At 41.1% G+C, this 69,556-nt stretch overlaps 11 protein-coding genes across 14 annotated transcripts in view; 4 read left to right on the top strand and 7 right to left on the bottom strand.

The window, feature by feature from the left end:
• Positions 1–10,617, bottom strand: part of RB195_009327 (uncharacterized protein) — a gene marked incomplete at both ends in the record, with an annotated part of 14,859 nt that extends 4,242 nt beyond the window's left edge. Inside the window, 24 exons of the mRNA XM_064189836.1 lie at positions 11–197; positions 268–361; positions 531–678; positions 756–871; positions 1,038–1,145; positions 1,331–1,467; positions 1,532–1,845; positions 2,189–2,325; positions 2,876–3,021; positions 3,091–3,239; positions 3,299–3,437; positions 4,067–4,190; positions 4,271–4,381; positions 4,451–4,531; positions 4,643–4,835; positions 5,344–5,443; positions 5,552–5,701; positions 5,812–5,890; positions 6,054–6,128; positions 6,189–6,341; positions 6,409–6,567; positions 8,430–8,540; positions 10,277–10,413; positions 10,593–10,617. Coding sequence (XP_064047419.1) covers positions 11–197; positions 268–361; positions 531–678; positions 756–871; positions 1,038–1,145; positions 1,331–1,467; positions 1,532–1,845; positions 2,189–2,325; positions 2,876–3,021; positions 3,091–3,239; positions 3,299–3,437; positions 4,067–4,190; positions 4,271–4,381; positions 4,451–4,531; positions 4,643–4,835; positions 5,344–5,443; positions 5,552–5,701; positions 5,812–5,890; positions 6,054–6,128; positions 6,189–6,341; positions 6,409–6,567; positions 8,430–8,540; positions 10,277–10,413; positions 10,593–10,617 — 3,173 coding nt within the window. The remainder of the gene's footprint in view (positions 1–10; positions 198–267; positions 362–530; positions 679–755; positions 872–1,037; positions 1,146–1,330; positions 1,468–1,531; positions 1,846–2,188; positions 2,326–2,875; positions 3,022–3,090; positions 3,240–3,298; positions 3,438–4,066; positions 4,191–4,270; positions 4,382–4,450; positions 4,532–4,642; positions 4,836–5,343; positions 5,444–5,551; positions 5,702–5,811; positions 5,891–6,053; positions 6,129–6,188; positions 6,342–6,408; positions 6,568–8,429; positions 8,541–10,276; positions 10,414–10,592) is intronic.
• A 5,720-nt stretch (positions 10,618–16,337) lies between these two features.
• Positions 16,338–23,947, top strand: RB195_009326 (uncharacterized protein; the record flags this gene model as incomplete). Its single annotated transcript, XM_064189835.1, has 17 exons — positions 16,338–16,409; positions 19,316–19,447; positions 19,516–19,675; positions 19,740–19,836; positions 19,914–20,010; positions 20,540–20,732; positions 20,791–20,878; positions 21,636–21,812; positions 21,935–22,137; positions 22,197–22,354; positions 22,414–22,530; positions 22,716–22,779; positions 23,044–23,136; positions 23,210–23,369; positions 23,434–23,527; positions 23,700–23,785; positions 23,866–23,947. The coding sequence occupies 17 exons, from the start codon at positions 16,338–16,340 to the stop codon at positions 23,945–23,947; spliced, it is 2,073 nt and encodes a 690-aa protein (XP_064047418.1).
• Positions 23,948–24,745: 798 nt separating this feature from the next.
• Positions 24,746–27,178, top strand: RB195_009325 (uncharacterized protein; the record flags this gene model as incomplete). Its single annotated transcript, XM_064189834.1, has 8 exons — positions 24,746–24,796; positions 25,337–25,423; positions 25,622–25,732; positions 25,797–25,922; positions 26,035–26,172; positions 26,360–26,465; positions 26,685–26,781; positions 27,001–27,178. The coding sequence occupies 8 exons, from the start codon at positions 24,746–24,748 to the stop codon at positions 27,176–27,178; spliced, it is 894 nt and encodes a 297-aa protein (XP_064047417.1).
• A 1,512-nt stretch (positions 27,179–28,690) lies between these two features.
• Positions 28,691–39,654, top strand: RB195_009324 (uncharacterized protein; the record flags this gene model as incomplete). 2 transcript variants are annotated; one of them, XM_064189832.1, is made up of 17 exons in its annotated part: positions 28,691–28,781; positions 33,443–33,543; positions 33,607–33,756; positions 33,817–33,932; positions 33,987–34,022; positions 34,823–34,927; positions 35,161–35,233; positions 35,304–35,326; positions 36,389–36,491; positions 36,550–36,674; positions 37,733–37,840; positions 37,905–37,984; positions 38,036–38,136; positions 38,223–38,298; positions 38,366–38,454; positions 39,325–39,462; positions 39,517–39,654. In XM_064189832.1, 17 exons carry the CDS (start codon positions 28,691–28,693, stop codon positions 39,652–39,654), a joined length of 1,653 nt encoding a protein of 550 aa, XP_064047415.1. The 2 variants fall into 2 exon arrangements, with proteins under 2 accessions (XP_064047415.1, XP_064047416.1); XM_064189833.1 differs by lacking the exon at positions 35,304–35,326 and adding an exon at positions 36,120–36,171 and having other exon boundaries at positions 28,712–28,781; positions 35,161–35,222.
• Positions 39,655–39,792: 138 nt separating this feature from the next.
• Positions 39,793–43,052, bottom strand: RB195_009323 (uncharacterized protein; the record flags this gene model as incomplete). 2 transcript variants are annotated; one of them, XM_064189831.1, is made up of 10 exons in its annotated part: positions 39,793–39,872; positions 39,934–40,004; positions 40,067–40,119; positions 40,181–40,227; positions 40,565–40,641; positions 41,403–41,505; positions 41,563–41,658; positions 41,746–41,830; positions 41,887–41,978; positions 42,068–42,122. In XM_064189831.1, the coding sequence occupies 10 exons, from the start codon at positions 42,120–42,122 to the stop codon at positions 39,793–39,795; spliced, it is 759 nt and encodes a 252-aa protein (XP_064047414.1). The 2 variants fall into 2 exon arrangements, with proteins under 2 accessions (XP_064047414.1, XP_064047413.1); XM_064189830.1 differs by lacking the exons at positions 39,793–39,872; positions 39,934–40,004; positions 40,067–40,119 and adding exons at positions 40,391–40,506; positions 43,037–43,052 and having other exon boundaries at positions 40,153–40,227; positions 42,068–42,169.
• A 216-nt stretch (positions 43,053–43,268) lies between these two features.
• RB195_009322 (uncharacterized protein) lies at positions 43,269–44,030 on the bottom strand (the record flags this gene model as incomplete). Its single annotated transcript, XM_064189829.1, has 1 exon — positions 43,269–44,030. One exon carries the CDS (start codon positions 44,028–44,030, stop codon positions 43,269–43,271), a length of 762 nt encoding a protein of 253 aa, XP_064047412.1.
• Positions 44,031–44,156: 126 nt separating this feature from the next.
• On the bottom strand, positions 44,157–44,381 carry RB195_009321 (uncharacterized protein; the record flags this gene model as incomplete). The annotated part of the gene is made up of 1 exon (XM_064189828.1): positions 44,157–44,381. One exon carries the CDS (start codon positions 44,379–44,381, stop codon positions 44,157–44,159), a length of 225 nt encoding a protein of 74 aa, XP_064047411.1.
• Positions 44,382–45,243: 862 nt separating this feature from the next.
• RB195_009320 (uncharacterized protein) lies at positions 45,244–48,084 on the top strand (the record flags this gene model as incomplete). The annotated part of the gene is made up of 1 exon (XM_064189827.1): positions 45,244–48,084. One exon carries the CDS (start codon positions 45,244–45,246, stop codon positions 48,082–48,084), a length of 2,841 nt encoding a protein of 946 aa, XP_064047410.1.
• A 1,472-nt stretch (positions 48,085–49,556) lies between these two features.
• On the bottom strand, positions 49,557–49,817 carry RB195_009319 (uncharacterized protein; the record flags this gene model as incomplete). The annotated part of the gene is made up of 1 exon (XM_064189826.1): positions 49,557–49,817. One exon carries the CDS (start codon positions 49,815–49,817, stop codon positions 49,557–49,559), a length of 261 nt encoding a protein of 86 aa, XP_064047409.1.
• On the bottom strand, positions 49,557–50,708 carry RB195_009318 (uncharacterized protein; the record flags this gene model as incomplete). 2 transcript variants are annotated; one of them, XM_064189824.1, is made up of 3 exons in its annotated part: positions 49,557–49,789; positions 50,477–50,590; positions 50,660–50,708. In XM_064189824.1, the coding sequence occupies 3 exons, from the start codon at positions 50,706–50,708 to the stop codon at positions 49,557–49,559; spliced, it is 396 nt and encodes a 131-aa protein (XP_064047407.1). The 2 variants fall into 2 exon arrangements, with proteins under 2 accessions (XP_064047407.1, XP_064047408.1); XM_064189825.1 differs by lacking the exon at positions 49,557–49,789 and having other exon boundaries at positions 50,439–50,590.
• Positions 50,709–59,861: 9,153 nt separating this feature from the next.
• Positions 59,862–64,577, bottom strand: RB195_009317 (uncharacterized protein; the record flags this gene model as incomplete). The annotated part of the gene is made up of 7 exons (XM_064189823.1): positions 59,862–60,041; positions 60,134–60,248; positions 61,063–61,144; positions 62,762–62,865; positions 63,994–64,089; positions 64,173–64,297; positions 64,446–64,577. The coding sequence occupies 7 exons, from the start codon at positions 64,575–64,577 to the stop codon at positions 59,862–59,864; spliced, it is 834 nt and encodes a 277-aa protein (XP_064047406.1).
• Positions 64,578–69,556: the final 4,979 nt, after the last annotated feature.

The following is a 69,556-nucleotide window of genomic DNA, read 5'->3' as shown; positions in this document are numbered from 1 at the left end:
ATAAACATACTTCGTCTTCTCATCCACAGCAGCCATGGTAGTATAAAGTTGTAAAATTTGACGCGCAGTGAGTTGTTGATCGTCTGGGATTCCAAACATTCTGATTTTCTCCGGCATAAACACTCCATATGGCATAAACGGTTCAATTATGTCCCCTTCGATGGAATCAGAGGAAGACGATGAAGAGTCACCAAAGTCTGAAATATCCGCTGCTGTTAATGTGCTGCCTAATTATAGCAGAATTTTAGAAAGAAGAAATTTGAGAACCGTTGATAATAGCTTCAATGGGCTGTGGTTTTGGTACACGCATGATCGACAGCTCAAGCTCAGAGTATCGCTCATTGTGTACAATGAGATCGACCTAAACAGTTGAACATCATAATATCGCTCGAGACTTGTATCAATTCCTATGACGAAGATATCTAACTGCAGTTCTGAGATACACGTCCAAAATCTACCGATATTTAAAAATTATTCTATTTGGAACATTCCTAGTAGAGAATTTTAGAAGACGAGAATAGAACTCCTACCTTACGCTTTCGATCAGTTTTGCTCTGCTCGGCATTGTCTAGCCATGCATGCAACTTTGCTGCGTTGCCAATTGTAGCCGATAGCGCAAGGAAAGGACACTGGATCAGAAGCAACAAGTGCTCCCAAATATGAGCTTCGGGAGAAGCACTAAAACATACGATTATAAAACAAAAAAAAATCTGTTCTTGTTGAAAACTTCGCTTCAGAACGAATTTGCCGCTCACCCAATTGAATGCACTTCGTCAAACACTACATATTTGATGTGTGATACAAACTCCTGCACTTTCGGGTTAGTGGACAGCATGAGTGCTTCGAGTGATTCTGGTACTGTTACTAAAACCTGCAAATTGTCTTCTTTTTAAAAGTGAAAAAAGAATTACATTTTCGTAAACATTTATGCCTTTAGCACTCATGCGAACTAAACAATCAATTTTTCATTGGCATTAACTCAGACCTAGACGGCCAACAGTTTGACAAAACCTCTCATCTGTCAAAGTAGCACAAACCTGGCAAGCAAGTGGATTGAGAGCATGTTCCGGATTCAGCGTTCCGAACAAAGATTTTCCTCTTGTCATTGACTTATTTCGGAATCGAGCGTACACTGATCCACAGACCTAAAATATAGAGGTAATAAAATGAGCGGATAATACCGGATAGACATGTTTTATTGCTTCCGTTGTCCATTCGAAATGAAAGTAGCTAGTTTGTTAACATTTCTTCTAGTGACTGACAAAACCCTTATTACTCTTATAAACCTGTTTGTCTTTTCATTTTACGATATTTCGAACTGACATCACACCTGATTGATCAGAGCTTTTGAAGGCGATACGTATACCACAACATCGTCGTCACTTTGACGTAGCACTTTTTCAATGCAGTAGTATGAAACAAAAGTTTTACCAGCTGAGGTTGGTGCAACAATAATAGCAGAATTGCCTAAAAACTAGATAGTTTGTTATGTTATGAATAAAAGGGTTAAAACATGAGTAGCTAGACTTACCGCGATCCACAGAGTCAAGCATTTTCCTCTGCCATGCATCTGGTGCAAAACCGGTAACACGGTCATCCTTCCTAGGATCCGACTGAATATCTATTAACTCTCCACCGTATTCCAGTTGGTAGTAAATCATATTCATTCCCAAATCTAGCCGTTTCATCTTCGCTTCAGCGGACGCCTTCATACCATCTGGCACTTCGAAGCCTAGAGTCGCCCACAGATCCACCACTTGTTCTCTTTGTTTTGAGTCTAGATGCTGCCAGTGAGTGACGAGACAATCCTTCAATTTGCCCACAAGGGTGACTGCTTGTACTCGTCTGGAAAACGTGGTAACAGTAAAAAACGAGGAATGCGACGCTTGTTCGGAACGCTTTGACTATCGCATAAGAAATTGCTTATACTTATGAAGTTGACTAAAACGTCCAGCTCCTTTCTCGGCAATAAGTTTCTGAGACTTCAAAACATTTCTGATGATCTGGTTAGCAACTCGTTTTTATTTGCTTTCCTGTTCACATCACTACTTTTCAATATTACGCTTAATCATGAGTTTTTTTTTTGAAGATCAAAACATACCACTTCTAATCAACACATTTTCTTAAGTAGATATTCTAAGCAGCGAACATCATAATGGTACATACGAAAGTAAAGAAACCAACTAACCTGGCTTCTAGATTTTCTGGTCCAGTAAGGCGTCCCAGCAAATCTCGCCCTTCTCTAATCAAAATTTCGAATGCACACAATGCTCTAGACTCCGGTAACTCTAGAGAGCCATAAGAACGCTCGAGGAATTGTATCGCCTAAAAGCGAAGGCTTAGTTCGAAATCAGAACATTTCATGATTGAGTATCGGAACTATAACTATGCCCCTAAGTAAGCAAGACAATAAGATAACTGCGTCCGCATAACTTCAACAGCGAACATATTTCTTTCTCAACCTCAAGAACTGGTAAACGAGACTAATAACCAAGATAGCCGTTTAGTTTAAAGGCACTACCCCACGAATCTGAGGTGGCGCAGGTTTCAGGTGGGTTATGCCTATACGGGGTCGTAGATTATGGGGAGAAGGGCGATTCCGTCCATTTCTTTTTAATTATCGAAAGATGTGTAAGGCTGGCGCGCTTCAATCGAACTCGCTGTAGAAAATAGTGCACCAGAACGCCAGAAGCCGTATCTTCCGAGGCGTTTTTTACGGCAATTAAGAAGAAACGGACAGAGTCACCCTCCTTCCCATAATCTACGACCCCGGCATGATCCACCTGAAGCCCGCACCACCTCAAATTCGTGGGATGATACTTTTAAACAATCCTAATATATTAGCACCAAATATAAAAGACAAACAATTGCTCACATTTCTCCCCTGTTGCATTGCAAACTTGATTTTATTCTTTTCGCCTTCAATGAGTTTAACGTCCTTAGCCTTCTTATTTGCCTCGAGAATCAAGTCCTTTTTGGACTTTGGAGGTTCCTTTCCGCCTTTCTTTCCGCCACCGCCACCTAAAGAACGAGTGCGACATTCGAACCCAACTGATTTGTAAGGAGTTCACTTGAACCACCAATAATTACCTTTTTGTCCGGACCATGCTTTACCACCTTTCTTTGTCGTATTGTCAGTTTTGGCATCTTCCGCTAGTGCATGTCCTTTTGGAACTCGGGAGAAATCCACAAGCAGATTTGTTCCTCGCCCTTCCAATGAATTAGCAAACATTTCGTACCTAGATGACAAAGAAAAAACAATTGCACAGACACACAAAAAGTCTAAGCGATAACGTACCATCTGCTCATTTGTTGTCTCGATTTATTTGCTCTCTTCTTTTGCCATTCATCAGTGATAACTTCAGCTTTCTTTGTGAAGTCCTCTTCGATTGGTCTCAGTTTCCAAGCCATCTTCTCTTGCAAGATTGCAACATAATCTGCATATAAAACAGTAATATTTGGACTTATAAAACAAAAACATGTCCTGTTACACGTTACAATCGCATCATCAGTAAAGCAGATCAGTAGCAAATACGATCGGAAAACTCGAATCTCATAACGTAAGAAGAATTAGTGGCATCGACAAACTTCCGCTGAAACGGAAGTGAATATTTGGTTCCCTCAAGCATCTACGATTCTCAAGAATTCTTACTTTAGAATTGACATTTGAGAAAAATTTCCTATTCACTCGAAATATGACGCTTCGGTTCCATTTTTACCTCCGATTTTTTTCTTTGTCAAAAAAAAAATCGTGGAATGGCGAATGAAATACTATGGGGATGACATTTCTATTGCATGGGATCAAAGACCAATTGTAAATGTGTTGTACAAACAGAGTTTGTATAAACGTGCATTCCTAATGAAAAATGGTTTCAATTTTGAAATGACTTAATATTTAAGAAGAAAAAAAAGGAGAAAAGACAAAATAGACAAAAGATCAAACAACCAGATGTACATACGACACGACAAGTTTTTACACGAAATAAGCGAGTTCACTTATTACAACAGAACTATGAAAAACAACAAAGAACAAATGAACCACAGTTTGCAATAACCTTAACGTTACCTTTTTGCTGCTCATCCTCTACAATATTATCTGAATGAGCAGTTTTCAATTCAGGAATGTATTTGTCCACCAGTGGTGACTTTGCACTGTAAAGAATCGGAAGCGATGCTAATGGATTTGGTTCCTGGAATGCGGTAAAGTGAAGAATTCTAAAGTCAATGAAGAATAAGATTAAGAAAAGACTCTTTAGAAATAAGAAGCAACCTCTGGTGATGGATCAAACAACTTTTCAGAAGTGTCAGTAGGAATAGGTTTAGTGAGAGATGCGGCAGTATGTAATCGAGCAAAATCTTCTTGAATACGATATGGTAAAACCTGAATAGTAGCAATCATAAATACTGTTTGTTGTGAAAGAGAATTAATGAAGATGCGATGAAAACTTACTGGATCATTGGCGCAAATGGCATCAAAACAACCGATGACCATGCGACCATCCCAAAATTCGGAGAAGGTAAACTTTACTGTCTGTAAACGATGAGACTTACTTCAAGACAAACAAAACAGATTTTTTTATTCGAAGTTTGGAAATAACACTATGCGGAACTATGTGATAGATTACTATAGCAATGGGCCCACCGCAAAGTTTAATTTCTCCAGGTACGAAGTAGCTGTTGTCAAAAGCAATCGTCTATCTTTTATTACATCTAATCCACGCTTAGCTCCTTCTTTTTCCGGGAGATAAACGCGTGATGAGCCACGTTTGTTGGTGATGAGATTAGACAACAGCACGGCACAACAGAGCGATTCGAAATGTTCGGAAACCGAGCCACTGTAATGACAGTAGAATACGTGTGATATCCTCAACGGCACCGTTCGCAGAAATTTTCGAACAGAATCCCCCTTTCTTATTGAGGACTCTGAAATTAGTTTCCAGGCAGCGAAAATATGGAGCACCCCTTGCAAATTCAGGAAGTTATAGTTTGTGTGCTGAGGCAACTCTGACATTTGTGTGAGTGATGAAGCGAAACCGCATAAAGTAGATTTCACGGACGGAGCGAAAGCGCGCAGGGTGGATTTCACGGATCATATAGGTGTAAAGAGTTGCTTCGTGGTGTGAACGGAACCCATATGTGCTACAGATGCTTTTGTTTCCTGGATTTGTAAGGAATGTCTCGCATTATCGCTGCAAACGCAGAAAAATATCTTCAGAGAACCACCTACTAGCGAAAACGACGCAATAAATTCGTGAATTTCCACCAAATCTTCATTAACGAGAAAACAAGCAATGCATACATATAAAGGCAAAAAAAAAATAGCAACGAAGCATAGGAAGTTACCTTTTCTTCGCATTAATAATTATTTGAGCCCAAAGCTCTCCAACAGATTTAATGGAGGAAGCATCTTGAGTTGGTGACGTACTCATTTTCAGTAATAAACCTGCAACAATCTAGTAGTGCAATTATAGGAAAGATTGACTACTGACATCGTTTCTTCAAAGCCAAGCCGTTCAAGAAATAATTTCCTTAGCATATCAAAATAACTCACTGTTGCATTCCCAATGAGCTGCTGCAAAGCTATCCCAGTTATATTTGATGCAGAGACGTGGATTGATGTAGTATGCAAAGACGGACGAAAAATTCACAACAACCGATGTTAGTAGTACAACCGGGACAGCTTGTGACAAGGCGTCCAGCACTACAATAGTTTATGTAAGAAGGAAAGCCTATCAATGGGAACATTTTCATAAGGAACTGATTGGAAAACTAAATTGATGGGGAATTGAGCGACAGAAGATAGTTCAATACCTATAGTTTCTAACTGAGGAGTGATATCCAAGTCTTCCTGTGCACATGCCTCTCTGGTAACATTATCAGTGGAGATCATCTTCAAAAAAAAGTAATTCTACAAACTTACCATGGAACCATATGAAACATATACTACATATGACACAACCTCGGTTTGAAGTAAAAAAAAATAGTGTGAAGGTTTGAAGAAAAGGAATCAGCTAGGAAGGAAATGAAGAAAAGACACAGTATTGAACTCGTACCAGAAATGATGGAGTAAGGTCATGTAGGAGGCGTCCCCAGTTAGGGTCGATTGGGCTAGTGAAGTAGATCAAATCCTTAAATCAAGAAGAATGTGCAAGGCATTTTTAGATAACAAAAAAGTGTTCTAAAAGTACCTTAGCAAAGGGACCAGTAGACACATGAGCAATAGCAGTCGCACGGGCGAAACCGAGCGTGGTATCACGAGCGAATATCGATGCAAAATCGGTGAATACCACCAGTTTAAATTTTCCTCCAAAATTTACAAACTGTTGAAGAAATCTATCAATCTGAATGAATGCTTCTAACAGAAAAGTCTAAAAGCAAGAACTTTTATTTCTTATCCTGTGCGCCTACCTGTTTAGTAAGAACAATCGACTGTCCCGCAAGTGTCCAGTCGTGATACGAATGTGCAAGACATTCAACAATTAGACTGTCTAGCGAAATAACGAAAATTTCTACGTCAGCAAACTCGGAAATAATGTTTCGATACACGCACTCAAACTGCGCTATCATCTGAAATGTATAAAATTAGCTTCTGGTAGCTTCGATAGTGTTATTACAAACCCGTTTTTTTATACAATGTGTACAAAACGTGGAAGAGGAAGCTTCAGAGAAGAAAAATCTAGATTGTGTACTGTTTCCTTTGTCCTTATCGTTCTGTGTAGCTTGTAAGAAACAGATTTCAGCGCTAGCTCCACTACATTGAACATAACTACTAATCAGGTGCAGCAAACGGATTCTGATTGATTTAATAAGATAAGCAGTAATTTCAGTGACTGCAGTAACAGAGCCAACAAAGTAAGTCTTCTATAAAATACCAAGAATTTGTGAGACATTCGTTTTCTAGCAAAAAAACATCCTCAGCGACAATTTGTCCACATTTAGATTTCATCGAAAATTCTTCTGAAGTTCATATTTCTTGCGATAGTCCACGAGTTTAATTATTCCTGTTTCATTTCAGAGCAAAAAAAAAATCAACCGAGATCATGACTAGAATATGTTACGCATTTATGGTAGCACTTCACTTTTGGCTAATCTTAACCACGAAACGTTTTTACTTCATGTACTGTTTGTATCATAGATTCGATAGTCGAAGTCGGCACTCTGACCCCTTTAACTTTTGGACGGTTGCCGAAGGGACCCCTTCACTTTTGGACGGTTGCCTAAGGGCTCCTCATCACTAGAGCTGCACCTCATGAGCTAGACCCCATCACTTGAGGAGGATCCGGCTCCTCCCTATCGCAGCCATGGTTTCTGCATCATACGGCAGCTTGTCAGGGTTACCTAACTAACTAATCACTCATTAAATGGAAAGCGAATTACTTGAAATTTTGACCGAATAACTTTGTTACACCTAACACAGATAAAACGATACTTCTAACAACAAGCAGTGCTATCATGTCTATAAAATTAAAATCTGCAGAATTGTTTAATCTATACCCTAAATTCACTATCTTACGAACCCGCCACTCAACAATCACATTATTTCAATTGAAGTTATAGCACATGACCAGAAAAACGGTACGCGCACGGTTTTGAAAGAGCTATTCGAAGAAACAAAACTCTGTTTTACTCCAACATTCCAACGAATTTCTTTGCTACCAAAAGTTGAGAAAAAGCAAATTGAAATATTGATGAGTTTGTACAATCTACACGCATTCCACTGGGAGTGCTGGATTTAATGGGTAGTTCTCGTCCGAGTCTCTTCTCTTGCCAAAACAACGCACCTTTCTGCACGCGCCACATCTTCCGAGCCGTTTTTTACGGCAATTAGGAAGAAATGGACGGAATCACCCCCTCTCCATAGTCTACTATCCCGTATACGAATACTCCACCTGAAATCCGTACCACCTCAGATTCGTGGAGTGATGCCTCTAAAGACAGCATACCACGAATCTGGGGTAGAGTATCCGTATACGGGGTCGTAGATTATGGAGACAAGGGTGGTTCCGCTCATCACTCCCTGAATCCTGAATCACTGCAAGCAGCGGGCCCCTGAATGCTGTTTTTTTTTACGACGCCTTCTATTGCAGCGCGCCACCCTTGCACGCGTAGCGTCCTTTAATACCTATCGAGGCAGTTCGAATTGATTTTCGACGAATCGCAGAGCTTAGGCGGCGTAAGAGGTGGAGCGTTACAATAGATGGCGCCGTACAAAACATCATTCTGGAGGCGGAAGTGTGCAGTGAGGTAGGGAGAAATGAGCGGAACCACCCCCGTCTCCATAATCAACTATCCCGTAGACGGATACTTCACCTGAAATCCGCACCACCTCAGATTCGTGGTATGCTGCCTTTAAACAAAAAAGGCATGTGCTGTGGAACTATTTAATCATCTGCGATTTCTAAAGAACAAAGATAACAACAGATGCTTACCTTCTTCATGCTAGTGGTTGTATCAAAGTCGAGCGCAAGGACCTCATCGGCAGCCTCCAAGGACTCCTCCGATGCAGCACTACCAACTGATGCGCTATCGTCATCTGAGGACTGAAATCACGGGAAATGTTACATGAAAGAATAGCTGCGCATTGCAAAAGTGTTCTGGACCGTTGGAAACTACGTCCTTCTACGACCACAATCCGGAGACAAAATTCAGCAATAAAAATCCTGATTTTGGTTCTCCTGAAGAGATACTCTCTGTTATAGCAAAATTTCGATACATCGCTAATTTTGAAATTTTGTTCACCGTGAGGTGCCAGACCGAAAGTGGAGAAGAGAAAATGAAAAAAAAAGTACAAATAGAAGTATTAAATGCCAAACGAACACTAGAGAACAAGCGTAACGCAGAGAAGAAACCTATACCGCGACTTAAGCGAGGAATTTATTTATCTATCTTTATAACTTCCACAACAACATCCATAATTTGTGTGAATGGTAGAATCCTGTCCCCTGCTGTGTGCCGATTTGCTTTGGTCACCATCTTATATACTCCTAGTCATAGGCAATGTACAGCAAGATCAAAACGACATAAAGCGCGGTGCAGTTGCGTAAATGGCTGCGTTAAAAGCGGCGCGGTGGAGGACCCTTGCTAGCATCATACATCGCTGCAGTTCGCGATGGCCCCACGCCCTGTTCAACCCCCATGTCCACGCCGTCGCTTCGAGCGCAGCAGCGTAAGCAACTGCAATGTGTTTCATGTGGTTTGACCCGACTATATGTGATTAATATATGAGAGATTTGGACATGTGACGAAATACAATGAACCGCATATGCATCCCGTCCCATTGAAGAGCTACCCAAGGGGTCGTCCTAGTCATAAAGGATAGAGGATAAAGTGTCTGGCGTTAATCAATCCGCTTGGGATGTGCCACCACGTTCACTTCAATTCAGAATCGTTTGAGGTTCATGAACGTGTAACTGGCCTATACCATGACTTGCGGTGGCTAGCCGAAGTGTCAAGTCAGTGTTTTTTTTATCCTCCCAGATAAGTCTGGTACCAATTTATCGACCCCTGAGGGATGAAGGGCTTGGTGAACACTAGGGCGGATTCGAACTTTCGATCGATCGTGCAGGAAGCGGAACCTCTAACCGCTATACTACACCCGCCCCCTCCTACTCATACACTTTACCAAAGTAGCGCTGCAAATACCCACAACTAGTTTGTGCACTGACGGGAGCATGTGGTGTCAGCCATGTGTCTACAACCATAAAAACCTCGTGAAACATCATCCAGGATCTGCTTGCTTCTCTTATTTGTTTCAATGAGCCATCGGACCTTCTTTAAACAGCAGCAAGAGGATCTGCGAGTTGTTGCTACAGAAGACCAAACTCTTATCTCGAGTTGTGACTTCTTTCAGAGAGAGCTACTAATCCAGAAGCAGCAGCAAAAGTTTACAAATGGTAACGTGAACAGATATCTCTTCAATACGAATTCTCAACTCGCGTATCCTATCGAAGAAAGAGGGGCTGGCGGGGAGGGACACCCAACCGCGCTCCTATTTCTGGAAGTGAATAACTAAGTCAGCTTGGCCCCTTAATCAAAAACATTAGTCTTAGAGGATCTATGACATATAGACTAAAGCTTCTTACAGAAAAAAGGAAGATAGAGCTTCCAGAAATAAGAGTCCCCTCCCTGACTACATTTTACCCAGTGTACTCTAGTAAATAAAATCAAAAAAAAGATACGCAAGATATATGTTCTAAGTTAATATCTTCACATAGAAATAACTGAGAAGTTTATAACGAAAAGAGTGCTAAACCACATGAAAACCTAGAAGACTTACAGTATCAGTGTCCTTTGTAGATCCCGCCACAGAGCTTTCGAGAATAGCAGCCTTCTCAAGACTTTTGGCAATAGATGGCTGACGTGCTCGAGGAAGGATAAGCGGTTTCTCGACGACGACGACATCAGCATCGCTATCTAAAAGTGAATACTTCACCATAAAGTGTATATTAAATAAACCGTAATTACATATATTGTATATTACAGTGTACATTACATACAACACTTCTTTCAGGGAGTTGTAAGGAAAAGCAAAAGCCAATGGGGCCGAAATCCTACCAAGTTAATCTGGAGCCACTTTAGAAAGGTAAACTCACCACTGTCATCCCAGTTCCCTGACATATCCTAAATGTTTTGCCCGTATTGAGATGATGAATACACAATCTAAATCAAAGAACCTTCGACCAAAAATTGTGTACAAAACACCAGAGTCGTTCAGGACGCATATATCCAGGACAACAAATCCACATGATGTGTAAATACTGTGACTCGGCAAATAAAAGAGAAGAAGAATCGAAATTCGGCGCATTGAAGTAGAGGCGGGAAACTCGTCCGGCTGTCATCATTTCTACGTGAGATCTCGCACAACTAACAAAAATCCAATATGTAGGGTATCAAACTTGGTTCCATATCCGCTTTGGTTGATGTGTGATTCCCACTTGGGTGGGGTTCGTGAGACCACCCGCTCGGTTCAGTTCCCAACTAAACATTTAAAAGTTAGTTAGCAATTGGATTTCATCGATTCTCTGTGGAGCGAAATATTACCTTAGAGCACCAATGGACGGAACCTCCGAACAACTTTGAGGATAATTTACTGTTCCTCTATCGTTTGGTCAGAAGAATTGGATGACACAAATTATGACGACAAGGACATCTAGATGGATCCATTGATAGCTTCATAACTGTTTTGGAAGCACCTCTCTGAACAGTAGAACGAGATTCAACGATGCATGGGAGACCTTGTGAATTTTATTCGGACCCAACATAGGAGTTCTTGTGTCAAATTAAGAGCACTTGTATCCAATATTACGTTGTTGTTAATTGTGAATAACAATTGAACACATTTCTTATGTGTGATTTGTGTTTCTACCCATTTCTGAACGCGCACTCAATATAATTTCTTAAATAGGAGGTTTAGGACGATTGTAGCAAAGGCGGTAAACGGTCCGACAGTGATTGGATGATCGATGGATGGTACGAAATGCCCCCAGTGCCAACTAAGCCTTTCATTCTTCCGGGGTCGATAAATTGCTACCATACTTGTCTGGGAGGATAAAAGCACTAACTTGATGCATCGGCTAGCCTCCGTAACTCATTGTATAGGCCAACACGCATTCATAAAACCTTGACGATTCGGAATTACAGCCAAACCCCAACACAAGTTGGCGCATCCATACGCCGAAGACTTTACTTTTAAATAAGTGTGCCGTTATCAAATAAACGCCTGTCCTGTGATAAGAGTCCACGCGGCGGATATGTATATTCAGTCGTTTCATCGCTGGATATGTTTGTCCAACGAATACATGAGTCTCGCAATGGAATTTTATTGCAAATGAAACATACTGGACTGCATTGTTGGAAAAAAGTGTGGACGATTCTGTATCCGTCGTGGTTATCCTCCTAGCAACATGTGTTTTGTATGGCCTACCACTTTTTTTGTAGATGTTATGTTCGTAACGTTACATCTATGAATGAAATTGGTGTCTACAAATCTTGTTGAGTTAACGTTTAGTAGACCAGTCTGTCTTTCTTGTAGGGAAGTGTAATTTCGTTGTGCAATGTTAAATATGACTATAATTTCAATCACTGTTTTTCAGTTTTTTTTTTCTTCTGCGGTATCTCCATAGAATTTCTGCAATCAAATGGTCGATGGAATTAGATTTGGTGCTTGAGGAAGTTTGCGTGATAGGAAAACAATTTCTCCACGTAACGGAAGCAAGAATTTCACTTAATTGGTACCTTTTATCTCTTCCTTCGTTTCAGCGCTCCAATGCAAAAATGATGACGAGAATTATTTCCTAATGCTGATCACGCATAGCTATTGTTTTTATCGCTTTGTCATCGCTACAATCATTTCCATTCGTTAATATTAGCGAAAGATAAGGACTACACGGTCATATAGGATTCGCATTGATTGAATTTGACTGTTGTCGGATGAGTCATATGTCACTCGTGCTATAAGATTTGCCAGTTTTATATTGACGCTGTGTTGAAAGACAGACTTTCTTCAAAACGCGGCATATGTTTGTCTCTTTGTGATGGCATGTTTTACTCTATTCGATCCTTGTTCTTTTAGAAAATGGAACCATGTAATGGTTTAAAGTTGAATTTATTGGGTTATCCTGCTTATATTTTGACGTTCACCTTTGTTTAGACGTTCAGGAATCCATTTACTAACCTTGAAAAGGCTTCTGACACTTTAGAGTCGCACAGTTCGTGCGATTGTCAATAACTTTTATCTAAATCACTTGAACAGAGTGCAATACTTTCTGATAATCCGCCAGCAGGATTTAATAGGATGGATCAGATCCAAGGAAGACACTGTAATGCAACATCGTGCTGTCGTGCTTTTTTCCACAAGAAGAGACGAGAAATTAGAAAATAATTATGATTTCTCTGCTTTTTAGTGCATTTCCCTTTCCTTGCCTGCCATGTTCCAAAGCTAATCAAACATCTTTCTGTTTGTGCTGCAATCGGCGAAAAATGTGTTCATCCGGGTGAGCGTGATGCATTTCAGATTATAAAAGGTGGAAATGTAGGCAATGTAAATGTAGGCAATGTAGGCAAGCCCCGGAAGGACGTATGCTATAGCAGATGCGTCGCGGTCACCCATTTGAACATTCTCGGTGCCGACCGAATCTGACGGCTGCTCTTGAAATTCTCCGTAAATATACGTAGATTCAACGTTAATATTACTTAATACGCTAATATTCATCAACCAGTACAGTAATAGTATTACCAACTACATACAAATCCCCTTGTTCTTGAGTTTCTATCTTTTTTTAAGAAAATGGAAACCATTCCAGGGTGAATGTGGTGTAATTGTAGTAATGTAATTGTGGTTCTTAGAATTTCTTCGCTAGTATTACCTTTTTATTTCTTCAAAAATGAAAATGGAGATACGAAGGCGAGGAATATAATAGAGTCAAAACGACTTGGTGCAATTGCATGAGCGGTTACGCTCGAATTGGCACGGTTGAGCGTAGCGCTAAGAATCGAGTGAGGACCCCTGCTACCACCGTTCGTTGCTGCAGTTCGCTATGGCCCACCGTTATCTCCTCCGCACCGCTTCGAGCGCAACCACTTACGCAACTGCACCGCGCTTCATGTCGTTTTCACTCGACTATGCGTGCTTCCACAGTGACTGTTGGAGACCCATCTTTTGCTAACACCTAGAATGCAAAGGGAGTGCGTAACTCACAGCGTAATGTATCCAAATGCTTTCATGATAAGAAAATAAAAAGAAGTACACTTCTTCTGGCGTACATCTGACTTGTTTAGATTCTGAGATTTACTACGAGTACGGGATCTACACAGATAGATCTGATGTAAGATCTATGTTTTGTCGAAACCTACTTGTACTTGTCTGTAGCAACACATGTTTAGCTTTTGCTCTTGTTGTCTATCACGTGCTCGTCCGTTTCACACTCTTCTATGATCATAAACAAACAAATATGACCTCGGAGTTGGCAAATACAGAACTCTTGCTTAGTTCTTAGTTATTTTGCTTTTGGATTGATAAAAATATTTTTTGCAGAAATCTTTATGTGGCGCCTTAATAGTGTAGAAAGTTGTGAGAGGATTTCGGCTCGCCTTTGTACTTGATGAATATTTCGCGAGAAGTAGGGCTGGATAGCGCAGAGAATCTTCTAGCATGAGGAGGCACAGTCGGGCCAAAACGGCATGAAACACGGTGCAGTTGCTTAGGCGAACTGCAGCATGGATGGTGCTAGCAAGGGTCCTCTCACGATCCTGACCGTTACGTTTCACTGTTTCATGTCGTTTTGACTCTACTTTACCTGTACGAAATCACATCTAGTTACAAGCAAGTCGAAACGTTTCATTTGTGAAGCAAAACATTGCGACTGCTCCAGCGACGTGCGAGCGATTACCCGCAGTGGGGTGCAAGTAGTGGGTGAGATCCACCTCGAGGGCAGAGTTACACGAAGGCCCCTTCGTCTCCGTCGGGGGCCCAATGGTGCGCTCCTTTTGATCGGATTACATGATCGCGGCCATCCTAGTCCTGTTCTGTTTCACTTGTTCGTATCTGCTACACTAAACCACATATCATGCATTTGTCTTTTTTCATCTGCTTGCAACCCTTCTGTCCTGACACGGCAGATGTAATGAAAGACGGAATGAAGTGGCCAACGCCCATTCCTTATTTCATCGCATTTTCCTTCGATTGTTGTTTCAAGTCTATTTTCTGGTGAGAACGCTAGTAGTCTACGCACCTACCGTAGGTGTCGACTGTGAATGATGGGAGGTAATGGTGCGGCTGCCATGGTTTCCCCTATGAGTTGTCCGATAAACTCTGTGGGGCTGGGTTCGTCCAGAAATGAATCTGCCGATCCTGCTCTTCCGTCATTTGTCTCTCATTGGTTGCTTGTAAAGGTTTTTCTTTTGACGCTCAAAAAGTCCTGCATATATGATGAGAAACATCATTTGTAAAAACTTGAGCGACCATTTTATGGTCAGTTCGAAACAACATGAAGCTCAATGAAGTTACATATGTGGGTGCGTTTGAAGCGGCGCGTTGGAGTTGGCAGTTAGGATCGAAGCGGAACCATCGCCAGCTCCACTTGAGCTGCTACGACGAGTAATGCTGACGGAGTCCCACCTCGATCCTAACCGCTACGTCTCACCCCGCTATTTTGAGCGCAGCACAGCTGCACCGAACTTCAGTTCGTTACGACTCCAATATATCTGCGTTATTTCTGAAAACTAACGGATGGCCCCTGTACCGTGGTAAAATGTGGACATCCCGTACTAACATTCAGCGAGTGTCGCCGTTCTTTTTTTATCGTAAGTGCTACAATAGGATTAAAATGTCATGCGATAAGCTGGTTTCAAATGTATGTGATATTGTGCGAGAACCCGCTCCTCACATTCATCGCTGAACTTTGCCAACAAAAAAGAGTTTAAGCAGTAATCTGATGCAAAAACGACTACCAGTAGCATCAAATACTCGAAAGGTGTTCTTTCCAGTTGATAGTGGCAAGTCCCATACTACTGCAAAACAAAGTCTGTGGAGCTTCGATGTTCTCCCGTAACTAGTGAATTATCTTGACGACTCCAAGTGATCATCTTTTGTTCTGATCGAACTAATACGCTTTCTGAGGCACATTCTGGCTTGGAGTAGGGAGGTGATCAGACGTCGGCGTTCTGTCAAAGCAATACAATTTATAGTGATTTGTGGCTTATGCAGTTTTCATAGATTTTTTCAGACGCATCGCGAAGGGAGAACTCTCACGCGACGAGCGAAATTGACGGATTTGATATTCGCGAAATGACGCACGACAAAAAAAGAGGGAGTATCCCATATGCCTTATTCGCCGCAACGCGCATATGCATGCTGTAGATCCGCCGGAAACACAGAGGGACGCAACTCCGAGATCGTTGGTTTTTGTTACTGGAGATGCACCTGGGCGTTCGAATGTCGAAGCGATTCGCACGATGCATTTGCGTCTAAATGTAGATTTGAGTGGCTTGTTGTGCGGAATAGAAGTAGATTGTACGCAATGTGGATTTCGGGTGTGGTTCCATCCATAAAGAAAAAGTGAACTTATGAAGCATTCACCATTCCTTCTTCTTGTCTTCAGGAGATTATCGGTCTGAAATCGATTTCTGTGAAAAGTGATATCAATGGGATGCTTTTTTGTACCTTGCTGCTCATTTCTAGTGATGGTGGGCCATGTAATAGAATTGATAAGCCTTTTTTGGGTTTTGTTCGGTTTGTTTCGTTAGCGCGATCAATCGTGCGTACCAAGTGAAACACAGTACTTGTGAACTATATCTATAAGTTATTTCAGCCGGTTCTTGCGCTCCGATGACGGTGTGAGATGATCTCTCAACATGGCGAAGAGTACACAATTGACTTCAGCAGAAAAATCGGCAGCGGTGCATACGGAAATGTGAGAATCATTAATCTTCGTTTACGACTATTGAAATAAGGTGTTTGTGAGACAAGTTGTATTCATCATCACGGATTTAAAGCAATGACATCGTCTGGTGAATATTTGCATAGATTTTTGACATTCCTTTCATTTCTATGGTTGAATGTGTTCAACCAGGATTACATCTTCGATTGCAGAGAAGTGAGAGGGAGTGCGTCAGGGAGTGAAAGAGTGTGCATTCCGTTCGTTCAGCCCCCACTAAGTTTATCTCACACCTTGATTTGGAGATGAAACGAATGCGTTAACAGAGTAGTATTGGTGACTCAACGATCTGCGCAGACAAGTCTCGTCACTACAGTTTCACTCAAAAAGCCAGCATTTACAGTGATTAATTGCAGACTATATGACATACATATAAGAAATAGTTGGGTCAAGACGACATGAAGCACGGACAGTTGCACAAGCGTCTGCGCTAGAAGTTGCGCGGTGGAGCGTAGCGGTTGTGATCGTCTAAGAATCCTAGATACGGCCAGAACTATCTGCTGTTCCCCATGGTCCCACCTCGATCAAGTCATCTCCACCGCACCGCTTCGAGCGCAGCCGCTTACGCAACTGCCCGTGCTTCATGTCATTTTGACTCGACTGTATTCTATATAAAGTATGGTCAAAGCGACACGAAGAACGTACGCAACTGCGTACGCGGCTTCTCTCGAAGCGCTTCGGTGGAGCGCAGCGGCTAGGAGCTTGGTGAAACACTTGCTTAAACCACCCATCGCTGCAGTTTGCTACTGTTCCAACTTGGTCCTGACTGCTGCGTCCACCGCGCTTTTTTTGGCGCGTACGCAAATGCACTGCAAGTACACCTGTGATTCATGTCGTTTTGACCCGATTTTATGTATACGCTTTAAGAAGCAGCAATTTTCCGCCTATGTCAGTCGATTGCCATGACGTTTTGTGGCTTTTTAGTCGGGCAGGTCTTTGTTGTTGAGCCCTGGTATGAAATATCTTGTACTGTTTCGTGTCGTAGTTTTGCCAAGAAAACGAATAAGTCGATTCAATTGCAGTGATGATCTCGAAACGCTGTCGAAAATCTTTATGAATTTCATTAAGTCATGCCTTTGAGGACCACCCATTTTATTGCACCATCTGAGCCTAGCGATTAAATATATTAGTGCCAATCAGACTAGGTTTTCTATTAGTCATGTAACCCAGGACGAATCTTAATTTATTACCAAGTACTGGCGTGAAAGAGGTTTCGTGAACGTATAAACAGAATACATGTCATATGGCCAGAAAGACCTGAAGTGTCGGGTAAAATGTAGCTGAGAGTATAGCGGGGGGACTCAGTGGCGCCCTTATTTCTCGAAGTAAATGATCAAATCAATCGGGGTCCTAAGGCCTAAGCATTAGTCTTAGAGGATCTATGACATGTAAACAAAAGTCACTAAGAGAAAAAAGTAAGTTAGAGCGTCGAGAAATAAGGGCGCCACTGAGTGTCCCACTCATCGCGGTAGTCTGATCTCTATCAGCAAGGGTTTCGCCTCGATCGCATCGGTTAGACCGGCCGCTCACTTCAGGCGCAGTCGCTTACGTAACTGCACCAAACTCCAGGTCTTTTTGAGCCGACTATACCTCAACCGATTGATCGAAAACTGATCCATGCCGTGCGAAATGCTCTTTCTGGTCGTTTTTTAAAACAAATAGTGTGGATGCGTGCATGTCGACTTTCATTCAAATCTAGTGTTTTAATATAAACCTATAATTATCTTCATGATAAAAGCGGGTGAAATATTGGGGATATATCGAGGAGGGGAATTTCCAGTGTACCAGTTCGAATACATTTTTTTCTGCGATTGTTAGGATAAGGGAATAGTACTGAGCTGTTTGGTTTTGATTGAAGGAACAGTCGAATGAAATAACTGTTCTCAGCTGATATGGTGATTATTATGCAAATGTTCATTGGTTGCTCGGTGATCCGTTATTTGTGGAGTTACACAAGATAGATGCAGTGGAGATGAGACGGTTCTCACTTCCCAAAGAAAAAACTAAATGTAAGCGCTGATCACGTGTCGTGTGCACGAGTAGTCGATTTTGTAGATAAAGATGAAGGTTCTAGTACGTCTCAGTTCGTGAAGTGTCAAGGAACATTAGGGTGCTGCGGTGTGAATGTTTTACCAGTGTACTATTTGTACACTTGTCAACTTTTCTGATGGATAATGTTTACTTAAGTTAGTTAATGTTTACTCAGCTTCTAATATTGATTTAGTACATATTAGTTTAGTTTAGTTTAGTTTATAGTATTTGATTGTTTAGTCGTTGTGTAGTTTTTTTTCCTGAGTTCTGCATTTTTTGAACTCAGGTGAAAGGTTCCTTTTTTATACGTAGCGGCTGATATAGCGCGGACGATAAGAGATTCTGCCGTCTGGACGATCGATCGAAGGTTCGAATCCACCCTTGTGCCAACCAAACAATTAATCTCCCCAGGGTCGATAAGTTGGTATCAGACTTGAATCTAATTGTTAATATACATCCCGAGGGTTGAGCAAACGTTTCTACACCGTACCATAACTAAAGCTAGTAGACTGGCAAAAATTTGGTGAAACTGGTAAAATAGGCAAGCAAAGATATAGTCGGGTCAAAACGACATGAATCCTGAGTGTAGTTGCGGTGCATTTGCGTACGCGCTCGAAGCGGCTCGGTGGAAACAACAGTTGGAACCGAGTTGGGATAGTCGTAAACTGCAGCGATGGGTGGTCCCAGCAACGGTTTCACCACGCTCAGTCGCTGCGCTGCACCGAAGCGCCTCGAGAGAAGCCGCGTACGCAATTGCGTACATTCCTCGTGTCGTTTTGACCTCACTTTACATTGCAACACTGTGCTATCTTTCAGTAGATAAAGGAGAAAATTACTCTTTATCGTTTCAGGTCCACTCGGGAAGGGCTTCGTCTGGCAGAAGTGTTGCAGTCAAATGCGCTCGAGATGCAAAAGAAATTCAGGCTGCACGAAAAGAGGTGGAATTTTATCGCCGATGTGCAGGTGCACGTAATATTGTAAAGGTAAGCAGCATGCCGGACTCCATCAAATTTACTAATTCTGTTAGAATTTATTGGAGAGTTGTCCTTAGTATGTTGGTAGTCAACACAAGGAAGCAACGGATCACTCTCCCGAACGCTTCTCGTTTGCCATGGAACGTGCATTGTTCTCACTCGACAAGCTTATGAAGCAGGTCCGACATGTACATGGCCTTCCTAAGGATATCATCATAGATCTTCTTGTAGATTCAGGTTTGTAGAGCCAATTTTGCCTGGGTGAGCTTGATTTGTGCATTTACTTTTACCATGCATTCAGCTTCTGCTTTGAATACGTTGAAAAGCCGGGGAATTGCTCATCGAGACATCAAACATCTCAATATTCTTGTTTTCCCCGGTGCTCGAAAAGGCCGGAGGTATGAACTACAGGCGGACCTAGTCTACTCCTCTTTTTCATTACGTTCTCCATTCATATCAAGTCAAAATCTTTCAGATCACAGTATTTGTTCAAATTCTGTGACATGGGAGTGTCGAGTTTCGTTCACGAGGGTGGAGTTATGCAAACGCTAGTGGGTACACCACATGCATTGGTTAGTCCTTTTATTCTTAGCCTTACATCTACGGTGAGACTTTTAATGTGGACTGTAAGACAGTGAGATATGACAGTGTTCGTGTCTCCGTTTGATCATGTATGAATTAAAATTCTCTTAGCTCCACCGCATTTTGTTCGTACGTTTTCACACAGGGAATAATGTTCAATTGATACTCCTTCAGCCTCCTTTTCGATTTCAACTAATTTTTTTTCTGCATATATTTTGTTTTCACCGGACTACAGTTTGGGCGTAGTAGTTTTTTCTCTTGTTATTGGTAGCAAAACGTGTGAGTGCTCCACTTCAAATAAAGGGTTTTCGATTTACATCAGAGTATATTATTTTTGTGATATTTTCTGTTCTTTTTGAACGTTAATTGGAGGAGAATTCCTGAGGCTCTGACTGACCATGATAATCATTATCAGCATTGTGGCAATAATTGCTTCAATTCAAACCAAATGTGGAGATTAATTCTTCAGAATTCTCCATTTCTCTAAAAGTTCGGTACCTCATATTGAAATCTGTTTAGTGTCCAGCAATGGCAGACGCTCATGCAAACCGACAGGCTAGAACCCGTGAGAATTATACCAGGGAACAATGCGATCTGTGGTCACTCGGCTGCACTTTCTATTTCGTCGCAACAGGAAAATCTCCTTTTCCCATGGATTCTAAAGACAGCAATGTTTATGCACACGCCGTATCGGAAAACAATCGGCCTGAAGGTGGAGATTTTTTTTGTGTTTTCGACTTCCAGTAGATGCATTCTTAGCAGCATTGCAGGTGCGATATCGGCTGATAGGGTTAGCTATGATTCGAATCGATACATGTATAAGTACGGTTATTCTATTCCGAATGCCTCGTATCCAAAGTATGTTCCTCTACTTTATACTATATAATATGAAATAAATAATCTTTATTTTTGTCTTATTCCTCATTTGTTTTCAAAATTATGCAAGAAGCTGTCATGTGATCTTCAAGTCGTCTTGCACTTTTACATGGCCATTTTGCCGAAGTACTGCCACTCTATGTTGGTGGTTTTCAGCATGAAATAATATTCCATTATGGTGTTTGACTTTATTTATTACATTACTATATTTTCCTTACCAGTTTCGAGAAGAAGACGACCGGACTTAAGCAATGACGCAACACTATACTTATGCCCTTGTCCGAATTATCTCCTTCTTTTTTTGACAGACGATCCTTTTGTTATTCATGTATCTTATCAATACAGTCGAACTTAGCAACAAACTGGTAGTAAGATTAGACCAACCTTCCTATGAGTAGGACTGTATAATTATGAGCGATAGGACTAGATTTTTGGGACATCTACGTGCGTTTGTATCGTTATTTTGTTACAATCAGGAGGAATTAACCATGATCGCCCTCATACTTGTGATATAATTCCTAACCCTATGTTTTAGTGAAGGTGTCTGAACATAGCCAATTTCTTGGTGCGCCGCTTTCAACAAAACAAAATAATCCATGTGTGAGAAATACCCATACATGTCAAACATTGTTTTTTCCCTCAGGTTTAGAAATAAACGAAGGTCTTGTGCTTTTTGTGTCTGGTGTGATTGTTTTTATATCCTCGCGCTTCCGGCTAGATACATAGCGTAGTATTTTAGATGGTTCCGTCATTGCCTTGCAAAACTGATCGCCATGCTCTTCAGTAGGGAACCTACTTTAAAGTCTCTTGACGAAATGGTAGAAGCGTTGGAAAAGTCTGTTGAGAAGGGATTTATTTCTATCGAGTCAATGGATATCTTTAGCTATTGCGACCTTCGGAATGTGCTACATTTCAGGTAACGGGTTACTTTTTTATGCATGTACTCTCAGGTAAGCTGCACTTCTTTCTTCCACGGGAGCACAAATGGAAATGGCAGGTGTTTCAACGTGTTTCAGTAAATTAAACTAAATTTTGCAGTCAGAACTATCCAACTCTCAAGGATGAACTCTCCTTGAAGGATGGCGTCGAATATCGTTTAATTTACGAGAATAAGCTGGTTGTTTTTGCTGCTCCCGTAGAAGATCGAGTTCGCTGTAGAAGTCCACCAATTCTTTATCCGTTACTTGCTGATATTCCATGGACTCCCAAGATATGGTGGCGCACAGTTGAGGACAAGAAAGGTTTGCATATTTTTGAAATGATTCACAGATGTTATTGCTATCGATTTCGACTATCACAGGCCACTCCACAAAAACAGGAGCGAACAGAAATGGGGACGAATCTTCTCGAAAGCGATCTGATATGTATTCACAAGTAGGAGACGCATTGAACGACTGTGATAAAATTTTGGAAATAGTCGAAATGTCAAAAAAGATTTTGGGCGTGCAACTGGAACGGGTAAGTCTGAATCCCTTGTTGTAGCTCATCTAGCGCTAACCTCAAGGGCAGTGTTGCAGATAAAATGTGAACTCGAAACCGTTCGAGAAAAGACGTTGATGCCAATTCGTTTCACAATCTACGCAAAAATGCAATCCTTCGCTCTTTTACCATTTCTGAACGAGGCTGCTGATAAGGTTAGTCGTTTTATACATTGCTGACAGCTTGATCTCGTTGCTGTTTTTTATATTTATTCTTTTTCGAACTTCCCCATTAGCTTTTTTCTTGGAAATCCTTGTTAGATGGAGTGTTTTATTTTCGCATTTCCCTCTTCTTTCACGGAATTCCATTCATCGAAAATGGGTTTCAAATCAATTTGCAGACCATAATGGGTCGTGTATGTGAAATGGCTGGTCGTGCCACAAAGGAGCTGGAGAAATGCATAGGTTTGTTTAGTTTTTTCCCCTTAAAATTTGCATTTGATGCGTTGAAAGGATTTCATAGAACATGTTCGTGCATAAAGGAATTTATTCCTAACTCAAAAAGTGAGCAGTGCTGAATGAGTTCACAAACTCGTTTATCGTTATAAGTAAACGAAATTTTCTGTCTTCTGCAGAAAAGACGTTCAGGCGTAGTTTACATCTTCATTTGTTCTTATCATTGCACAAGTATGGTATTTGTCAGTTTGTCGCACATTTGTCAGTTTACAGCTTTTCTGAATCAGTCGCTGACATCAGCATCTGAATGTTCGTCTGAGCTAGATGGAATCGAACTAGAGGCAGCTGAAATCCCTGGAGTTGAAGGTCCGTTTTGCTATTGCTTTTGCTGATCATTGTTTCGCCTCATTCTGTTTATTACGAGAGGTTTGGCTTTAAGATGAACTAAATGGTCTTCTCAACGATGATCCATCTGTTGGAGTTTTCCAATACGAAAAAGAGCTTATCGACCAATGTATTGCAAGAAGAGCTGATTTAGCTGCTCAGTTGTGTAACAACACTAAAAATTCGGTAGTAAAAGTGCTGTTGAGAACAGCTAGGTTGGTGCTTTGAATATTTCTCGACTGTGTAGTTCTCATCTCACTATTATTTCTTTTTTTTCAGATTTGTTCTGGATATATCTTCGGAAATTTCGAAGTACCGCAACTATATTGATGACTACATTGGACTTATTGAGAGGCCTTTCCAAGAAATGAAGGTAATTAGAAGTGGAGAAATTTCCTGAAATCTCATCTAAAATGTACGAAGTCTCCACAATCCTTTACCTTTACTTTCGCTGAACTAATTCCTACCTCACGAATATATGGTTGACACATTTACATCACCGATACGTTTTCTTCTCTTCATAACATAGAGCGTTTTTGTTTTAGAACTGTATGGAAAGGATGCAGGTAACCAACAATTTGGACGAGAATACTTTCCAAAAAGCATTGATGTATTATAAGCGGCCAGCAAAGTGGGTATTTTTCTAGCGACTAAATGTTTTTTTTAGAGCTGTTTTTTAGAATTTGGTTAGTTTATGTATTTCTATTACAGCATTGTTACTCAAACTCGTCTTATTCGCGAAAAAGTTAACCAAGTGTTTGAGTTACTGCAACAGGTCAACAATCCTAAGTGAAACGTGTGCTTCTATTACGTACTTATTGGAGGTTACATTTTTGTACATTATTCTGACAGAACCAACACTGATTTGCTGCATTGCCTTGTTAGATATTGTTTGTTTTCATGGGAATACCGTAGTTCTCTGTAGTCGTTTCTATTTTATTTCTTGTGGTATTGTTTTGCGTCTTCTCCCGATGTTTTCTCTTCAGTTCCCGATGACAGGTGCCAATTCGTACATGTATAACAACCAAGGATTTGACAGTCCGTTTATTACAATGGTCTGCTTTTGAAGTTGTGTATTGAGCATGCTGTACATATAAAATAGGATAAATGTACATACGCTTTTATCGACTTTTTGTAGCTTGTCACAGTATCTGCAGTTCACCTTATTTTTTCTTCCTGTTGAGCTTGATGGCTCATTTGTAACCGAGGCTCAGAAGAAGTTGGATCAGGAATTTCTTTTACTACGCTTTCAAAAAACTAGCTTTTTTCAGATAAAACCTAGAGAGTTAGTACTCTGAATCATAGTTAATTCGAAACTTTCACCTCGTGTGATTTGAAAGTCCATGAAGTTCGCACCAATTTTGACGCAAGAGCACATGAGAAAGGAAGAATAGTTCATAATTTCGCAAATCTGTATTGTTTCATTCATCAGCAATTTTTCGATAACTGATCACTAGTGCTTCGTAGTTTCGTTTTTCTGTGTACGTACATAACAATATTGTTTAACTGTGGTACAGTAAGAAGCTGGAGGTCAATTTTCGCTAAACATAAATACTACAGGAGAAAAATAGCCTTTGTTCTCGTAGCACAGATGGAACACGTGAGGAAATTGCTGCCAGTTTTAAGCAACAATCTACGAAAGGTTAGTATAAGCGATTCGAACAATTTGATCGTTGTCGGATTCTTCCTTGTTTGGACGTGAAACTAATAAACAAAAATTATCGTTTAGTTGTTTTCAATTCAAAAAATTCTAAATGATGGGTTTGGTGGAGTTCGCTTAAGATTTCGTTCTTAAAGGCATCACCTCACGAATCTGGAGTGGTACGGATTTCCAGTGGAGTATTCGTATACGGTATCGTCGATTATTGCGAGAAGGGTGATCCCGTCCATTTCTTCCTAATTGCCGTAAAAAGCGGCCCGGAAGATATGGCCTCGAGCGTTCCGGCGCACTATTTTCCAGAAGGAGTTCGATTGGAGCGCGCCAGCCTTGTGCACGCGCGCATCTTCCGGGCCTTTTACGGCAATTAGGAAGAAATTGTCGGAATCACCCTCCTCTCCATAATCTACTATCCCGTGTAGAAATACTCCACCTGAAATCCGCATCCCCTCAGATTCGTGAGGTAATGCCTTTAACCACCACGTTGTAATTAGTGTTGATAATATGAAACATATGGTTTTTAAGGGATCCTGTGGAAAGATTGCTGTGATTGGCGGTTCCATCGAATATACAGGAGCACCATTTTTTGCGGCTATCTCTGCATTGAGGCTGGTGAATGGACATTTTGATCGTACTTTGATAAAATAAGCCAAATAAAACAAAACGGGAGTTTGTTGCATATAATTCATGTTCCAGCCAGGCGGCTTGCTCAATGCACTTAGATTTTTGTGCTATAATGTTTTTTTTATAAATGCTTCTAGAAAGAAGGATGTGTGTAGCAATCTGATTTCCTGACAGCGATTATTTTAGGGAGCTGACTTGGTCCACGTGATGTGCGCCCCTGAGGCAGCACCAGTTATTAAAGGATTTTCACCTGAACTGATTGTCCATCCAGGTCTTGAGCCGGAAAATGTCATACCAGTAAGCTTTTATACGTTATTTGTCTGACGTATACCTAATAGAAAGTTCATTGGCAAGTTCTTAGAAGCTGGAGAGGATGGATGCAATCGTTTTGGGACCTGGTTTAGGACGTAATCCGCGTGTAACACCTTTATTTGAAAATGTGCTGGATTTTGTAAAGAAGACAGAAGTTCCTTTTGTGGTGGATGCTGTAAGTTTTAAAGGTATATCGGACTCCTTGTAGCATTGAAACATTTTCGTCGACGGTCTCAAGCTTGTTTTTAGACCGATCCACTAATAGTTTTCTTTGTCCGAACTTTTAGGACGGCTTATGGTTTCTGAGCGAGGCTCTTCGCGAAGGTGTCCCTCCCCTACCTTCCGCAATTCTCACTCCAAATATTGTCGAGTTTTCGAGATTATGCGAATCTGCTTTCGGGATAAGCAATGTTTTGGGAATAAAGGTATGATAAGAAACTGGTGTATGATTTTACAATTTTGTTTTACATGTCCCTTTTTTCAAGCATTTAGTTCCCAGCTCTGAAGAAGTGACAAGAGCTTTTAAACTAGAACTGACAAGTATAAATAGACATCACAGTTATGTTAATTAAGTAAAGCTCATATCCACTCAAGCATGTTTTTCTTTTTAAGGATCAGACCGAATTGCAAGACTTGGCATCGCGTTTGAGCAGACATCTGGGTGCTTCTTTGTTTGTAAAAGGAAGGGTGGACATTATTACAAATCCAGATGGGAAGGGTTGGTTTTGAATTCTGAATTACTTATCAAGTTATGGTTCGACGATGAACACTATTGATACGGTAGATCATCCTCCTCCTTGAAAATAGTTTTTCAGCCATCTTCCGAAATCTTTTCATAAAAGATTTTTCTGTTGATAATCAAGCCATGTCGACATGGGATATTAAACTGATATAAACCATCAAACTAAATATAAAACAATAATATATTCTGCTATAGTGACGCTCGGCGATGATGAAGGTTGTCCAAGAAGATGTGGAGGACAAGGTGATGTGTCGAGTGGAACTCTCGCTATGTTTCTCCTGTGGGCGACAAGGTAATATATGGTACAGGTGATCACGTATGTCCTGAAGATCACGGTGCATCTGATGCACTAATAACAGAATTACTCTCGTCTATATTTATTGCAACTTCCTTCTTCAATTAATTTCTGGTAGGACCTGGAAGTGTTTACTAGTGTTTCCTTTGTATAACTGCAACTTTTTAGGAAATTTCCTATTATTTGAATGTTATTACAAGTCGGTTCATATTATAGAATGTCCTCCTCAAACGAAGCGAAGAATGCAGCCGGTCTAGCGTGTAGTCAGCTGGTTCGTCGTTGTGCGAAATTAGCCTATGCAAGAGTTGGTAGATCAATGATCACTAGCGACTTAATTGACGAAATTCCTGGAGTTCTTCGCGATCTGGATAGAGAGAAACATGGAGGCGGATAATTGTCCAGAGAAATAAGTTGCACATTAGTTTGTAATTTTGTATATAAATAAATTTTTCTTTTGTTCTTTTGAAAACTGGAAATAAAGTACAATAGTAAGGAGAAGGGAGAGTAGCAAGATATATATATATATCCAGAAAATGAGTTACGAATGGGTTTTTAGAAATAAATATAAAAATGAAAAGAACTAACATTCAAAAACAGCTAAAATCTAATAGATCTCTTATCTACTTCATCTCGCTATAGCATGGATCCTTCCCTCCATATTAACATTAATTCATGGGTTAGTCTCAGTATCCGTAAAGATCGATAAAGTATGTCATTTATTTCTCAGCTAGCGATGAGTTCGGTGCAACCCGAAGTTTCGTAGCAATTCACATAGCGCAAACTTCGCCTGACCATTTGAGGAAGTGGCGCTGACGTATCGCAGCACTGAGGTCCCGTCTGATACATTTTGAGAGAACCCACTTCTATTTCTGAGATAGTTTAACGCGGCTACACGTATAAGAAGAAACACTTTACAGTCTCCAGAGGGCAGATTTTTATAGTATATGCATACTGATGGTAGGACATAGAGCCAAAATTGCAGTCGAAGTACCGTCACTGGCAGGAGTAGAATACATGGTTTCGATACTCATAATGTGGTAGGCTTTCTATATATGTCCCTTCAGTTGTGAAATCATCACATTTCTCCCAGTTAGGAGATGCGAAGACCGACTATGTGTTGCGTGCGCTGATTAAACATCAGAAGACATCTGTCAAGGGCTCTGATTCCGTTCCCTCTAGAGAGTTTAGCTATGAGGGTCCGGCGATGTGCTGGACGACAGCACCTTTTTGCAATGTTTGGGAAACTTGCAAAGCGCCATATAAGAGCACATGTTATACAGCTCGTGCATAGCTCGTGAGTAGTAAGTAGCTTTCTGGACGTGTCAGCGGTATCTGCCCGTCTCCGCTGAGTAACAGGGCACTGGAAGAATTGTCATGTTGATCAGGCATGGAACTATGGGTCCGTAGCTTCCCTGATGAGTACGAGTGCTGCCCACATGGCTCTCGTCCTTCTATTCAACTCTTTATTCAAGTCGTTCTCCATATTCATAGAATGTCGGAGGTACGTGAGTTATGAGCTCCCCACTATTTGAAAACCTTTGAGTTGGCTCCGGGGTCAGGTTAAGGCGGCTATAATCCCAAATAATGTGTTGAATAGAGTTAGCGTTTTTTATTTACCACAAAGTACAGACGTCACGGCAGAAGGCTGAAGAATGAAGAACGATAATTTCGCGATAACAGACGTTTTACATTTTTTTCCTCATAGCATCGGCCGCGAGTTCGCTAACGCAGCTGTATATAGTGAAAAGTTATAACTGAGAGAAGACGCCATGTTTTCACTTTCTCTTTTGAATACTTCATGCATTCGTCAATGCAGTTGTTGCTAGACTTCTCGTATTCTGATCCGTTTCTGTTTTCTTCCAGACTATCTTTAATTTGACACAAATTTGCTGTTAATGCGGATCTAATGATTGTTACATTTTCTCAGATGAATTATTCCGATGAAGAAAAAGAGACTTTCCGTGTTCAGGAGGAGACAGTCGTTATAACTCCAAGTAGTGAGTTTTTTGAAGCAAGATTGAACTGGTTTCTCTTATGTTTATGATTGGTCCAGGTTTTTTCTTTTTTTTGTTGACTTTACTGAACTATACTATGCGTAGCTATTATTTAAAAAATACTATTGTGTCCTTGTGACGCAAGTCGATATTATTATTATATTATTGTATTCTATTCTCTTCAGTCCACCTGATGGTCATTTGATGCACAAATGTAAATGTAGTACAACAACTCGTTCAGATGAGAAAATTCAATGATTTCTACCAATAACAATATGTACTTTCTCCTAAAGAAGTATGGGCTTAACTCTTACTATTTAGCTTGTGTTAGAAAAAAAATTAGTGCCATCAACAGCAAAAAGGCCATCTCAAGCGAATGTTGATTTAGTTAGAGTAACGAAGCCGGCCGCAAAAAAGAGAACATTGCCGCTAACTGCACTTGTCCCGCTTTGAAGGAGAATAGGAATCATGAGAGGATCGGATGAAAGGCATCACCCCACGAATCTGAGGTGGTACGGATTTCAGGTGGAATATTCGTATACGGCATAGTAAATTATGGAGAGGTGGGTGATTCCGTCCATTTTTTGAAATTGGCGTAAAAAAACGGCCCGGAAGATGCGGCATGTGCACGCGGCTGACGCGCTCCAATCAGACTCGTAGAAAATAGCGCGCCGGAACGCTCGAAGCCGTATCTTCCGGGCCGTTTTTTACGGCAATTAGGAAGAAATGGACGGAATCACCATTCTCTCCATAATCTTTGTTCCTGCATACGAATACTCCACCTGAAATCCGTACCACCTCGGATTCGTGGGGTGATGCTTTTAATCCTTTCATATTTTCTTCTCCTCTCTTGAATCTCTTAAAAAGTTTCGAGATGCCGATTTGTTAATTTCTTCATCCTTCATTATCCTCATAGGCCACCAAAAAAGAAATTGAACTAAGCTGTACTCCTGATGAGTCTTGTTCCGCATTCCACTCTTCCTCTTTTTTTCTTCTCTTCTCTTTTTCTTCTTAATTGATTTTTTCTCTTCTCTTTTTCTTCTTATTCCAATTTTCTTCTTCTCTTTTTCCTCTCTCCTTGTTTATCGCTCCAATTGCTGGCTTCAAGCACGGTTAGTTGTGTGTCACGTGGGGTTGTTCGTCACCCATTACGGGCGCGAAAGGCGAAAAGAATTTCTCAAGAGAATCTGCAGTTACGTATTCCTTCTCACGTAGAAATGTTGTCGAATATAAAACAGTGCGATCATTAATCTCAGGGGCGTGGACTGCTACATGTTTTCCCTATCAAATTTGAAAAAAGAATACTAGGTTGTTCAGTATCACCTACGATTTTCATGTTATTTGTGTTCCTATACCTGTCGTGAGCAGGAAAATATCATGGATAACATGACATCTCCGCATATTTGTCAGTTTTAACATTTGTTAGTGCCTGTCTAATCTATTAGTTTGTCGCCGCCAGGAACTTATTAATGTGTCAAATTCTGGTATTTAGTAAACGTCATTTTTTCCACCAATTTTTGATCAATTAAATGCACTTAGAATTTTGCCCCTAAGTTCTCTCTAAGACTTAAGTTTGTGGGGATTGAATTTCTACTTCATTTCTTTCTATATACTAAGAATGAAACGAGCAGTTGCGTAAGCGGCAGCGTTCGAAGTGGCACGATGGAGCTAAAGGTGGGACCCTACTCATCCCCGCAGTATTGTGACTGGAGCACTCGGAGGTGGGACTTTACCCATCCTCAAGTTCGGTTGCAGCAAGCTAGTTTACCGCCTCCATTGCATCATGTTCAGAGTCCAAATATACCTGTGCCTGAGGGCTCATCGGGCTGAGATCTACAGTGTTACGTAACAGAATGTTATAACAAAAATATTAGCTGATCTTTGTTGAGGTCATCTCGCCTCTCAGATGTTTCCAATTTCTGAACGATAAATCCATAAGCTTTGCAAATGCCAAATTGTAAGAGATCTTATTTTTTTTCACATTAACAAATTGACAAGACTCTGACACTGTACCTATGTTCAGGAACCAAATTCAATTTTTCTATCGCTTTCCTCGGATCGACATCAAATGGATACAACATCACTCATTTTTCTTCTGTACGCTAAAAAATACAGAGGAAAGTATGATAGGAATCGGAATTGTTCTGGAATGTCATGTCTGTCTAATGTCTGTCTATGTGCAGTAATTGTGTACGTAGTCTTTGCATTTCCCGCACAGACATTCACTTTCAAATTTCGCTTTGATTCAAATTCAAATTCTCTTTGAAACTAATTTTATTATTTATTTATTTTATTCTCTCACACAACTATTCAGTAGCGCTAGGGGCGCGCTTTTAAGGTCTTTGGTTGTTCATTAACACGTTTCAAAACCTGTTTCTCTTTCTCTCAAACGCAAATCATAAAAAATTTTTATTGTAGGATCAACACTCAAATTAGTAATGTTATGGTGGTTATCTTAATTATATTTACTTGCTTCTTATATCATTTTTTTTCTAAATTCCGCTCTTTCGAAAAAAGTCAGCATAACGAAATTTCATTTTACGATATATATATATATATATATATATATATATACGATATATATGCGATTTTTCTAGAACAAATTTGCTTGTAGACAAAACACGATGGTTTTGTTATTTCCAACAATTCCCTATTACTACTCTCTTCTGAGTTTTGACGCTTTATTATTGAAATTATTTTAAGTTATTTTATTATATTGTTATTATTATTGAAGTTATACCTTACTATCATTTTTGTCAATTTCTATTTTGATCAAGTTCTTATGGAACTCTGTCTAGAAAATAAGATAAATTACCATCTTCCGCTTAACAACGCGTTCATTCCTCTGCAATATTTTGTCAGCGTAGAATCTCTACTTTGTTTGGTAGATAAAAAGAACTTCCTTTTCAGTTGGAATAAAATTAAGATTTGTTACTGAAAACTGGATCACCGAAGTCTAGTTACGAGAAGTGGAGAAAAATTACTTGTAAACAGCGTGATGTGGCCGGCAATAAATCAGTGTTTTGCTGCATCTGAGTGATTTATTGGTACTTTACTTCTCGCCTGATTTTTTGTCAATCTCTTCTTCATTTGAAGCCTGAAAATGGCTCGACATATCTGATATCATTTGTGTTCCATCACACTCTTCGTCTCTCTTTGCACTTTCTATGTAGCCCATAGCATAACTATGGTATGACACGTTCAACAGAACATTTGGAAATCCTACAGTTAGATTTGGCACCGTTGTGTGGTTGGTGCGATGGAAAACTTCTTTGAGTTTTATAAGAAGTGCAAAAGCTTGCTGGAAATAGTTGTAGGCTACCGTGAAATAGTCCATGTGAAAAAATATGGATGCGAAGATGCTAAAATGTGGATTGAATACCAACCGTATTCAACCCATACCTTGAAGGGGAAATGGAATCGAAGGACCAGGATTAAAGTCCTATAGGTTCTAGAAATGGGACATAAATGACTTACAAATCATCTGCAACGGTAACGCATTAGCCGACATTTAGTCCTTCCAAAGCCTAGTTTGCATGGGAGAGTTAAAGAATAAAAGGGTCTAGTGGATTGGATTTGACTGGATTTCTATCATCTGTAGAATTCGATATGCTACACATCTTATGACCGCTGGGGAAGCGTACGCGCGTCATAGTCGATGCGTCTTAATGCGGTCTATTTTGTGCTGCGATTGGATAAGCGGTTGCACCTGCAACGGGACCGCCGCCAGCTGCAATCAGGGCTCAGAGCGACGATCCCATGGCGCGTCAATTCGACCTTATAAAGTTTTAGTGTAGTAAGGGTAGTTTTAGTAAGGATAGTGGAGAGAGGAGGCAGATCAAGAGGTAGTCGTTTGATATGCCGCAAAGTCCGGAAGGTTAATGAACATTGATAATTACGCTTAGGTATGAAATTGGAAACAGGCAAGCATGGGACTCCTTTTGTACAAGTAACTTCCCACCAAGTCCGATTCGGTACTTGAGTTTTTATTATTCTGAAGTGATGGGAAGGATGGCGAACTTCATCTAATAGGAACGAAGTAATCATCGTTCGCTTCATCCGACTCTGCAGCACTTGCTCCTTCCTCAGCGGTTCCTTCATTTTCTAAAATGCTCAATAAGGAATCCCTGTCATAGAAAGTAGTCATAGAAGCATTGAGAGAAAAATAGTGACAAACTCATCCAAAAAAACAACATGTAGTAATAACAGATGATACGACAGTGATAACTATTGAACAACAACGTTTAGAACTACATGAAACTGCTATCCTAGAACATCCAAGGATCGAACGAACAGCGTAGTATTAAAAAGACCAGTTATAAATATCATATGTACCACAAAAATATGTATTGTAAGTATTGTAAATTCTCTTACCAACATTCTCTTACGCAAAACGGCCGGCATATCCAGAATAACAATAAAAAAACAGTTTACGAAGCAAAGACCACGTAGTTATGATAGATATATAATCATAATATAAGTTGAATAATATAGTAATAAATTGATAGTATAGTGATATATAATCATAGTGTAAATCAATTTTCTGCGATATTAATCAATATGCATGAAATTTAATGTCCAGATTTTAGTTGTATCAATATTATTGATATCTAATAAAGTTATAACCTCTGTTTTTCCCGCTAGAGTACATCGTTTATTGACAGAGCCGGTGGTTGCCACAAGCATGGTCAGGTCTCAGAAGATACGATGGACAGCGACCATTGGAGCAACCTTACTTTTTTCACCGCTCATTTATTTTGGAACGGTACTTTCTTTATCAAAATGTTGCACTCTAAATAACAAAAAATAAATACAATTCTACTTTTAGCCGTTCAGATGCGTTTATTGCATACTTCTGATCAGCTGTTTCTGGATAATGGACGTTGTTCCAATAGGAATAACATCGTTGTTGCCTATTTTTCTCTTTCCAGTTTTGGGCATAAGCTCTGCCAAAGAAATATGTAAAGTGTATTTTAAGGTTGTTCAATGGTTTTCGCGTAAGAAGTTATGAACTTTGAAAGAGCTCTTGTTTTTTCAGGACTCAATAGTTCTCTTTATTTGCACTTTAACCATGGCATTAGCTGTAGAGGAGACACATTTACACAGACGGATAGCTTTAAAACTATTATGCAAAGTGGGAACGAGAAAAGAAACGTAAGTACATCATTCCCGTTTGATGTGACTTCTGATAATTCGCCTACATTTCAGAATGCTTCTAGGGTTTCTTGTCACTACCTCTTTGCTGTGAGTGTTGGACTTATCAATTTTTTCTCTTCCTGAATCCTGAAAAATCACGGTGCCTCATGAACGACCTGATATGCCTGCTCCTAGTTGTAGTCAAGACTTAAAGGCAGCACACCACGAATCTGAAGTGATGAAGGAATCCGCAGAAAAATCCAGAGATGAGGTTGTAGATTGCAGGGCCGGGGGTGGTTCCGCGCATCTTTCCCTAATCGTCGTAAAAAAACCGGCCTGGAAGAGGCCGTTTTTTACGACGATTTCTGTTGCATTGGACTTCGCTTGCGCACGCGCCGCATCCACTTACGATTGGTCAAAGATCAGTGATTTCTTCTCACCAACCTATTCAAGTAAAACCGATGAATAGGCTGCTGATGGGAGCGGAACGTGTGCATGGAAGAGGAGCGTTCTATCGTACCAAGTAGGAGCTAAAACGGTTCCCACGCCATTTTTTGTGATGACGAATATGTAAAGATGAGCGGAACTACCCTTGATCCCGCAAATCCAACCACATCTCTAGTTTTTTCCGCTGGTTCCCTCACAAAGTTAGGTTCATGGTGTGCTGCCTTTGTGCTACGATAACTATTGAACAACGATTTTCTTGTTAACGAATAGGACCGACTGAATGGTTTAGAAGTTGAAATTAGTATGTTTACGATGACATTTTTATGTTTTTAATTAGGTTCACGTTTTACATATAGGTGCAAATTGAAAGTTCTTCGAACTTCCATCAAAACATTAGGGGAGCTAACAACTTTCGACACTTCATAGCACTTTATTACAGTAATTCCGTGGATTGCTTTCAGATCATTCTTTGTTTCCGACACTGCATGTACAGCGTTGATGATTCCGATTGCATTGGCTATTATTCGGGCCATTGCAGAAGCATCAGGAACTGGGGAGAAATCCGTGTGAGTACATAGTAGGGTAAAAACGAAATGAATCACGGTGCAGTTGCGTAAGCGGCTACGCTCGAAGCGGCGCAGTGGAGCGTAGCGGATAGGATCATGGTGGAACTCATCACGAACTGTAGCGATGGGTGGTGTTAGCAAGGGTTCCTCCACTGCGCTCTATCGAGCGCAGCCGCTTGCGCAGATGCACCGAGCGTCACTTCTTTTGACCCTACTACTTTAAGTTTTTCTAGAAAAGCCTATGAATCCAACGAGGAGCTTATACCCTTAGAAAAATTAACACCAACTCAACGAGGTCTTTGCAAGGTAATGATTTGACCGCGCTATAATTCTTTAAAGGCATCACCCTACGAATCTGAGAAGGTAAGGATTTCAGGTGGAGTATTCGTATGCGGGATCGTAGGTTATGGAGAGGGAGGTGATTCCGTCCATTTCTTGCTAATGGCCGTAAAAACGGCCCGGAAGATGCGGCGCCGCACAAGGCTGGCGCGCTCCAATCAAACTCTCTGTAGAAAATAGTGCGCCGGAACGCTTGAAGCCGTATCTTTCGGGCCGTTTTCTACGGCAATTAGGAAGAAATGAACGGATTCGCCCTCCTCCTCATAATCTACGACCCAGTATACGAATAATCCACCGGAAATTCGTACCACTCTAGATTCGTGGGGTGATGCCTTTAAGGACAGCACGAATCTGACGTGGTGAGGGAATCCGGGAAAAAAGTTAGAGGTGAGGTTGTAGATTGTGGTATCAAGAGAGGTTCTGCTCATTTCTCCCTAATCGTCTTTAAAAATACGGCTTTAGTTCCTATGGGGCTCCTCTATGCACTCGTTCCGGTCCCCTATACATTGGTTTTACTTGAATAGGCTAGTGAGAAGACATCACTGATCCTCGTCCGATCACGCTTGGATGTGGTGTTGATGTTCCAAGTGAAATCGTCTAAAAAAACGTCGTCTTCCATACCGTCTTTTACGACGATCAGGAACAGATGAGCGGAACAACCCCTGATCCCGCAATCCTCAACCCTAACTCTAGATCCCTCACTCTAGATTTTTCCGCGGATTACTTCACCACGTCAGATTCGTGGTAAGCTGCCTTTGAAGTTCCCACTGTCTGGTTTTTATGTTTTTTTCATAATGAAAATTTTATGCACTCGTACTTGCATGCTCTCATGGCTCTCTTATTGGTGGTACAGCAGTAATAACATCAACTGGAACAAATCTTGTTTTCCGTGAAATTATACAGACGTGGGTAATAAGCTATAGTTGGCGGCAAATGTGTTCAACTTTGTAACGAGTACGATTCGCCTTCGAGTAGGTCAAGGCGGAGCGGAGGCGGAGAGTGGGCGGAGTAAATGTCTGCGTTGCGCCAGACGCGTCGCGTTTATGCAGTTGAACACAACTGGCGCCGACTATACGAATAGAATGGATGGAGTTTTTATATAGTTTATATTGACTATTTCAGAACCTACGACAAGAACGAAATTAGTGTCTCTTTCGTCCAATGGATGACTTTCGCCGTACCGCCAGTGATTTTCTATCTCCTTGCATCGTATGTTGTCATCACGGTAAGACTCAGGTATTACTCGTACTGAGGTTTTCAACTAAAGTAAAATTTATTTACAGTGTTCGTTTATGGGCCCAAAACAGTTGTTTCAACTGTGTCATCATCCTACAAAGGATGAGCAGCGGATTTCCGAAGCTATAGAGAAGAAAATTCTAGCCGCTTATAAACAGCTTGGTGATTTTACGTAGGTTCTATTAAATTTTTCAATGGTGGTTACAAATATAAATATGGGTGAGAAAAAAAACTCATAAAATAAATCTCACTGAGAGAAATTAAGTAAAGATGATATGAAAATGGAAACAAACAAATGAGAAAAGAAGAGTCCAGAATAAAAGATGAGAGATGAAGATGATAGAGGATAAAGTGCTGCTGTTGTGTTGCTCAATCCTCTCCAGCTCCGTCCAACTTCAAATCACTTTGAGGTTTACAAAGGCGTGACTTGCTTGACTTAATCTGAAGAATGGTATTATTACCTGAGGCGTGTTGTCCTTGAACACAGTTCTGGCCAATCTTCTCTATCTACAGCAGGGGCTCACATAGAATCCATTCATTCGTCGCTGTTCCTCATCCTGCGATGATTGGCGTCTTGCGTGAACAGCTTATAGACACCATGTGGCTCGGTTGCCTCGAGTTGACAGTGCCTGAGACTTCAGCGTGACGAACTGGAGGGTTGTTGCCAAAGATCCTACGCTTCCTCACGGGATTTGACCTGTTTGGGTTGGGCTTTAGCACTGTGCTCGGCAACAGCACCTTTTTGCGATATCTGGATAACTTCTGCCGCATAGTTGTGCAAGTTATGCAGTTTGTGCGTGCCCAGAGTGTGCACTGAGTTGCCTGGTTGCGTTCAGCATACGCATGGCCAACGAGAGCAGGTAGCAACGGACACGTATACGGAAGCTCGTCACGAAAGCGTATACGATCTAAAGAATGACTAGAAGCGGCTAGCCAGTATACCACATCAGTGCTTTCCACGTAGACAAGTATGGTACCAATTAATCGGTCCCGGAGATATGAAAGGATTGGTTGGCCTCGAACGATTTTGAACCATCAACCGTGTAGAAATAGACCTCGAACAAGACCGGCATTCTTAATTCAGAGTTATAACGTTGACAGCGACGGTTGCACTTCATTATAGTATTATTAATTTTTCTCCGTCCTGAAGAGATGCGTCTAAATCTTTGTGTTTTGGGATTCTACGCACTTTTTTTTTGTCTTGAAACCAACCACTTTCATTGTTTCCAGCTTCGCCGAGAAATCCATTCTTGTCTGGTTTTTCATACTTATGGCTTCTTGGATATTACGTAAGCCCGGCTTCATTTATGGTTGGGGAGATCTTTTTCCAAACGGAGGGTGGTTGATTGATTCATTATAGAATTATAATTTTTTCTCTCTTCAAAAATTCTAATTATTTTAGAGGATTTTTAAGCGATTCAGTGCCAGCTGTATTAATTGTTTTCATACTTTTTATGTGGCCGAGGGATCCATTCTCAAATGGTGAGCTGTTTCTATCAAACACTCTGCTCCGCTATTTTATCGTTCTTCCAGATCTGACACCAATTCTAAATTGGTCTGTCATGAAAAGTAAATTTTCTTGGTCATGTCTTTTACTAATTGGTGGTGGGTATGCTATATCGGAAGGAGTTGGGGTAATGTTTTTGTTGTTTTGTTGTTTTTGAATGAATGCAAATATAAATGGTAATAATAAATAAATACGACAATGCAATCTTTTTAGAAGTCGGGACTTTCCTTGCTGATTTCTTGCATAATGAAAGACATATTTGGACGTCTTCCTAAGCTGTTTTTACTTAGTAGGAAAACATACTTTTTCATAAGTTCTCTTAGATTTGTATGGTCGTCAGTATCCACTATTTTTAGTTTCTGTGATGGCTTCAATCACTTTCATGACAGAGTTTGCAAGTAACGTTTCAACGGGGAGCATTTTTATTCCAATCGTGCTGAGCACTGTAAGCACACTCGAAATATCGATTTTTTTTTTGGTTCAGAGACAGCATACCACGAAATTATGGATCTGTCAACGGGACGATAGGGATAGAAAGGTCAGAGGTGTGGACAACGAGTACGAGCGCAATCACGCTCAGTTCCCCTCGATGTCCTGAAAGATGACGTGGGAAACGACCTTGTCGAAGTTCCCTACGAGGCACCTATCAACGTGTCACCTCCTTATACGCGTCGCGTCCGCGAGAAGAATTAATGCGGTTCCCTACGCAATTTATTCAAGTAAGACCAACGGCCGTACGGACACCAGCTCCTATACAAAGGTGACGCGTTATATGGTGCCTCGTAGGAATATTCTGTTGACAAGGCTTTTTCGCTCGACGTTTTCCAGAACAGTTAGGGGAATTGAGCGTGACCGTGCTCATACTCGTGATCTACTCCTCTAGTCCCGTCTTTTCATGGAGAGACTCGATGTGGTCCGTGGAGTGCTGCCTTAAATGGATCACCCCACGAATCTGAAGTGGTACGTATTTCAGGTGGAGTATTCATATACGGGATCGTAGATTATGGAGAGGGGGGTGATTCCGTCCATTTCTTCTTTATTGCCGTAAAAAACGGCCCGGAAGATGCGGCGCCGCACAGTGCTGGCGCGCTCCAATCTAACTCCTTGTAGAAAATAGTGCGCCGGAACGCCCGAAGCCATATCTTCCGGGCCGTTTTTTACGGCAACTAGGAAGAAATGAACGGAATCACCCTCCTCCCCATAATTTACAACCCCGTGTACGAATACTCCACGGGAAATCCGTACCACTTCAGATTCGTGGGGTGATGTCTTTAAACGTGACCTTTGAAAAACATAGGACTATTGTTCGCTGTAGGCTGAATCCCTTCACATCCATCCACTCTATCTCGCGCTACCCGTTGCCGTGTCTTGCTCGTTCGCCTTCATGCTGCCGATGGCTACACCTCCAAACGCTGTTGTGTATGACACAAAGCTGATTACCATGCTTGAAATGGTTGGAGATTATCGAGCTTTCAAACGAACTATCAATGCAAAATTGTAATTTTAGGCATCAACTGGAATCCTACTGAATATTTGCTGTTCATTGATTACTGCTCTCAATATTAACACTTGGACGTACTGGTTATTCGATCTCGGAACGTTCCCGAATCTTACGAAACATCATAACGGAACGATTAATTGCTAGCGTCTAAATTCGGGGCTATCTATCAATTTTTCTTTTATTACTGGGAATTCAAATCACTACAGAAACATCGCCGAGCTTTATTAACAAAATATTTGTCTTTTTGCTGAAAAACAATGGAATTTTAACTAGTGATTCGTTTTACTGATGTACATCTGGTAAAGTATGGTAATAAATTGCATTGTGATCACGGTAGAGTACGGTAGCAGGACAAGGTAAATCTGAAAATGGAACGAAAAATTGTTAACTTTCTGCTATATTTGTGGTCACAAAAGAACTCACAATTTGCACTTTGAGAATGGAAAAAGTCGGCATGGATTAAAAACGCTGCAGCTGTTGTTTTTGAAAAATAACTAAACGATTAGTATATATTTGCATACCGTTGCTTTATTAAAAGTATGAACACAAAACCAACGTAAAACAACTGTCCATATGGTCTTCATTGTGTACTTTTGCTATTTTTGTTCTCTTTTTTTGTCCTCTTGCTCAAATATTCTATGATCACAAATATAATGAAAGCGATTGCGACTGCAGCAAGGCATAATCCCATTGATGCCACAAGAATCGCAGGTATTTCTATAAAAAGTCAAGTAAAATAGAGCCATGTGGTCGAGTCAAAACGACCTGAAACTCGCTGCAGTTACATAAGCGGCGAGGTGGTGCAAGTTGTTTTGATTGAGGTGGGACCATCGCTAGCATCACTCGAATAACAGCGATGATTGACGAGGATCGCACCTACCCTACAGATCCCAACCGTTATCTCAAACCGCGCCGCTTCAAACGCAGCCGCCTGTGCACCGGCGCCGATTTCAGTTCGTATTGACCCGAGTACAGCACGAATTTCTTGTAACCATCCTGCATAAAACCGTAATTGCAGAATCCTGAAACAATAGTTAGAACCATTACTACTTACGAATCTTCGAATTCGTTGATCTACCGCCAATGAGATCAAAATTGCCACCAGCATTATATTCTTTATCTATGATGAAGCTGAAGTTTCAAGGAATAGAGGATATTCCATGTGGGAAGAAACACGACTTGAAAACAACACAAAGCGGACATCTGTGAGGACCAACACTATTTGATCTCAGTCACAATACTATAATGATATGGAGAATATAAATCTTTAGGCTTCAGTGAGTGAACTAGGATATTACAAAAATTGTTCCTCGCTCATACTAGAATGAATCCAAGATATTCCTATCTAAAACAGTTTGTCCAATCCGACAAATGCACGCGGGAGAAGCGATAACGACATGAGGGAATGGCTTCTGTAGGCGAATTGGGGAAAATATTTGTAGTTAGGTGGGGGGCACTCAGTGGCGCTCTTATTTGTCGACGCTCTATCTCTCTATCTTACTTTTTTTCTCCTAGTAACTGTAGCTTACATGCCATAAATCCTCTAGGTTTGACGCTCAGGTCTTAGGTGTGATCTAGTTATTTACTTCAAGAAAAAAGGGCGCCTCCCTCTCCCTCAATTAAATTTTACCCGACCAATATCCAAGAACGATTTCTTCCTGGGTAATGACCAGATCCGGATTATAAATGTACATTTGTAAAGATGAATATCCAGCTGTTTCTGCAATTGATATGTTTGCCTGAATAACAGTTCGGGAATACCTGTCGCGACTAAGTTCTGAAGCTCACGCAGAACCCGCAGTCTTATTTGGATTTAATTAGTAGAAATTTACAAATTCTAGGGAGAAGATTACAGCACTGATTAGCAAGAGCAGACTGTACAAACCACAAACCTCTCCAACTTCTTATCCTGAATATCACTCAAATCAACCAAATCCTTTTCAACTGTATAAAATTTTAACTCGTCACAGAGAAAATCCGTCTCGTCGAAAGACTCTTAATTTGCGTTCAGATAGTTTTCTATTAAATGAAATACGTAACGTGTAACGTTACCGATTCTCACGTTAACCTTTTTCCAGAGTAGTTGATTCACATCAATAGGAGACAATTGAAGCGACGAGTTGATAAGGCGAACAGGGAAAGCCTGGGCTGAAGAAAATCTGGTGTTTGTAAGGTTCTATCGTTATAAATATGAGAACCGCACCAAAAACAGCAGAATAGACCAATATAACTCACGTGGAATCGGAATCCATTCGATACCTACTTTGAAAAGGCTTGAAAATGGCATCGCAACCTTTCCTCCAATGTCGATAACGAAAACCTTCAGAAAAAAAAATTGCACTAAGATTTTTTCTACAATTATTTGCAGTGAAGTACCTCCACAAATGTTTTTTGACGAGAAACTATCATTCCCCTCATCCATCTCATCGAACCTCTGTAATCCGGCAAACGAATCATAGCAAATCTTCCTGGAAACGTGCACTTCCAGAATGATGATCAACGTTGATAGACAATTCGTTTCAAAAATGTAGAAATCATCAGAGCTGTGTAGACGTACCCACTGCGTTTTCGGGCAATGGTATAGGCGGATTATGTTCCCATTGAAAAGACATTTTGGTAACGTTAGCCAATTTTTGTGAGAGAAAAAGTCGGTTAGGACCTGTAGCACGTTATCAGAATAATTAGAAAAACAATGAAAGATTGCAATTGGGGAGAAAATTAAGAAGAATTAATAGAGTGCCTTTTGAGGGACATTGCCATTGAACACAGCTTATAATATCTCTATCAGGTCCTACGACGTTGAGTTCCAAAGGAGTTCAAACAATGTGTTCAAAAAAATGATAGAAAAAGTGTATCTCTTTCCTAATGTGTTGGGATTCCCATTACTGTTTAAGGACTTGTGAGTACTTTCGCACAAACGTCACGATCCACTGCTTTACATAAAACAAAAATTGTGGAGCAAAAGTTACTCGCTACAAAATAAGTTCAGTGCCATGGAAAAACCTACATGACAACACATGGCACCATGGTAGGTTAACCACGCATGGAAACAGTATATTAGCGTCCTGTGTTGTTATAAGTGTTGTTATACGGGACAGTTCAGTTGATTAATGGAATGACGATGGAATGACCAGAGTATCTTCTTCTTTAATTTGCAAGACATTACCAAATTGTCGGGTTTTTACTTTGTATCATCTCATGAACTTCTTCCTCATCATAAGTATTTAAAAAGATACAAGCCGTCTAACACTGCAACAGCCCGTTGCCACTACAGCATTCGTTTATCTTACTTCTCCCTTCTCCTTCTCATCTATGTCGAACATGAGTGGAAAGTTTCCATCCTTGTTACATTTACTATTAAATGAAATTTTCTTTAGATAAGAGCGGTTTAATTTACCGGTGAAAAATGAATTGGAATGAAATTGAAATTGAATGCAGTCACCCCTCTAACTTGATGTATGGATAAATAAAAATCGGAGAAGAAGTTAAGAAGAAGCTCCGCCCCTCAACTCTAAACTCCGCCCACTTAATAAACGATTCATATAGAAAAATAGCGATTTTAACGGAATTTCTGCCGGAATCCCTCTAGAAATGCCGGAATTTGATCTCTGGATAGAACTTGAAGAGTCCATTCGATCAGTAAAATTCCATAGATAAGAGCGGTTTAATTTACCGGTAAAAAATGATTTTGAAAAAATATTTTTAAAATTTTATTTGTATATTAAACAACAAGGACTCCAACATACCTAAACATAACACTAAACTTTTCCAATTTCTACTTCGTCATCATCGTTTATATTCATCATGGCAAAATCGTTTTTGAGATTTTCCAAATCACACAATGCTTTTTCAAAGCTATGTTGAATAACATCAGATGAAATGGATTGGAAACTTTCGCTAACTAAAAATGCAGCTTCTTCGTAGCTCATCCTTCTCCTTATTCCACTTTTTGTGTAAGTTGCTTTAGCTTCATCTCTCATCCATTTTTCCCAGCCAGCTTTCAAGTGGTCTTTAAACGGCTTGTTGATGCCGACGTCTAGGGGTTGCAATATTTTAGTCAATCCTCCTGGTATTACGGCAATTTTGCTATATTGTTGACAAAATTGTTTCACTTCATCAGTTACGTGGCAACGAGCAGAATCAAATATCAGCAAAGAGCGATCAGGGTCGGAATTGTGATTTTCTCTTTTGTTCCATACTTCAACGATCCATTCTTTCATCAATTCCTGATTCATCCAACCTTTTTCATTTGTTTTCACAATAAAATTAGATTTCTCATGGCCGGTAGAATCAATTTTAATGTTCTCTCGTCCCTTCACATTAACTGTCCGTTCATAGATGATATCAAAGGGAGCTGGTACTTCATTAATATTTCCAATATTTCCCAAATTGAAAGAGGATACGTTTAAGGCTTCAGCTGCAACGAACTTTCGAAAATCCGAGCATTTTTGTAGATGGTCAGACGGTAATGGTTGACCGACACTTGTTCTTCTTCGTACAGAGAGCTTTTTTGTCGCCATAAACAGGATGCACCAATGCGCAGATGCTTTAAAATTTTGGTGACCATGCTCTTCTGCTAACTCCTTTGCTTTGGTCCTTATTTCTTTCACCGTGACAGCTCTATTTTCTTCTCGTTTTTTGACAACTCAGTTGTAGATGGCATCTTCAACTTCTTCAACGCTTTGTTTTTTGTATCGTCGGGCTCTCTTCGTTGCTGGCATCTCTTGAAGATTTTGTCGATCAACAACCCACTTTCTTATCATTGCTTCAGTGACTTCAAAATGTCTAGCCGCTGCCAAGGTTCCATGCAAATCACGATAATTGACGGCGTCTAGCTTGAAAGCTGCTGTATACGATTTACGACGTTTCATAGCAGGTGATACAGGATAGAAAGAGTATAGAAAACAGTAAGAATAAAGGTAGAGTTGTAGGCTATTATTGCGATAATCATGAGCACACAACGCCAAAAAAAAACGTATACAAACGTCAATTTTCATTTTCTAGCACAAACCGCTCTTATCTATGGACCGCTCTTATCTATGGGATTTTAGGGTAAATGAAATTTTCTTTTAGTCTCGATCGGTTCACGTTTTCTAGACACATCTGCAGGTACCGTCTACCGCAAAACTCTCATCGGATCGAGAGATGAAATAACGACCACTTTAAAGCTTCTGTTGAGGCCTTAGGTGCGGGGCATAGGCGCCACCTGCCTAAATAGGCAACTTGCCTAAGATGCTGCACAATGAAAAATGCCCCGCACTGGGACACTATCAAGCGACCGTCAAGATGGTCCCATCTGGCCAAGAAAATCCGCACTAATATGTTGTTGCCACGGATCTCCCTCTCTAGAGAGATCACAGCCGGTTAGTCGCGAGGCTACGTGGCGCGTCCCCGGGTGGCGGATAGGGGGCTAATCGCGGACCAAAAGCGACCTTGCGCTTGCCCAGAGACGCAGGTGGATTCAGGGGATGGACTCCCTGTTTCTGCTGAGCCAGTTGGGTTTGGAGTCGCCTCCAACAAATAAGCTCCACATGTCCACACCGGGAGAACGAAAGTTCTCCCAGAAACTCATGGGACTAGAGGCTTGCAACCTGCCCATGGGTTTTAAAATTTTAAGCAAAACACAGTAATAGAAAAGAGTCTCCTGATTCCGGAGGAAAGCCTGGTACGGTAGCGCCAGGTAGGACGGGGTTGCAGGAGTCATGTAGGCTACCAAAACGGAAAAGGACTAGGATGGCGATCTGTACTTATAACGCACGTACGCTTGCATCGGAAGCGGCCATCGAAGATCTGATGATGCACGCCAAGAAGATCAAGTACGACGTCATCGGACTGACCGAGACGAGACGACGTCACCCTCTCAACGCCGTATATGAAACTGGAGAAGAACTGTTCTTAGGAACATGCGACAGTAGAGGTGTTGGTGGAGTTGGCGTCCTCGTCAACACGAGTATGGCAAAGAACATCGACTCTTTTGAACAACTTACGACCCGAATCGGACGTCTGCGGGTGAGAAGATGTGGCCCAATACCAGCTTTGACTATCTTCGTCGTTTACGCTCCAACATCAAGCTACGAAGAAGAAGAAGTCGAAGCTTTCTATATGGACCTGGAGAAGTTCTACCAAGAAGATCATGCCTTCTACAAGGTCATAGTTGGCGATTTCAACGCTAAGGTTGGCCCAAGAAGAACGCCGGAGGAACTTCACATCGGGACCCACGGCCTACAATGGAATGACCAGGGAGAGAGGCTCTCCGAGTTCATCATGACGACTAAGACCATCCATGGGAACTCGCAATTTCAGAAGCCCTCTTCTTTACGCTGGACGTGGGAGTCACCTGGTGGAGGGTACCGTAATGAAATAGACCACATCATCGTCAATAAAAGGTTCTGCCTGACGGACGTCGGTGTTGTACCAAAGTTCTACACGGGATCGGACCATCGCCTCCTCCGAGGAAGATTTTCCTTCACAAGGAGAGCAGAGAAAGCCGCCAAGTTCAGAGAGAGAAATCCCAGGACTACCATCAACTGGGATCTCTTTGCTACGCTAGCCGACTTTTGGGAAGATTCCGCAATGGACAACATCGATGAGGAATATGACCGGCTTGTCGAACACCTTCACGACTGCGCGAAGAAGGCTGAGAGTTTTAAAACCACCAAGAGGCGCCTGTCTCTTGAAACTCTTGAGCTGATACGCCAGCGTGGAGCAGCACGAGCCGCAGGGGACCAAGAACTCACGTCCGAGCTCGCAAGGCTTTGCCGAGAGGCGATAAAGGAAGACCTTAAAGAGAGAAGAGCAGAAGTGCTGGCTGAAGCTGCAGAGGCGGGGAAAAGCATCCGCTATGTCCGTCGAGACTTCGCCAGTCGCAAGACGAGGATGACTGCTCTCCGGAACCCAAAGGGAACAGCCATTGCATCGAGAAGGGGGATGGAGAAAATCATCTACGACTTCTACTCTGATCTCTTCGAAAGCCATGTCCACTTGCCTCCTCACCATCTGAGGGAAGATGGACAAGTCATTCCAGAGGTTCTCCCGTCCGAAATACGACATGCTATCACGTCGGTAAGAAATCGTACGGCACCCGGTCCCGACAGAATAAGACCAGAACACCTGAAGAGCCTTCCGCCAGTACTCATCAACACCCTGGCGAGGCTCTTTACACGTTATCTGTCGGAATGCAAGGTTCCTAAACAGTGGAAGACCAGCAAGACCGTGTTGTTGTATAAAAAGGGAGATCCACATGACATCGGCAACTATCGCCCAATCTGCCTACTGTCCGTCATCTACAAGCTCTTTACAAGAGTAATCCTTAATAGGATTGAAAAAGTCTTGGATGAAGGACAGCCATGCGAGCAAGCAGGGTTTCGAAAAGGATTCAGCACGATTGACCACATTCACACTGTTTCGAAACTCATCGAGGTATCACGAGAGTACAAGATGCCGCTCTGTCTCACCTTCATCGACTTAAAGAAGGCTTTCGACTCGGTTGAGACGGAAGCGGTCGTGGAAGCCTTGGACAACCAAGGCGTCCCTACTCAATATATAAAGGTACTTCGAGAGTTGTACAGTAACTTCACGACCGGAATTTCGCCATTCTACAAGAACATCATCATTGACGTGAAGAGGGGGGTCCGACAGGGTGATACAATTTCACCCAAAATATTCACAGCCACCCTCGAGAACGCAATGCGAAAGTTGGAATGGGACGACATGGGAGTGAAGGTTGATGGTCGGCAGCTACACCATTTGCGCTTTGCTGATGACATCGTATTGGTAACACCTAGCATCAGCCAAGCGGAACGAATGCTGACCGAATTCGACGAAACATGTGGATGCATCGGTCTTCAGCTGAATCTACAAAAGACGATGTTCATGCGGAACGGATGGGTCTCGGATGCCCCATTCACGCTCAACGGAACGAACATATCCGAGTGCACCAGCTACGTTTATCTGGGTCGGGAACTGAACATGATGAACGACCTGACCCCCGAGCTGGGCAGGAGGAGACGAGCGGCTTGGGGAGCGTACAAGAGCATCGAGGATGTAGTGAAGAAGACCAGGAACACCCGGCTCCGTGCTCACCTCTTCAACACCACCGTACTTCCTGCTTTGACCTATGCTTCGGAAACCTGGGCATTTCGCAAGCAGGAAGAAAACGCGGTGAGCGTCATTGAACGCGCAATTGAGAGAGTGATGCTAGGAGTATCCCGTTTCACGCAAGTGAGGGACGGGATTCGAAGTTCTCTCCTACGTCAGCGATCGAAGATTAGAGACGCCGCCGCGTTTGCCAAGGAAAGTAAAATAAGGTGGGCCGGACACGTGATGCGCTTTAATGACAACCGTTGGACCAGAGCCGTGAGCGACTGGGTTCCCCGCGATATCAAGCGCACTACAGGAAGACCGCCGACCCGATGGTCAGATTTCTTCACGAAGTCCTTGAAAGAAAAATATGATGCTCTTCGTGTCCCACGCGAAAGGAGGAACCACTGGGCTACTCTGGCACGCGATCGGGACAAATGGAAGAATTACTGGCGCCCGCTCGACCAGTTCGAAGATCAACGGGAGTCAAGGTGATCAAGGTGATATGTTGTTGATTTCCTACAAGGCGGAAAGTAAAGATATGAATTTACTGTATGAGATAGAAGGTATACGGTATAGGTTACTGAAAGGCGTTATGAAAGGCTACCTAGATCAATGATTAAGCAACTGGAGGAGAATTGCCTCGTTCCTTGTGGACAAATGGTAGAGGGAAAATTGGTTCGTACTTTGAACACTGTCACCTTTACCACCTTGTTCACTACTCCCTCTCGTTGTTCATCTACTTGCTAGAGTAGGGACCAGTAATTCCTTTATTCGTTCCGATCGATCACTGTGTTCTCCTCTCGCGTGGGACACGAAGAGAATAGAATTTTTGTTTTATGGGCCTTGTGATGAAGTCCGACCATTTTTGTGCGTTTAATACGTGGATATGAGTCGCTTACAGATCTGTTACAACGAATGTCGTTGGAGTGCATAACATCTCCGACAGTCCTTGATTTACTTTCTTCGGTAAATGCAGTGCCGTCTCTAATCCTCGATCGCTGACGTAGGACAAAATAGAATCCACTCTCTCCTATGCCTAGGTTTTTGAAGCATGCTCAAAGCAGAAAGTACAGTCCATGAGGTAAAAAAGTAGCCGTGTGTCTCCGGTCTTTTTCTTCATATTTGATGCTCTTATAAGCTCTTCGTGCTGGTTCTTACTTTCTGCCCTGCTCGGTTGTCAAAGGCATGCATGACCGTTTTCATCACAACTCGTTTGCTCTCGTGGGTGTCCGCCATCTAATACGCTCTCAATCCTGTTATGGATCACATGTGAAAAAAGACGGACAGTAAACAGACGATATGTGCCAATGCCGTATGGATTCTTGTTCTTATACAATACCATGGTCTTGATTGTCTTGATTGGGAATCTTTCATTCCGATAGGTAACTCATAAAGAGCCTGACCAGATTGTTGATAAAGACTGGCGGAAGACTCTGCAGATATTGAGATCTTCTCATTTTGTTTTGAGATCATTTTTGTCTTGATGAAAGTCTTAACATAGCTTCTGCTCTTTCCCGCCTCTGAAGCTTCAGCCAACACTGCCTTTTCCTCTGTGTGGTCTTCTCTTATCGCCTCTCTGCGGAGCCTTAATGCGAATCCGTAGTTGTTTGCCGCTCGTGCTGAACTCGGAAACCCTCTCCAGTTGCTTATTCAACTGCAGGCCATCGGTTCCGACGTGAAGTTCCTCTAGGGTTTCCTGGGTCCAATTTTTGGCGACGAAATTACTAGCGATGATCTTGTAAAAAGTACTAGCTTTTCTGTAAAACACATAAAAACCTCGACTTCGTAGCTTGATGTTGGCGCGTAAGCGAAAAAGATGTTTAAAGCTGACGTTAAACCACATCCTCTCATCCGCAAACGTCCGATTCGGATCGTAAGTTGCTCGAAGGAGTCGATGCACTTTGCCATATACCTGTTGACGAGAAAATAGAAAAAAGACACAATTCCTCTACTGTCTCATGTTCCTAAGAGCAGTTCTTCTCCAGTTTCATACGCCATTCAGCGAGTTGCGTTGTCTTATTTCGTTCAGTCTGATTACATCGTATTTGATCTTCCTGGATTGCACTATCATGATGAATGGTCTCTGCGATGCAAGCGCACGTGCGTTGTATGTACAGATCGTCATCGTAGTCCTTTTCCGTTTTTGGCAGCTTAGATGACTTCTGCCACCCAGCATTTCGTGGCGCTGTCGTGTCACCTTCCTCAGGAGGAATCAAGACTATCATAGAGAGTACTTTGATATTACTGTGTCTCTTATTTAAGATTCAAAACCTATATAAAGGCTTCAGGCTTCCAGTCACAGATGGAGTGGTGGAACTTATTTGTTGATGTTGATATGGTCTCAAAGCACAATGTATTAACACTGTCGTGTGTACCAATTCTCAGCAATTTACTATTTACAAAACGCTCTATCGTTCTGTTCTCGAACACAGGTCATAATACGCAAAAAAATAATGGAAAAGGGTATGCAAAAGAATGACAACAGATGGACTGAATCAACAAATAGGTTGATACATGTCTATCTCGTAATCATGCTGTGAATGCCACTGCTGATTCTCCCGACTCCAAGCTTTATAACGATGGCTATGCCACTTTTTTTCTAATTTTTATCGTTTATTTCTCCTATCCAAATCTCATTTGGCCGCACTATGCTGAACATCTATCTTAATAAGCTTTAAGCCACAACCTCACATCCATCATCTCAACTCCGATACCGATTGCGTAAATCTCTCTGGATAGTACTGACACGTGGAGCTGTATAACTATGTCTTTTTGATTGATGTCGCGTTGCGAACATTCACTCAGTGAATTCATCCTAATTCTAACAATATGTATGTACCCGTGGTTTAAACTCTCCATCCCTCACAACCCCATAATAGAGTACCTCGTATCGCTGTTATGTGAGCATCAACTGTTCCATCATCAGCAGCAGTTATTAACAAAGGTGGTAAACCAATGTTATGGAATGTCAAACTTGATGTCAAATTCTCTGATTTCTCTGCAATTTTTAGTTGATGTGACATAATTCCATAATTTTGTCTTGCAAAGAAAACTATGTAAGGCAGACCAATTTCAAACTTAACGAGCAATTCTTCAGCAGATGCACCACCGTCCATTGCGATGAAATCAGAAGTGAGTGATTGGAAAAAGGTGGGATGTGCTGATTTTCTGATAGTGGGATAAAGCCATTTAATCACGTGATTAGAAATATCCTCGCATCAAATGACTTTTATTCAATGCTTCATGCAGAATGGAAGTGCTGCTGTGCTGAAAAAGGGTTACTACACCTACTATTCGTGTTGCGCCAATTTAACCGCGAAGTTTAACGTTACTAAATCTTACGATGCACGGATCTCTATTATTTCTTTTATACTGAAAAACCCTAAAAGGATTGCGAACGCTTGGGATGTTTTTCTCCTCCTTCGTGCCCACAGTTGGAGGAAGGAAAGCCATTAACATTTCTAATCTCTGCACATTGGACAAACCTGTCATGTTAAGGCCATATCGTCAGGTGTCGCATTTCTTTGATTGCCTGTGATTTTAACAGTTCTCAAGATAAAAAAGAAGAATAAAAAAAAGAATAAAAAAACGAACTCATGGCTGCACTATTTTCTGTTTCACATATATTAAAATGCAACTAATACGTCCCAAGGACTTCATTCCTCGTATCCGATTTAATTACTCAGAGCTCTCCTCTTTCCTGCGATTCTGAGAATCTTTGCGTTCGGATCGAGATTTCTGGCCATTCTAATCATGTAGATATCATTTACCACTATCGGACAAAAAACGGAGCGATCAAAATGTTGCTGTTCAACCTGGGCGAGATCGTTTCCGTCTTGACGATTATCGCATCGACTAGGTTATGGGAGCTGAACATTTTGCAGTACCAATTAATTATTCTGACCATCAAGAAATGCTTATGTTGACTACTTTGTCCTTTTCCTCTTGACAGAAATGAGGACCATCATTATCTTAGAGCTTTTGTGCAACTATATAATCTTGGGAGCGATAGCGATCATATTGAAGGGGATCATGATCTTAATATTTGGTTCCATTACGATGATTCATTTCGATATACAGAATGTTTATGTTTATTTGCGTCGGTCTATCAATAAAACTGTGTTATAAAATTGTGAGCAACCATTTAATGATTATCTTTTTTTCTATCTGCTATGGAGCATTTCTTTGGATGACAGGATACCTCAAGACCTGAATCTCTCTTGTTCCTTTTATTTTCAGGCTCTGACGAAGGCAAATAGGCCGAAACTTAGATGAACGAGGTGTATTTACAAACTTGGTTGCGACTCAGTTAAATCTACTCAAAATCGTTTCTGTTCATTTTGAAGCTTGACAGGCTTAAGCTGTTGGATAGTTGTTGGACCGCGGTGTTGTTGTTTTTTTCGATGTGGTTAGTTGTGTTATTAGGCAAGGCTGGTTGTCATATATGTCAGTGATTTGTTCAATTTCTTGTAATTTATTACATTTCTATGCCTTGGGCGCTGCTGGCCGGAGAGCCTCTCCGAGAGTCTATTTTCTTTGCTCTGCTCTCTTTTTTGCTTTTGTTTGGTGCTTGCCTTCGCGACCATTCTTCCCTACGTAGTTTTCCAGGATTGCCCATTAGTTTATGTGGTTTTATCCGTTTGTGAATACGTTTCCGGTCAGTGTTCGTCGCCATTCTATTCCCATTCAAATCAATCGATTGGAGAAGGGAGTTTCTATGTGGACGACTCATTTTCCAGTGACTAGAATGCAACCCAGGGTGACAAGGCTGCAGTGGTGACGATGTGATTTTAGTCGATCAATCAATCCTCCATTTTGTACTACATACACACTTATTGTGTTCTTCTGATTCGCAATTAACAGCATCTTTTCCTTTCTTTCTTTTCTATGCACGCATGTGCCGTGGTTTTTAGGAATTTGTCAACATCTTACTCACTTTCGCCGAATAGACCTTACCAGCACCGATAACGTCTATGGAAGCACTCGATCAAGGGATCACAGTTGCATCACTGGTTGCACTTTTCATTGTGGGTGTAATTGTGATGATTGTGGTGGGTTAACTCACATATGCTTAACTATTTTCCTTTATTGTTCGTGATCACCTCGAATGCCCACCTATCAACCTATATTTTTTCAAAAATGGCTCTGTTATCGCCGGCGAACACAGCAGTATTCACATGGATCCTATCCATCTCATCCTGTCAAATAGTATTCGATCGTGTTCTATAGCTTTAAAAAGGTACTTTTTTAAAAACCTATCCATTACTAATTGACAACATGGTCGAGCTTTTTTTCAGCCTACTGCAATCTGCTTTTTTTTGTGGCATCTCATTTCTCTGCAGCTATGGAGATTCAACTGCAATTCGTTAAGAAATTGTAGTTGTATATGTTCATACTGTATCATAATAGTTCTATAACAAGAAATGCTTTACGAACGTTGGTATATATTTCATTGTCTGCAATGATGTTGTGCTTTATGGCTGTATAATTGCCTGGCAATTTCAGGAAATCAATAAATAGATATATTTAATGAGATTTAGCTGATATGTGCTTTTCTTGCGGACATCAAAAGCAAACAAATATAAATTTGCGGCATTTTGAAAAAAAAAACAACTGATATGAGACTAAACTGAAGTCGAGCTTATTAGAACCAGATTGCATACGTAACTCATGCTACTGTGAACTCGTCCATGGTTAGTTCAGAGTAACTGGTAACAAAAAAAGATATGTCTGTATGTTCAGTTTCTCTATCGTAACCGCTGTTTTCGGAAGCACAAACGGGGAAAACAGCACACAGCGAGTCCAAAAAAAGGATCATTAGCGGCTGATTATTAATTCTATGAGCAGAATATCGGAGAAAGCTAACATTCGCATCGTTCGGTTTGGTCTAAAGCTATTCAATTATTCAACGGAGTGTTCTTGTTAGAGTTCGAGATTCTAGAGTTGCAACAATTCTATGAATCATTCTCACGTCACGCCCCGCCCAAAGTGAGTGAGCTGTCTTGTCTCCTCTGTGCTTCATATGAGGAAGCCTTCAAGTGAGAAAGTTTGATTATCGTATTTTTGGTGAAAACGATGCAAGGTCATCCCAACTTGTCGGTTCCACTTGGTCCACGGAACCAAAAAAACTTATCCGATCCTTTACAAAACAAACTTCAGCAGGATAGCTTTTGTATGTGTATGTTTACTTACTTACTTAGATACTTAGATGGCTCGTCTTCACTGGATGTGGTGGGCCCAAGCATCTTTTCCACTCGTTTCATTCTCTCATCATTGTCACCCAAGATGTTCTCAAGTTTCGTGAGTGACGTTGATGAGGTACGTGAGCCGTAAGGTGGGACACTGCTTTTAAGTCGGAGCTGCGAAGACAGGCTAGGTGTTGTGTGCGCCGACTAAACTTTAGAAGGCATATCCCAAGGGATCTTTGGGCAGTGAGCAGCTTCATGGCAGCAGTGTCTGCCCACTGCATAGCAGAGCACAGGAACAGTCGAACTGTGTTTCCTTCAGGTCTTTTCTGCTTGAATGGTAGTTGTCGAAAAGATAGCGACGTTGTCCGCAAAACGAAGGTTGGAAAGGAATCTTCTACCAACACGTACGCTCTTTTCTCCTAATAGAGTGATTTCACTATCCATTGAAGTGCAGGTGTGAACAGCTTAGGCGATATACTATCGCCTTATCGTACCACCCTTCCAATGAGTTTGCCGAGGGGGTGGTGGAAAAGCTGTATCCTAGTAGTGGATCAATCGTAGCAATTGGCTAATGTCCTCACGTACGAGACGTCCACGCCTTGATCGACCAGTGCTAAAATAATGTTTGCGTGTAAGACAAGTATTCAGATTCGTTTCCACTACCTTGCTGTACTATGAAAAAAAAAAAAAAAAAAAAGGTAATTATTAATTATTTTTAATAATAAAAAAAAAAAAATAAAATAATATAAAAAAAAAGATAAAATAATAAAAAAAAAAAAAAATAATAATAAAAAAAAAAAAAAAAAAAAAAAAAAAATAAAAAAAAATATATAAAAAAAAAAAAAAAAAAAAAAAAAAAAAAAAAAAAAAAAAAAAAAAAAAAAAAAAAAAAAAAAAAAAAAAAAACAAAAAAAAAAAAAAAAAAAAAAAAAAAAAAAAAAAAATGATACAGTAGATTTCTCGATCTAGGGTGATCCTATCTTTTAGTTTTGTACATAGTTGAGGAAGGTAATAGAGCAAGGGGCTTAGGCGGTATAGGATCGCCGTAAAACTTTAATATGACCTTCGACATTTTTGGATAATAATTAAAAAAAAATGCGTCCAAGCGGTGCGTTAATGGTTGGGAACCCGGAAGGATCTATCCATGGCTCAGCTCGCGTGGTCCACTTAAAGGTCGAACCTTCATCTTCTAAGCTTCCTAGTTTATGTGTGAGGACGCTCTTGGTGAATATTTGACCTATCCTTCCAAAATTAGCACAAAGTTCTGCAAACAGCACACAAACGGCGCGGGGTGGAGGTCAACAGTTTAAAATCGTTGCGTGGTTCGCCTTAAGAGTAGATACGGTGACATGCCTCTACAAGGCCCTACTCTGCTGCTTCTAGCTCCACGGGAATGCTGTACTACGAGCTGCTCTCGGTCATACGAACACCCCTTCCACCCTGTTACCCAACCCACAAAAAACCAAAAAAAAACCTCGAGAAAAATTGTCGAGACAACTCCTCTCAGAAGAATTTCAACAAGAGTTTTGATGAAGAAATCAATTCCGAAATCCTTGAAAGTCCTCAGTTTGAAAAAAATGAAAAAAAAAAAAAAGTAAAAAAAAATACTCGCTAAAACAATATTTTTCTTCACTGTTTTGTACACCTTCCAGCTCGGTCACTTTTTTTTTTGTAAATAAGAACGGTTTGTAAGGTCTTCCACTGGTCTAGGATCCTTTCTTTTTGAAGATAAGACATCATGTGCACCGCTAGAATTACATGAAGCGAATGGCCATCAGCCCAAAGAAAGTCTGCTGACATAGAATCAGATCCGGGGCTGTGCCACTTTCGTGCTCTTGATAGCGACTCGTACTTCCGAGGGGACACTGCGTGATGGAGCTTCAGATGTGGGGATCGAGCTTGTCACAGGAGTTGACGAACGGTAAAGGTTCCAGTAGAACCTCTACGTAATGATTTCGATCGGGATGTTGTGATTGGAAGGCAAGTGCTAAAAATCTAATGGGCAGAGCTGATTCTATTTTTAGTTATAGGATTCTATCAAATATGCGTTTTACTTTTGTTGTACATGAACGAAAAGACGAATCACACATAGAGCTTATCTATAAACGAGAGATATAAACGATTTGGAATTACTAGAACATAGCTGCCCTAGAGCAGACGATTTTGCGTCGCCCTATTTAAACCTAACATTACATGGGAAAACCATGGTCATGGGAAATTCTCAGGTGGACCTAAGATTTTGCACCAGCCTATTTTCCAAAAAACGTTCGCGGCATCCTACAAGGTCAGATATCCTGCCAAGGGTGTTTGTTTGGGGGTTTCGCAGGCTAGAAATACGGTGGTGGTATTGGCTTTCTCTGATGATTCGTTTCTAGCCCGCTACCAGGAAAATTAGGGATTTTGCACCGCACTATAGTCATATCGAAAATTCAAAACACATGGTGCATTCAACCAAACTAACGTATGCTTAAGTGTTCCGGCTCCATTTGAGAACAGCCTCATATCAAACATCAGTTAGTCAATCACCTCTTTATAAAGTGTACTAATTCTTTGATTCATTCACCATACTATTAGGTTGGTAAGAGTCTTGTCAGTTTTGGTGGGCTTGGTGGTAGTGGTGCCCTCCTCCAATGCTCTGCTGATGTTAAGATCTGCTGTCGTCGCTCCGCTGCCACCGCGCTATTCATAGAAGATCAGAGCTCAAAGCTGCATTTCAAATCAATATCGTGCTTGGTGTTAAGAAAGGGTACCCGGCTATATATCCTTTTCCAGAGAAGCCTCAAGAATATTCCACAACTGCAAGGTGATACAGCGTGGATATCGATGAAGAATCGAAAGTTCTGGACTTTTCAAGAAATTTTGACAAGACTTTCTTATCGTCCTAATGGATGCTAGAGGTATTTATCTATCCACCAGCTCAAATCCAATGACTACAAACGACCAGAGTGGAGAAACGCAAAAGTTTGCACCAACCGGGAGTTGAACCCGGGTCTGTACCGTGGGAGGGTACAATGATACCGCTACACCATTGGTGCTCTGATATTCAGACTCCAGTAGAATGTGGTCGAGCATTTTAGTTCATGTGCAACTAGAATGATTCGGAAAACCCACTGGAATGTGAGCTTACAGTAGAAAAATCTGCCCAACTATTTATATCCAACAAATTTAAAGTATCGTGATATAGAGATGCAAAAGTTTCCGCGAGCTGGAAGGTGTACAAAACAGTGAAGAAAAATATTGTTTTTAGCGAGTAGCAGCTTTAGCAACTTCTGCTTCTCATACATTTTTTCAAACTGAGGACTTTCAAGGATTTGGAATTGATTTCTTCATCAAAACTCTTGTTGAAATGTCTTCTGTGAGCAGGTGAGTTGTCTCGACAATTTTTCTCGAGCAGTTTCCGCGAGTTTTTGGAGCTGCGTGACATGAGTGACAGCGGTGATCGTGTGTCATTGTGAGAGCAGCTCGTAGTACAGCATTCCCGTGGAGCTGCAGAAGCAGCAGAGTAGGGCCTTGTAGAGGTGCATGTCACCGTATCTACTCTTACGAAGCGAGCGAACCAGCGGTGGACAGCCCTGATGGTAGTGCTAGCCTCTCTCAATGCGCTGTTGACGTTACGAACTGTTGACGTCGCTCCACTACCGCCGCGCCGTTTGTGGTGGCTGAGTTGGAACTGTTTTTGTGTATTTGAAATCGTGCTTGATTTTATGGAAGGATATCGGCTATACATAGGGTCAAAACGACATGATGCACGAAGAACGCACTTGCGTAAGCAGTTGCGCTCGAAGCAGCGCTTAGAAGATGGCGGTTGGAATCGACGTGAGACCATCGCGAGCTGCAGCAATGGATGGTACTAGCGAGGATCCTTCCGCGATCCCAACCGCTTCGTTCCAACGCACCGCTTCGAGCGCAACAGCTTACGCAACTGCACCGTGCTTCATGTCGTTTTCACTCTATTGTACCTTTTACGGAGACGCTTCGAGAATGTTCTACGAATACCATACGATACATTATGGGTATCGATCGAGAATCGAAAATTCTGGATTTTGTCAGAAAAAAGCCTTGGCAAGAGATCCTATCAATCTAACAGATGATTATGCAGGCTATGCACGCACATTCTCTTCTAGGTTGTACTAAAATAGAAAGATAGGATCATCACCACTAGATCGAGAAAGTCTACTGTATCATGTTACTTTTTTCAAGCACCTCATCTTTCTAAGGTAGTGGAGGTGTGGTGCGAATACGTCTTTTTTTAAAATTTAGTTATAGTTGTGGCATGCGCATGTTATGTCCTTTCTGTAAAGGAATGCTTCGGAAACATTAGCGGGTGTATCTTTTATCGTTCATAATAATATTCTGCTTTATGAATAGCTATCTAGCTATTTCAATAGATCAATGTAAATGTTTCTTATAGACATTAAAAATAAATATAAATTAGCCTTATTCTATCGCATTAGAATCATAGTACAGCTGCTATGGGAACTAAGCTCTGAATGGGTAGGAAATTCCGGACTCGGTTCGAATAATTGGTGCCACAAAAAACATGTATGTGACCATGCAGAAAATGTCCCCATCGTTACCGTTCTTTTTGAAACCTCAAAGTGGTAAGACAGCAGACAGCTGAATAAAGGGAAGATAGGATCGTAAGTAGCAGTGTGTTGACGATTATCAAAAAATCATCAGGTTTTCTTGTTAAACTTCGCTTAACTTACTGAACAGTGAAAGTATACCCAAGCCAGAGAACATCATGCAAGTGATGTAACGAGGGGAGCAGATCCGACTCTGAGAGTCAAAATAACTTTCAGATCTTCTGATTGTGTCTGGAACTGTTTCACAATTCACTGGAGAGTTCTCGTGAACCTCGAGATGTACGGGATGCAATACGTTCTACAGATCAAACCTGCCTTACATTCTAATGTTCGTGGTGCCACCAAACTGAATGTCGTCGAATCTTGCTGTGACGTGGATTTGAAATCCACACTCGAACAACTCCAAGAAAACATTCCGCGAGATACCGTTTCTTTGAGCAAAATTATCATTCCTTCGAGAAAATAGTCTCAGCATAGAAACTACAATTTCTCTAAACCAGCCAAATGAGACCAAACCCGCACACTTTCTCTAAATAAGAATCCACTGCCGTACCCTGTTTTTTGTACATCTAATCTCCCTTGCGGGGCGGCGTGCGAGGCTGAAGTCGTGGTTTTTAGTGAAAGCTTGACTGCGTGAAATGACAAACAGTACCTTTTTTCTAATGTCAAGTTGCTTTAAAGGCATCACCCCACGAATCTAAGGTGGTGCAGATTTCAGGTGGAATTTATTCGTATACGGGATGGGAGACCATGGAGAGGGGGTGATTCCGTCCATTTCTTCCTAATTGCCGTAAAAAAACGGCCCGGAAGATGCGGCGCCGCACAGGGCTGGCGCGCTCCAGTTGAACTCCTTGTTGAAAATAGTGCGCTAGAACGCCTGAAGCCGTATCTTTCGGGCCGTTTTTTACCTCCCCTCCCTCCTCCCCTCCATAGCCTCCCATCCCGTATACGAATACTCCACCTGAAATCCGTACCACATCAGATTCGTGGAGTGATGCCTTTAAGCAAGGATGGATCGTTGTAGTGTGACATAACGTGAAATTATTAGGACTAGCTGAACGCGCCCCCCGCCCGCGGGCCGGGCGCTGCCGGCGGCGCGGGGGGCGGCCGCGGCGTGGGTGTCCCCGGCCGCGCGCCGTGCCCCCCCCGCGGTTGTGTTGCGGCGTCGCCGCCGGGTGGCCCCGGCGCCGGGCCGCCCGCGCTGGGTTGGGGTTGGAGCCGTGGGCGGCGCGCCGGTGTACGTCGTTGGCGTGGTCGCTGTAGTGGGCGTGGGCGGCGCGGTGCCCCTGGCGGGTCTTTATGGTAGGTCCGGTGTCGCGCCGCGTCGTGGTGGCTTTGCTCGTAGAAGGGAGGCGCCCGCCCCGGCCGGGGGGGGGGGCCCCGGGTGGGGGGGGGCGGCGCGGGGGGGGGGGGGGGGGGGGGGGGGGGGGGGGGGGGGGGGTGGAGCTGAAATGACTCAACAGAAAGAAATCTCTTTTATTCCCGACACAATTATTTATCGACTTGTGTCATTGTTGGAAAAGTGCGGAAGTCGTTTCGGTGGTGGCCTGATCGCCTTTTTCTGTGGTTTACTGTATAGTGGATCTTTTGTTTGCATAAGCGATCCAGCAAGTACGACTTCGACAGCATGGCTACTGTCGTTCCCATTGTCACCGCTCACAACGTTGTATACAGGCTAAATTTGTAGCATATAGAGAGAGATCAGAAAGAAGAGGTCAGGTAATAAATAAATCAAATTATTAAAACAAATGAAGGAATTAAACTTACACCAAGATCAGTCTTCTTTGCTGCATCGATAATCGCCTGTACTGTGCTGTGTTTATCGAGGAGATCCTCATCAAAAATAACACCATTCCCATTCCAACCAACGTGAGCAACATGCCTAGATAATATATTTGAGGGCTAATTTAAAGAGAACATCCAAAGGCAGCATACCGCGAATACGACGTGGTTAGGGAAACCGCGGCAAAAATCAGAAATGGGGTTACATATAGGTTGCGGGATCATAGGAGGTTCCGCAACATCTCTCCCTAGTCGTCGTAAGAAACAGCATGGGAAAAACTTTGTTTATTACGAGGCACTTTATAACGCTCCTCCCTGTACACGTTCTGGTCCCCTCAGCAGCCTACGCATTGGTTTCACTGGAGTAGGGTGGTGAGAAGGCATCACTGACCTTCGACCGATTGCGCTCGGATGAGCGGAACCACTCCGGATTCCACAATCTACAACCCCAACTCTAGATTTTCCCACCTCGCCAGGTTCGTGGTATGCTGCCTTTAAGGGAACATTTCTGGTGGTAGGTTTTCTACGGTTGCAGAAAGTGCCGGGCACGTAGTTAACAAATGCTAGAATGAGAGCACAAAATTTTCACTACAGTACAGCAAATCAGAAGGATCAGAACCACTAGACTGACCGATCAGGTTATCCAGCCAAGTAATTCACTTCACCCGTACGAAAAGTGATGTCCAAATTACATCTACATTTTCACTTGAATGCTTGTAAGAATTCAGAGGGTTGCTTTATCGAGCTAACTTATTAGCGTGTTGCTATTGATCCATCTGGATCCTGGATTTGTAGAAGACATTTTGCGTCGTTGCTGTGATATTTGGAAACTACGACTCGAATCCTATCTGTTACTGGAGATAATCCTACATAGGAGATTCCTCTCTAAATGGCGCGTTTTAATTCTAACTCACGTGAAGTTCCTGGGTAGACTTATCGAGTCGAGTTTTTTGCTCTTACCTCTCCTACGCATTGGAACCAATGGCGTTTCCGGATCTGAACGGAACGAATCGATTTTGAGTTTACCTGTTGTGAAGACGAAGCATGACGTATGTGTATATGAAAAGTTTAGGAGTTTCCAGACTTTTTGAAATCCGTATAATTTCGGACACAATAAAATAAAAGAATACTTCCAAACAGAAATAACAATTTACAGGCTATTTTATTTTTTAGTATCTATGCAATACTGCTCAGAAGTTTGCTGTTTTCACCCCATGCCCCAATATCGAAGTGCAATTCAAACGAGAGTGTTGCTGCTGCTTAGAACTGAATCACGCATGCAATATTTTCGATCTTAGAGACATTTACAGAAACTTTTCCTCTTGAGATTGAGATTCTTGGAAACATTTTCATACAAAAAAACGAAGAGAAACAGAGAGAAAAATAGAAATAAACTTCAATAGATTACAATCACCTGATAACACAGTTCTACTCAGTTTCTTAGCATCATATGCTACGTGTATGATTTCAACAACGTACTCGTCTCATCTTTCGCAGGCAGAAACGATCACAACCTACATACACTGAAGTCCTACACTATTCATAGTAGAAAAAAAAGTTTTTCTCTTAAATGTATCTCTTCCTTCCTTTAATTTCCTTTAGGATAACAATTCCCTTCAAAAAATGCTTCTTCTGTAAATAAACTTTCTTGTATCTTCCATTTTTCTCATTATCTACATTGCGATAGTGATGCAGCTGGTTTATTTATAGTTGTTGTTGTTCTCTTAGCATGCTTGGGATTTCCACCATTCCCCAAACGATATAATTAACTGGAATTTTAAAAGCATCATCCCACGAATCTGGAATGGTGCGGATTTCCGGGGGAGTATTCGTATAAGGGATCGTAGATTATGGAGAGAGGGGTGATCCCGTCCATTTCTTCCTAATTACCGTAAAAGACGGCTCGGAAGACGTTCGGGCATTCTGGCGCACTATTTTCCACAAGGAGTTCGATTGGAGCGCACCAGCCTTGCGCATGCACGCATCATCCGGGCTGTTTTTTACGGCAATTAGGAAGAAGTGGACGGAATCACCCTCCTCTCCTTGATCTATTATCCCGTATACGAATACTCCACCTGAAATCCGCACCCTCTCAGATTCGTGGTATGCTGCCTTTAACTAGTAGATTGCTTCAACTAACAGCCTAGGGCCCAGTCCTCTACATTCATTATTTTCTTTTCACATATCACATCTCACTGTTCGCACTTCACCTCGAAGCGTCTTCAAACAACAGAGTTATGGGCAGTTATAGCAATGCACAGTGGCTTGAACCTCGTGCTACACTGTTTATACGTTATAACAGCGATGTAAGGATACCGTATCCCAAACGTCAACAGTATTTTCAAGAAAAGCTTAAAAATATATGGGAGAAAATCTCTAGTACTACCACAAAAAGAAAAAATAAAAAAGAAAAAAAGAAGAGAGAAAATATAAATTAATGCAAGACTTTTTTCTATGATTATTTATGATCCAAGAAAGATACCAATATTGGGAAGTTATCTGCTATAATTACTGGAACCGATCCCTCCTGTTAATATTCACACTGTCAAAATTTTCACAGCGATTGCAGACGCTTTTGTTGGATAACTTGCCTTGCGCACTCAAAACACTCACATGTGCTTTCCAGTAAACCACGAGATAATCTTTTCGGCTTCTTCTCAACATCGAAGATAGTTTCTGATCGAACACTTGTCGGACTGATTTCACTGCTGCTTCCACTAAAAGAAATACACTTTCGATAGATTTCGAACTGCATAAATTTCTAATTAGTGTTTACTTCCCCTTCCCCCATAGTTCTCCTGATCTGTGGGAATCCATGAAAAAAGACACTGTTTAAAGGCATCACCCCACGAATCTGGAGCGGAATGGATTTCCGATGGTTAAAGACTATACGGCATTGCAGAGATGAGCGGAATAACGTTCATTTCTTCCTAATTGCCGTAAAAAACGGCCCAGAAGATAGCATGCACAACGCTAGCGCGCTCCAATCGAACTCGTTGTAGAAAATAGCGCCTCGGAACGTCGGAAGTTCTATTGGAGCGCGTCACCCTCGTGCACGCGCCGCAATTGAACTTCAAACGGCATCTTCCGGGCCGTTTTTTTACGGCGATTAGGAAGAAATGAGCGAGATCTCAACCGTTCCCGTTCAGCAATCTATGACCCATCGAGTCGTCTTTGGGCGTCGGAAATCCATTCCACCCAAAATTCGTGGGGTGATGCCTTTAACTGAGACTAGCGAATGTATTTTGTGTGGTATCCTCGAAATTTCGAAATAGAAGTTCTGGTGAGGGATCCAGTCGTAGATCCGTCGCTTCCCTCATTTGAGGGTGATTCTCTTTGAAAGCAACCTAATATCTTCAGAAAAATAACCTTAGGAGACCAAATTAGTTCAGCTGAGTCTAGTTCCTATTGGAATGAATGAAAAATAACGTTAATAAAAATAAATAATTTTAGGAAGTTTGAGAAAAACAATATGTAGATACTAAGCAAAAATCTTCTATTATTTGGAGACCTTCTACGAAAATATACTCATGAGCTTCTTCAAAATAATGAAGAATTCTTTAAAACAGTGAATAAAGTCCCAGAGATATTTTCAAAAATTTAACTAGATCTTAACATTGCTAGATGGATTGATTTAACCCTTTTAAGAAGGATAAATCGTATTAAGAAATTCGCTTCAGTTGTTTTCGATCTCAACGTTCATCTGGGTTTCTGAATGCGAAAACTTAAGCAGAAACGTAGCCACAAATATTTGTTTTCATTCATGCTCAACTCTGGATATTTTATCAGTAATTTATACAAAGGAATAGTTTTTTTTTCCTGTGCAAATCAATTTCCATACGTACTTAGTTCTCGTTCTCAGAAATCCTACGTGTTTTCTGTTTTTGAGCTGATCGATTCTTTTCTCAATCTCAGCGCAGAGATTGTTCAGTTTGAAGAACCTGAAAAACAGAAAAACTATATTGTTTTTATTTTTTAAATCCATAGCTGAACACATTGAAAATTTGCTTTTTTACTTCCTTACCTTGCTTCTCTTAAAATCCTCTCCAAATAGTATTCATCCTTCGGTAATGGAATATTTCCATCTCGAAGATAGTTCAGAATTAATGGGAATATCGTCGCGTCTCGATCGATAAACAGGTGGCCATGCTACAAATGACTTTTGTTATGTTGTTGTTGTTAAATAATAGTAATATGGTAATAATAATAACAATAGTAATAATAACAATAATATAATTGTTATGTTGCCAATTATTTTTTATAGAACAATCCTAATTATTGCTATTTTGAAACTAACCTTATCGAGACGTTCCCTCCATCCATTCTGGAACAAGCGCTCGAAATAGCTACCTTTTGCCGAAGTTATGGTGTTTATATGGGTCTTGAACAGAATTCCTTCAACATCCAAAACAATTGTGGATGATGTCATTCAAGTCCTGAAAATATGGAAGGGAAATATCAGCGCTAACTGCTTCGGTTATCAGTCGAAATGTTCAAGTTACAATCATAAATCATTTTTTTCCATTTTTAATCATAATTTGTTGAGTAGTCCCAGTTATTCATTTAGCAGTGTAGGTTATGGTTGAACAGGACACTCACAAATTATTTAATTTTGAAAATTTTCACAATTAAAAAACAAATTTTGCCGTTTGAAGTAATAAATACAACATCACGGAGCAGAAATTCCACAGAAATGACAACCAACCGGACTAAGTGACGGCGTTAATCTTTTCGAGTACCATTTAGGGCCGAGGCAAATCAAACACGATGGCATATATTCAAAGCGAGTGTTGACACGCAATACCTCCTTGCTTGACTTTCTTCACTCACACTTACGATTTGTTCAACACAAACACGAAATATTTTCGAATAAATTTCCAGAAATCTTGATATTTGTGGAAAATTTGGGTAGAGTCGTCCACAAATTCCGACTAACTTTGTGAATGTTTTTTTACGTCATCAATAGGTGCTGAGTGCATCAATAATATTCTTGCCTTATACGTTCCTTACATAGGAGAAACCACCTGGATTCCAATCTTTTCTTCCTTCACAAAGGAAGAAAACTAAAAACAATGTTTGATGGATTTATTGATTTTGGGTTCTCTTCACTAGTTATAGATAGGAATAAGGCGAACCACTCTGGACAAGCCCAAAACTCTAATGTATCAAAATCCTACGGCGAGCATACATTAAGTTAGTGGAACAAGAAAATATTGCTTTTTTTTCTCAGATGAATGGACCAGTCTGGTTGTTGTGACCCCTGAATTTGCAAAGAATTTATTTTTGTGAATGTTTCGCGTTTTCGTCGTGATACTTACGAACCACTTCCCGAGTCTACGTACTGGACAGAAACTATGTATGAAACCATTAGAATTTCATCGAACACTTCTTCAAATCAATTCAACTATCTCGGCTACAGAAAAGGTAGGAGCAAAGTTCTTGGATACCTTCAAATTTCGTTCCATCTAATATCTACGAATGTTGAAGCATTGAAATTAAAGGGAAAAACAGTCAATCGTTTGAACTAAAAGATTACGTAACCATGAAGAAGTTAACGGATTGTTAAAGTAAATATGTTGTTATTCATTCGCTGCTTTCGTTTCTTTTTTTAAAATGTTTCCTAGGAATATTTAACTGCAATCTTCTTCGGAACCAAAGCAACAATTAACAAATATTTCGATAAACAATATACTTAACGGAATTTTTCGAAAAAGTTGCAATCAAAAAAGATAGAAATATACCCTGGTGATTTTAACAAATTCTCTGCTGTTTCGATGTAAGAGCTGAGTGTATCAAAAGTATTTTTTTGTGTTGCTATAGTTGAAATTCTTAAAAATTGCAAAACAAGCCACCAAAATGGTATTCAGCGGATTTCGGCATCTTTGTTCAGGAACTGAAATGAATCATGGAATTATCTAGTATTTCTGCCACTATTAGCACCTACATAATTGATGCTAAAGGAATAGTTTTAAAGTGTTTAAGGGTTTAAACTCCAGTATCTCAAGGATGTCCGCCACCCGCCACCCAAACGCGGTTGTCGTCACTCCCTCCTCCTACGCAGACCATCTCCCCGCTTATCCGATTCGGCAGGTACACAGCTCCTGGTCTTGGGATTCTGTGGGGAGCCTATCGCCTTTGTCAAATCCGCAAATATCACGCTGGTCTTCGTGAGTGGGAGCATGAGAACGTTTAAAAGTGTCTCTTTTTGGCTTTGTCAAGAATTTAACAAATTAATTGGTATAAAATATGAATATTTAATCTAGTATTAATCTGTGATGAATATCATAAGGTATACATTAAGTAATGTAATTCAGAATATATTCGTATAGAAAAGAACGGTACTCTAGCTACATAAGCGGTTCTTGGAGAGATACGAAGTGAATAATAGTGAATTTTTGTTCCGTTCACGGAACTCTAACCGCAATAATATTAGTGAACGTACACAAGCCACTGTATAGTACACAAAACCGAACTAGACTGCGTCGAACAAGTCATGTCAATCCGGAAAAAGGAATCCATCGACGGCTACGTTACTCACATTTCCAACGTCAGCTACGAGGATACTGTAGCGGGTTTGCACGTTGTGGTCCTAATGACATTATATTACATGTATTACAGATAGATAAAGATAAATTTTGTAATATTTTCTTGTGAAAATTTCCGTACGTGTAATATAATTGTTGACCTATTCCTGTTCGCCAATATTGGTTTAAAGAATTCAAAAAAAAAAATCAAAAATTCAAAAACTACAAATTAAAAGTAATATAATTGTTGATCCGTTCCTGTTCCTTTCCCCAATTTTCGTTCCCGTTTCCAAATAGACGACTACAATACAGACAGAATCCATTTTTCCATCGTTTAGCGCGAGAAAGCGAAGCGAATGGTCATAGAATCACATGCACTATGATGTATATTAGATCGGTCCCAGCAAGCGCATGGCAATACGTTCAACGTTCCGCAGAGTATTACCATTTTGGAAGCACGAAGGATAAAGGATAAGGTGTCTGGGGTTAATCAATCCGCTTGGGATGCACCCCCCACGTTCACTTCAATTCAGGATCGTTTGAGGTTCACGAACGTGTGACTGGCCTATACAATGAATTGCGGTTGCTAGCCGATGTATCAAGTCAGCGTTTTTATCCTCCCAGACAAGTCTGGTACCAATTTATCGACCCCGGAGGGATGAAAGGCTTGGTGAGCACTAGAGCGGACTCGAACTATCAGTCGCTAGTGCAGACACAGCGGAACTTCTTACCGACTGCGCTAAACCTGCTGTAGGAGAACGTGTGCAAAATAAATGTGCTGAAGAATTTCAGACATTGATTTTACGTTAGTATAAACACAAAAGGGTCCCATTGATTTTTATCTGAATCGTTAACTCAAACAATATATAAAATCTACAGGATTGCAGGAGAAGATGTAGAATGAAGACAATCACTAGTAAGAAGTCTTTATAGCACTTTTGGAAATGTTCTCGCTCGTGCAGTAATTTTCTGTCTAAAATGTCGTACTATAATTCTAAAAAGTCAGCCAAAGTTGATTTTACACCTGCATCCTTTTTGTAACACTATAATCTTGTAATGTTTAAGTAAAGAGAAGCATTAGAGTATCATTAGAAAGCAAGTCTTAAATAAAGGGTAATGAATTTTTCATAGTGATCATTCCGTTCAGGATGCGCCAACACAGCAAACAACCGGTTTGACTTCAATTCAGAACCGTTCGAGGCTTATCAACGTGTACGCAGCCAATACAATAACTTGCGAACTCAATCTATGTATCAAATCAGCGTTTTTGTGCTCCCATAGAAGTTCGGTAGTAATTTCTCGAGCCCGGATTGATGAAATGCTTGGTTGACGTACGATAAGTTCAGGTTTCAAGCCACTGGAGCACGGAGACGTAGTTGTGATCGAAGAAGAAGTAGTCTTGTTGTTATGCATGGTGATTGCAAATGATTCGTCGAGTTTTGAATGAATTTATTTTACAAAATATTGCATAGAAAATAATGATTGATAGATTGCATGAAAGAACACATTTTCAAGTTTCTTATACATCATTTCAAATATCCTACGTGGTCTCCTCGAGTTTCACGACACAAATTTATGCGCTGGTCAGGCTCAGCCCATACATGTTCACGCTGGTTCCTGTCAATGTCCACTAGCGCAGCAGTGATGCGACCCTGAACTTCAGGGAATATTGTGGGAAAAGGTATTACGTATACATTGTCTTTTACATATCCCCAAAAAGAAAAACCACAAATTGTAAAGTCGGGAGACCTTGGGGGTCACCTTAAGATAGCCCTCCGAGACAGATGGTCGCCCGGAGCTTCTTCCTTTGCAGAGCTTGTTTCCTGAAAAGCATCGCCACACGAATTTGGGGTGGTGCGGGTTTCAGGTGGATTATACCTATATGGATGGGGTCGTAGATGATGGGAGGAGGGTGATTCCGTCCATTTCTTCTTAAATGCCGTAAAAACATCCCGGAAGATGCGGATTCAAGCTTTCCGGGGCGCTATTTTCTACAACGAGTTCGATTGGAGCGCGCCAGCCTTGTGCACGTGCCGCATTTTCCGGGCCGTTTTTACGGCAATTAGGAAGAAATGGACGGAATCACCTTCCTCCCCATAATCTACTCCCCGTATGGACATAACCCACCTGAAACCCGCACCGCCCCAGATTCGTGGGGTGATGCCTTTAAGCTATCGATAACATCGCGGAATGCTTTGGTCGGTTGGTGGCTGTGTGGTTTACTGTATTCGGAATGCACGCTGCACGGTGGTGACGGATTCTATCCTCTCATTTTTCAAGTCACAAAATGCTTTCTTCTGATTCGTCGCCATCTTGAGAATTATTATCATCCTACCAATTGCTGAGTCAAAACGAAACTTTCAATATCATAAATAAAACTATGAAGTATGCTCTTTCTTTTGGTTTTTAGTATAAATGGGAGAGCAACATATATTTTAAGCAATAAGACGTCAAAATCCGAAGAATCATCTGTGATCACCCTGTATTATTATAGGACAATCGACATTCCAATCTGTTCATGATGTACTCTTTTCATTTCATCAGAGAATATTTAACCTCCTAGTTCCATCACCTTTTGGCGTCCAGCCTCTTACGCAACTCCACCGAGCTCCAGGTAGTTTTGACTCGACTATAATTACACGATGTACGGTGCCTCAATTCGTCGAGAAGATGCAAACGACTTCATACTTCCCGAACACATGAAGTCCAATGTCTTAATGTCACGAAAATTTCATTAAGATAATGAAAATTTTACTTAACATCAAAACCATGCCATTTTTGCATATGCAATAACAAAACCACAGCTGAGAAATGCACTCAAGTGTATGGAGGAAACGCAAGCGTTCATTAACAAAAAGTATACTATTTGAGAAACCACAAAAAA

Source organism: Necator americanus, chromosome III (genome assembly GCF_031761385.1).
Source record: "Necator americanus strain Aroian chromosome III, whole genome shotgun sequence".
In the NCBI taxonomy this organism is placed as follows: domain Eukaryota; kingdom Metazoa; phylum Nematoda; class Chromadorea; order Rhabditida; family Ancylostomatidae; genus Necator; species Necator americanus.
The sequence above is the reverse complement of the archived record's forward strand: the minus strand, read 5'-3'. Positions and strand labels throughout refer to the sequence as shown.